The 71,934-nt window shown below is 39.3% G+C and overlaps 4 protein-coding genes across 6 annotated transcripts; 2 read left to right on the top strand and 2 right to left on the bottom strand.

Moving 5' to 3' along the window:
• Positions 1-7,402: 7,402 nt before the first annotated feature.
• On the top strand, positions 7,403-18,010 carry tbx20 (T-box transcription factor 20). Its single transcript, XM_033981224.2, has 8 exons — positions 7,403-7,529; positions 8,575-8,824; positions 9,482-9,646; positions 9,899-10,007; positions 11,270-11,428; positions 12,163-12,239; positions 16,309-16,421; positions 17,633-18,010. The coding sequence occupies exons 1-8, from the start codon at positions 7,403-7,405 to the stop codon at positions 17,947-17,949; spliced, it is 1,317 nt and encodes a 438-aa protein (XP_033837115.1). The 3' UTR covers positions 17,950-18,010.
• A 7,908-nt stretch (positions 18,011-25,918) lies between these two features.
• herpud2 (HERPUD family member 2) lies at positions 25,919-38,252 on the bottom strand. The gene is made up of 9 exons (XM_033981707.2): positions 38,194-38,252; positions 35,050-35,388; positions 33,174-33,251; positions 32,223-32,312; positions 31,830-31,960; positions 31,625-31,750; positions 30,503-30,838; positions 29,179-29,284; positions 25,919-27,659 (listed from the first exon to the last, which is right to left on the bottom strand). Exons 2-9 carry the CDS (start codon positions 35,194-35,196, stop codon positions 27,486-27,488), a joined length of 1,188 nt encoding a protein of 395 aa, XP_033837598.1. The 5' UTR covers positions 35,197-35,388; positions 38,194-38,252; the 3' UTR covers positions 25,919-27,485.
• Positions 38,253-39,179: 927 nt separating this feature from the next.
• pkdc (protein kinase-like domain containing) lies at positions 39,180-43,313 on the bottom strand. Its single transcript, XM_033981708.2, has 3 exons — positions 43,146-43,313; positions 41,216-41,576; positions 39,180-40,572 (listed from the first exon to the last, which is right to left on the bottom strand). Exons 2-3 carry the CDS (start codon positions 41,572-41,574, stop codon positions 39,948-39,950), a joined length of 984 nt encoding a protein of 327 aa, XP_033837599.1. The 5' UTR covers positions 41,575-41,576; positions 43,146-43,313; the 3' UTR covers positions 39,180-39,947.
• A 2,850-nt stretch (positions 43,314-46,163) lies between these two features.
• Positions 46,164-68,780, top strand: smarcc1a (SWI/SNF related, matrix associated, actin dependent regulator of chromatin, subfamily c, member 1a). 3 transcript variants are annotated; one of them, XM_033981706.2, is made up of 28 exons: positions 46,164-46,407; positions 48,344-48,463; positions 48,554-48,639; positions 49,067-49,148; positions 49,311-49,403; positions 49,747-49,816; positions 49,894-49,963; positions 51,299-51,374; positions 52,244-52,369; positions 53,568-53,662; positions 55,019-55,146; positions 55,754-55,798; positions 55,871-55,908; positions 56,352-56,473; positions 56,756-56,827; positions 56,898-57,011; positions 57,500-57,653; positions 58,323-58,430; positions 58,516-58,575; positions 59,072-59,330; positions 60,750-60,911; positions 63,543-63,598; positions 63,690-63,852; positions 64,497-64,672; positions 65,413-65,547; positions 66,070-66,475; positions 66,602-66,727; positions 66,807-68,780. In XM_033981706.2, exons 1-28 carry the CDS (start codon positions 46,222-46,224, stop codon positions 66,896-66,898), a joined length of 3,420 nt encoding a protein of 1,139 aa, XP_033837597.1. In that variant the 5' UTR covers positions 46,164-46,221; the 3' UTR covers positions 66,899-68,780. The 3 variants fall into 3 exon arrangements, with proteins under 3 accessions (XP_033837597.1, XP_055083538.1, XP_033837593.1); XM_055227563.1 differs by having other exon boundaries at positions 53,544-53,662; positions 55,754-55,789; XM_033981702.2 differs by having other exon boundaries at positions 53,544-53,662.
• Positions 68,781-71,934: the final 3,154 nt, after the last annotated feature.

The raw sequence follows: 71,934 nt of genomic DNA, 5'->3' as shown, positions 1-71,934 counted from the left end.
GTCACTGTGACGTACTTACTTCCTCCTATTTTATTTTCTTAATCTGTGATACACGTAGGATTCGGGAGCGTTGTGTAGTCACTTTGCTACAAATGAAAAAAATCTGCAGCTTGCAAGAGTGTTCTGCAGCAATCCATGGGAAGTGCCGACAACTCTGCGGCTCTTTAAGTCAGTGGACTTGTTTCTTTTATTAACTTATTTTAGATCAATATTGTGATTCAAAATGTCTGAATTACAATGAATAATGACATAATTAATGAGACATCATTATTTCTATATAGTAGACAAAGACACAATATGTTTTCTTACACACCAAAACTGACTTACAAACTTTTGCATTCTACTTTTGAATCAAATCAAGTCGTGCGTCGAGCTAAACTCCTAAACCATTTCTGTTATTTTATTTTATTAAGTCTGCTTGGATGAACTGGCAGCACCTGTTTACCAAGGATGTTAATCTGAATGTGGACGGCTCAGACAACACAGACATGGTCCTGTAGTTGAACTTAACCTGACCGTGGCCCGAGACCCACGCAGCAATTAGCACCAGAGCTGAGCTTCAAAGAGCCCTGCGCAGCGAGAGCCTGCTCTAATTAGTCATATGAGCGGAACTCTGTGTGTGTGGGTGAGGGAGGGGGGCTGGGAGGGGGGCCGGGAGAGGGGCTGGGAGGGGAGCTGAGAGGGGGGCTGGCGGGGTACGGCCGGTGAAGCGGTCCACACAGCTGAAAGCATGACTGATTTCAAAGACATCAACAGTCTGATCTAATGTGAAGTGTTTCTCAAATAAAATAATCACTTTCATACCAAGGCTCACTCTCTGCCAAACACTAGAGTTTTCACATTGCACATAAGTCCTCCGGCAACTAGTTTTATCCGCTGATTTTTTTTTCCTCAACTTTCAAACTCACTGTCGCAAAGATGGAGATTTGTTCACTTGTGAAAAATATGACATAACATGACACATAAGAATATCGTCAGAGCCAGCTATAGGTGCAAAGTCTTCAGCTGCTGGTTAAAAATAGTAGCTTAGGTTAAGTGTGTGGTAAAGGAAATAGCAAATAAAGTGCATAGAACAGCTTTTCATGTTGTTGTAATTATGACTTGGTTTGGTGGGATAGTAACTGTGGTCATTATTTATCAGTTAAGTGGCCATTTGAGACAAAGCGGCTAAAAAAAAGGATAAAAATACAGGATGTAGGAGTCAGTTTTAAAGCAGAATAACTACTTAGGCTATGTCATTAACACAGAAAATTGCCCGTGTCCAACCAGGAAGTAAAATTAGAAACTTTTAAAATTTAAAAATAGCAAAAACGAGGCAAGTTTTTAGCATAATATATATTGATATTACAGATGTTTTAGTGAAATGAGTAGTCTAACATGCCATACGCACTGCAATGGGTCTGGTCAAGGCGAATTCCCTTTTACCTACAACGCATTTTGAACTAAAAATAGAACAAATAAAAACATCCACTCACACAACCACATTAAAGAAACAAAAAACAAAACAAAACTCAAGTCAAAAGTCAAGTCAAGTCAAAAGTCAGTCAGGTAGCCATTATACCGAGGGTCGTCCTGTTTGACATCCTTGTAATATGCGCTGGTGCCTGTCCTAATGCGGATTTACATGGCCAAAACAAAGCTATCCTGGTGTATTGAATATCTCCCTGTAGGCAAATGGTCGCCCTGCGCTGCACTCTGTAATCTGTTGAGAAATGGTCAGGAAGGTGACGGGGTCGGGTTAAAACAAGAGCCATTTCATTACTGTGGCTCAAATGTCCCCGCTTCAAATTCGATCAAGAGGCGATTATTTTGACTCCGATTCCACTCTGGGGGGAATTGGCTGGCGTTTACTGCTGACCTCTTCACGCGCATGCCATTTATCTCGAGAATAATTGTTGGGAAGGTTTCCTCGTCATATCCCTGAGTGCTGGAGCTGCTGTCGGGGTGCCGGGCTCTATCCTGTTAGCTGCTGCTGCTGCTCGGAATGACAAAATGATGAAATACTTGGTGGGACAGATCAGAGACGGTCAGCGGTTGGTACTAGGAAGGGTTTATTGGTGATATTGGAGGATTTCCCCCAAAAAAAATAAAATAAAATAAAAATAAATATATATATATATATATATATATATATATATATATATATATATATATATATATATATATATATATATATATATATATATATATATATATATAAAACTGAACTGATATTTGGCATTGATATCTTTTCTGTCTGTCCCAGTTTGTCCTCAGTGCATCAGATTTGTGTTTTTGAACAGAATCGTGAGTAAAAATGGGAACAGAAGAGTAACTAGGTTAAAAAATATGACTTATGTTTACACAGCCATGCCACAAATAACATTAATTTGTGAACTTTACTATAACATAAATTTGTGATCCGTGGTTGGATTTTATAAGCTTAATATGAGTATCTGCAAATGGTGGTGTAATGGTCAGTCTCAAAAGCAGGACAAATATCAGATATCACTATCAGCAAAAAAATAAAATAAATAATAACAATCATATCCGTTGTTGGCATACGCTGCTGAGATGCATAAAAGGTGGTCCTTATTTGCCAAATGTACTTTTTTTCTCTTATCAAAGCAGATGGAATTGTGTTTTGCTTCATTCATGCATGGTAATCCTGCTGTCTCCTTCTTAAGAGCACAGACCACTGCTCCACCAGCTGATGTCATGATGTTTTATCTCCTTATCCAGGAAGTGCTTCTCCGTGTTCTCTGCTCTGACCCAGGCATTATGCACTATGTTTTTAAAGGGCACTCCAGATTGGTTCTGACAATTGCGCTGCTCATTTTGCCTTGACTGTGATGTTAATGTCTTCATTATAGCTATTGTTTTTAACCACATTTAACATTTTAGTTTAGTGTGCACAGAAATGATCGGGCTGTACTTGTAAATGTTTGCTATACATTATAATTACTATATATAATACACAAAAAAACGAAAGGGAAACTGAGCCAAATCAATAGTTATGATCAGTTTATGTTACTGTCCATATGCGTTTTGTGCGATTATGGGAAACTCAACCAAGACAAGGCACTGCACATTTCTAAGGGACTGGCACAATATACATAATCAAGGAGTAAAGCACAAAATTGTTTAAATTTGAGGTAAAGGAATAAAGAGTTTCACTGATTTGAGAGACACTCACTACAAATTATTGACTGATTGGACCATTGCTGGGAACCAAAGTAACTCATTGTTTGTTTTGTTCAATCACTGACTAGGCACAAGTCTACAGTGTTTTCAAGTCTGTATTGTTGTTTGACTCTTCCATGTTTCCCCTTGCAAACCACCGTATTTTTTTTACACGAACAGACAATGCGTTTCTTGGCGTATCTGACTTTCATTTACACCGATCAGGTCTCAAGACGACGAAGTTGACAGAGCAAGTCCAGTTCTTTTTAAGGGTAAACAAAACTCCGAAAACACAGGAGCTGTAAAATGTTACAACGAAGCAAAATAAAAATGTAAAACTTGTCATGTAAAACCCAAGAGAATCCAAATGTCCCCAGATGTGACCACACATGACTGATGCATTTCTTAAAAGAGACAAGACAAACCCCTGCATTTAGGTGTTGCCATAGTAGTTGATGTGGCACATGCAAAATGGTATCATCCTCCCGAGGCACATTCAAATTCACTGTTTTGTATTTCGGACATGAACCAGCTATTTTGCATTGGGATTACAATTCTATCCTCAGCTGTTCACAGTTAAAGGTGATAAGCCAGGTCAACAACTCTCAGGCTTTCCTTAGAAATGTGCCCAGAATACACGCCGCACTGACCCTAACCGTAGTCTACCGATCTTGGCTGTTTCTGTAAAGGCTCTGGCCCTTCAAAGTGTGAATAATACTGGGGAAGGAGTGACGCTTTGGTGGGAAAGCTTTTAGCACATTATCCGCTGGCAATTGCACCGTAATCGAATTGGGCAGTGCAGGTCTCTTATTAAATATCTGCAGCAGAGGATTTGCATTGGGGAGGCTCCTAATGGGTTTAGTGGGCGCGGGTCTGGCACTGCTCGCACTGAAAGGCTGTGACATTGTGGAGGAGAAAGAAGTCCGCAGTCAGCGCTTTGGAGACGTGAGGTGTTCAGGGACTCGGTGGAAATCAGGTCTGTCACGATAACAGATTTTGAAGCGCGATATATTGCTAAAGAATATAAATAATTAAAGAGAATATTGAAACTAATGCCGTTGACATATTCAAATAGTCTAAATGCACAGTATGGTTTAAAAATATGAGATGTAATAAACAGCAGAATGAAACGCTTTAGTAGTTAGTTTGTATCTATAATGAGTCATAGAAGTTATAATAGCAATGGGTTACGCTTGCCCTGGGGTAGTTTGACAGAAATAAGGCTGCCAAGCTGTGCCATTGGCCCTTACCACTTTCATACGAGGCAATTTGAGTGAAGTGTCTTGACTTGAGCCGACCAGGAATCAATCCTCCGACCTTTGGGTTGGGGGTCCACTGCTCCACCACTGAGCCGCTCTCGCCTGGAGTTACTTGTTCGACTCTCTACAGCTCCAATCTTGTGGCACTGCAGGCTATAGAGGAGATGATGAGTTCTGTGGCATCAGGCAGAGTTGTGTATTAGTTAATGGAAAGCCAGTTTGTTTGGTTATTTTAAACATCTAAACATAATTTTTACTAAAAACTTAAAAAAATAGGTCAGAGTAGGTCATGTCCAGCCCCAGACCATACTCATCTAGAAAAATATATGGAAAGCATTTAAATGAACGACATTATTCTACTTTATCTATTCAAATCAAACAAACAAACATTGTCCAAAGAAAACAAATTGATGTGTTTTCTTGCCAATGAGCCATATCTTCTAGTGTCCAGGCTTCTTTGAACCCTCTTCACTCCTCTCCTCTGCCAGTGTGCAGCTCCTATCTGCTCTATCAGCGAGTGAGGAAGGAAAACATTTAGCTTGATAACAGCTGTGCCCTCGCTGATGTCTAGACCGGATTTCAGTCCCTATCAACTTAAAAGCAGAGCAAATAAAAAAGCCATTTCTTTCATCAGTCCAGAGCTTTTCTTCTGTGATAGAAAAACTCCAAGTGGCTAAGGTCCATATAGGAAAAGTGCTCACCGGTCCGCTGTCACCACTGTGCTCTTTTGTGCTTTTTTATACTAATTGGCTTAGTAACATCATATAGATAATTCATAGTAATATTTTGCAGCACCACGTGTAAAAAAAAAATCATAAATGGCAGCCGTGTCTAACCTGGCAGAAGTCAGGCTGATGTGTGTCGCACTATTGATTCAAGAGAGCTCGCACTGAAAGTGATCGGGAAAAGGCAGAATGTTCAGGCAAATATTCAAACTGATTGGGCGAAAAGGAACAAGCCAAGAAAACAAACTTTTGTTGCATCCAGTTAAGAGAAAAGCACAGACCTGTTTCTACCCCCCAAACATTTTTCAAACACAAAACTGTCTGTATCAACTGTAAAATGGGAAGAAGTATGTCCGTTGCTGTCGCCATGTTGGTTTTGTTTTTTTTGGGGAGCTTCACATTTGGCTTCTGCCCAAACCATATTGCTGCCCTGTGATTGGTCCAATCCCCTTCCCCCTGGGCCCAATCACAGGAGCCTGCCAAGATGTATTCTTGTGTGTTTGTGAAGTCACAAACATTGTAGGAATTGTTCATCTTCAGATTATGAATAATCGCTACATAATATTTATTATTAGACCAGGCTGTCATTGTAAATGAGAAGTTCTCAAATGACTTACCTGGATCCTCAGTCTGTTCTTGGAGCCTGCTCACAGATGTTTGAAACAGTAACTGCAAATTAATAGAAATTGCAATTTCAGATTACACTATCCCATCCGTCTTCTGAAAGGAATGCTATTCTTAATGTAGAGGTTCACGTTCAATTGCTCTCAAATGTAACTTGTTTCAAAAAAGAAAAAAATATATATATCTTAATTAGAAAATTGTTGAGCATAGAATCTGTGACGTGCCAATCCTATCTTTTCACAGCATTGTCTCAAGTGATCTCCATAATTTCATGTTAGCACCAGAGGGGATAATGAGAGGTGTAATTGGGGAAAGTCCATGGAGGCTCCCGGACACAGCCACAGATTAGAGGCTCAGTGGAGTGTGTCCCAGGACGGATTAACCCCAGACTGCTGCCCCTGTGTGTCCAGTGCACTGCTATTCTCACACACACTTCACTCACACCATTTGGATCAAGTCCACTGTTATGGGGGGGTGTAGTGCTAAAATGACTTGTTTGAGTTGGTTCTTCATCACAGCCAAAATTGTGTTTTTAACTCACAAAAAAGAAAAATCTTTCCTCCACTTTTTATCAGGAAATTGCATCAAAACTTGTTTAAGTGTTTTAAAAGACAAATAAGGGTGATGATTAAAAAGTGCTGTCTTAGAGGTGATTCAAATTGTTTTAGAAAAGTGACAAAAAAGCATAGTATCCAAAATGAGTCCACTTTGATAAAGCTCAAAACAGAAGACTACAAGAGAAGATGAAATCATTTAACTTCTAAGGTGAGGTCTTACAGGGCTGTGGGGACGACCTGGTGGAAGGATTAAGAGACGTTTCCAAATCAAGCTTTTGACCATTTTTTTTTACACAAATTGTATTCAAAGTTATCTTGCTAATTTGAATGCCTGTCATCCTAGATATCCAATGCATTCTGTACTGCAAAAATATATCACATGAAAAGATTTGTTTATGAGTGGAGTAATTTTGGACTTAAAAATACTGTCACTGTTTTTATTATATTCTTGTAATTATAGTTTTATTCAAATAGCTGGACATTATCTGCAAACACCAAATACTCCATAATAGATATATATTTGTCCTACTGAAAGAATTTGTCAAATTCTCAGATGTAACTTTTGAGAAAAATGGTGACTCTCGTCCACACAGGAAAGATGAAGAAGATCTGCAATTGTACAAATACTTATATTTATATTTGAACTGAACTTCATGATGCCATGTACTTTTTGCTCCGGCCTTATCCTACATAGGCTTCCACAGGTTTACTTTAGCCCATCTGAAACCAGGCTTCTGTGTCAGATGCGATTGGCCGCTTGCATCAGTCCTACGTCTGTGCGTAAGGAACAGCGGGATCGTGCGTGACGTTCCTTCGGCCTGTGATTGGACGGCTCTGGGGGTTAAAACGAGGAGGGAGAGAAGGACTGGATCTTCCCAAAGTGTAGCCGGCCTCTGATCTGGCTTTAGTCTTCTTTAGACGCAGGATATGTGTCCGGAGAGCTTGTGATCTTTGCGCGTAAGGGGACTCCTCCAAAATTTACCTTTCAAATTGTTGCGCATTCTTCTCGGCTCATCTCGTACCAAACAGCGGGGACACTCTCTGGATTTGCAGGAATACTTGGGACTATCCCGAGATGGAGTATACGTCATCCCCTAAACCGCAACTTTCGTCGCGGGCCAACGCGTTTTCCATAGCCGCGCTCATGTCCAGCGGCAAGCCCAAGGACAAGGAGGCGGAGGAGAGCACCATCAAGCCCCTCGGTAAGACCCGCTCTAACACGCCGCGGGAGCAGGACGTCCCGTGAAGCGCCAGGGACAGTTCAGTGCAGAGAAAGGAAACTACAGATTTAGGAAAGAAATGCGACTTTCATGGCGCTGTACACTCTGTTTAATCACGCACAAGTCTAATAATCTAAAAAGAGCAGAAAAGGGGCATGACCTCGGACACATTTGTAAGATGATGGTGCTATGTGTTCATCGATATGTGCAAGTTTCCAGGGTCAAAGTGACGTGTTTGTGCGCAAAATGCGCAGGCTGTATTATTTATCACATCAGGCCAAGCCGCGCTCGCTGTTGAAATATTTTGTTGTGCCGTTGGGCATCGTTTTTTTCTGGTTCGGCCTAGTATTGTTTAAAAATACTGCAGGCTATTATAAAAAATGTACTTGCTAATAGTAATATTATATTTATTACAAAATATTGTTTTGCTCATTTGTAAATATAGCCTTTCTTGGTCGCAGTTCTGCGTAAAATAGTTTTGCGTTAAATGGTTATGATCACATCCACCTGCACTTCAGCGCTGGACTGTGGCTGTTACATTCTCCTGCCGTTTATCACTTTTACAGATATTACATTTTTCCATTGGTATTTTTTAGAGTGAGCACATATAGACAAAATGTAACCTATTTTACACTGGCACTGTCATTTTAATATTATGACAAATGAATCGTCTGTTGAATGTTCTGTTCAGTTACAGTAGATTTATACTATTCTTCAAATTTAGTTTTGTGTAATAATGGTAATAATTACACTAATACCTACATCTTATTTTCACCCAGTATTTGTGTTTAATTGTCACAAGAATAGCCCATAGCCAAAGACGTGGATATTAACTTAAACTAAAGAAAGCGCCCATAGTCACCTCAGACCGACCTTTATTTAGAGTGAGAGTTGAGAGTCGTCTGTGGCTGTGGGGCGTTATGGAGCCGTGACTTGACCATGTCACTGGTGTTTAGTGTAAACTATGAGATAATGGTAGAGCTGTCTGCTGAAGTGCCCTGACCCGTGTCCGCGTGTGTGCGCACAGAGCAGTTCGTGGAGAAGTCGTCCTGTGAACAGCAGCAGGCCCTGGCCTCTCTGGACATGGCCTCTCTGGACGCGCACGGAGACTTCAGCAGCGGGGGCGCGCCTAGTGTGTGCACGGAGCCGCTCATCCCCACCAACCCCGGCGTGCCCAGCGAGGAGATGGCAAAGATCAGCTGCAGCCTGGAGACCAAGGAGCTGTGGGACAAGTTCCACGAGCTGGGCACCGAGATGATCATCACCAAGTCTGGAAGGTGAGATTTCCACAGTTCTCTACCGTCAGACTGACAACAGCCTGTGGTGCTGAGTTATTTTAATAATACAAAATGTAAAAAATAAATAAATAAATAAATAATAATAATAATAATAATAATAATAATAATAATAATAATAATAATAATAATAATGTCGAATTCATGATTGTTTTGTGCCAGACATTAGATGGATTAGGTCATTTTTGCATTATCTGTTGTGAGAGTTTTATACAGAAAAAAGGCAAATGGAGTATATGCAAATAATACATATAAAATAATTATAAATTTAAATAAATATGGAGACAATTATTGGCCTGATATTTGCGTCACATTTAACGGGACAAGCCTGGATTAGAGATTACAGTATTATAAATATTTTTTACACTAGATTATATTATTCTATTATTTAGACTATAAAGAATAATAGCCCACACTGAACATATTATTTTATAGGCTTAATACGACTGTGGAATTATTATGCTGTATATGTTTAAACTGGGGAAGTTTATGGCCACTGTGTCCTCGCTGAAAAAAAAACAAAAAACAAACAAACAAACAATAAAACAAAAACAACAACAAAGCTAGGACCTAGTCACATTAATTGATTTAAAAATTCCTAAATAATGGAGTGCTAAATGCTTTGTTGTTCGCGCACAGGAGGATGTTCCCCACCATCCGCGTGTCATTCTCCGGGGTGGAGCAGGACTCTCGGTACATCGTGCTCATGGACATCGTGCCCGTGGACAACAAGCGCTACCGCTACGCCTATCACCGCTCCTCGTGGCTGGTGGCGGGAAAGGCCGACCCTCCACTTCCGGCCAGGTGCGTCCACTCCTTTGATCTTCCAGCACGAGCTGTACGAGCTGCACGTGGCCCTCTGATCCACACCGCCCTGCAGCACGCGCTTATAGGCTAATATTCACAGATAATATTTAACTGAAAAATCTGTAGTAAATGCTAAAATGCTATTACACATTAGCCGTATTTTTGCGGAGACACATCGTTACACAGTTTTATTTGTTCAATTAGCTCGTGCGTAATTGTAAATGTACGCTTGTCCCGTTTGTGCGTCAGGCTGTACGTGCACCCGGACTCACCGTTCACCGGAGAGCAGCTCCTCAAGCAGATGGTGTCCTTTGAGAAAGTCAAACTCACCAACAACGAGCTGGACCAGCACGGACATGTAAGATGCATTTATGTTATTTTTTTTTACCATGGCAGAGTCAAATTTAACCGACTATAACCGTCCAAATGTGCGGGATCACGGGGCGTAGAGGACCGCTGTGGTAATGAGGCCTGAGGCCTGTGCTCCTGCACACGGGACAACACAGGCTATAAATAATCATATTTACAGTAGTGAATACAGCATTTTCACCAATGTGTTGTATATATTTTTTTTAATTATTAGAGGCTATAGACTAAAAATATACAATCTATAAAAACTGTGACAATATGACCTTCTATGTAATAGTCTGTATTTTTATAAGCATTTGTCTTTATTTTAATATCATCTCATCTTTTATAGCCCATGTTACAACAAACAATAGTCTGGTAAGAAATTATGAAAAAAATCCAATTAACCCCCACTGATCCATGCTACAGTATAAAAAATTGTACTAAAGTACTAAATAAAAAACATTGTACTCAAGTAAAATAACAGTACTCAATTATACAAGTAGCTTCTGCCACATTTGTAAATTTAAGTCTGAGTGCATCTGAATTAAGCTGTTTTAAATGGCAATCTGCAAATTCTCTGAGCTCTGTCCAACAAACTAGTAACCTGTATGATTTTAAATGTAGCTAAATCCAATTAGCAAATTATACTTAATTACAAGTAGTGTTGTTATGATACTGAAATTTAAACTTAATTTCGATACTAAGGAATAGACTCGAGACTCAATACCAATGCCGATTGTTTCTTTAGACAATAGAAAGTTATTTTCAACATTAAGTAATAGTACTTTCTTTTATATTCCCATGTGGTCTTATATCTGTGTAATCCCTCAGTCGTCCAGGTGGGTTTCATAGTGGTCCATGGGCGTATAATAGTCTGATACTACTCTTATACTTGCTCTGATACAGCCTTTTAAAGCTTTTTGGGAAACGTTCATTTCTGTCCTGTGAATGTGACTTTTTATCAATACCTGCTCAAATGAGTATCTAGTTTCGATGCTAGTTTTAGTATTGATTAGTATCTGATTTTTCATATTTTTGAAAACCCTAGTACATATATTCTATTGGAATAACTATTAATAACTATCTATTGTAGTATTTACATGTTATTTGCTATTTTCCACCTCTGGTATTTATTATATGTACGTTGCAGATAGCGGTTGTTAAAATATTACCTTTCAGCTAGACTGAATCCTGAGTGCGTCTTTGCATTTGCATCTGTTTGCGTCTCTACCACACCTTTCCATTTCACTGTAAAATCATATTCGATAGATCATCCTGAACTCCATGCACAAGTACCAGCCCCGGGTCCACATCATCAAGAAGAAGGAGCACACGGCGTCGCTGCTCAACCTCAAGTCCGAGGAGTTCCGCACCTTCGTGTTTGTGGAGACGGTCTTCACTGCTGTCACGGCCTATCAGAACCAGCTGGTGAGGAGGCACTAAACCGTACACACAGGATTGTACATATTTATTTAAGGACAAACATAACACAGTAGGAGTAATATTTAAATCCAGGTACAGTTTACTGGTTTACTGTAGGGCTGCAAGATTAATCGCAATCGCATTGAAATTGTAATTTGAATGGACTCAATTAGCTATTTGCAAAGGCTGCCATTTTTGAAGTTCCCCATAAATAGTAAATCACATGGCAATTGCAGAAAACTCGCTATTAGATATTTTTCCCAAATCTTTCAGCCCGACCGTTTGCTCTTTAAATTGTATGCATTTATAATTTATTGTTTCACTGATGTAAGTGCAAATGTGATATCAAAATATTTTCTTTAAAGATATAAAAATTAGACAATTATATGGCCATATTGTTACATGATCAGTATCGATAATATTTGCAAATAGTGGTATTTTGACTCAATGGAATCAGAGGAAATGTATTTATAAGAGAACCTTTACTTGCATTAAAAATAAGTCTGTTAAAAAAATCAACAAATCAAAAATATGTTTATAAAGATACAAAATACAATAGAATGCCAAGGCTGGCCCAACTATAATTTTGTTCAAGTTTTACACAAACTGTAACATTGTAATATTGCATTTTAACAGTCCATAATTAACAGTGTTGATTTAATTTGGATCCCTCAGTCCTTTGCCGCTTCCCCGTTCCCCCCTGCCCGAGCCTCAGACTGACTGTGTGTGTGTGTCCTCAGATCACCAAACTGAAGATTGACAGTAACCCATTTGCCAAGGGCTTCCGAGACTCGTCACGGCTCACCGACATGGAGAGGTACTGGGGGCTCCTGCACTCGACACAACATACAGACACTCTAACACAAGAACAGGAGCAGAGCGCGGCACACTACTGTCACTGCAGAGGAGATACCGACACGCTAACACCCACAGACTGTCTAAAGAAGTGGACTAAGTGAGTGTGATGTCCTCCATAGCGTTTGGCTCCAGTTAAATGAAGCTCATCGATGCTAGAGCAGCTATAGGGGCAAATGTGGAGCAGATCTCCACATTTGGAATTCCAACTGTGACTATCATAGCAACCAAAGAGCCAATCCAAAGCGAGGCTGTTGAAGGTAACGCCCCTTCCCATCCACACCGCTGATTTAGCATGGAGTGTGCGCTGTCAATCAAACCCGTTGCTAACGCTATTGGGATCGACCCCGGGAAAAGAAGCACCTGATTTTTCTCTTATTAATGTTCATATCTTGAATCACGGACAAAATAGCGAAATAAAAACACCAGGATCATGTAGCGTGGGTTAATATGAACATTTTAAAACCAAAACAGAGAGAGAAGAGCCACAGTTTTTCAGGATAAAGTGAATTGGAGCCAGAGTTGATGGAGCCGGAAGTGCGCTCATAATGACTTCTTATTTGGACCGCGGCGGCTAGCAGAATAGTTATGTTCATTTATATATACAGTCTATGCTAAAACCAGGAGAGAGGCAGAGAGCTATGGTTACTCTGCTACTAGTGTTTTTATTTGTCTGAAGTCAATGTTTATATTTTGTTGGAGACAAAGCATTATTAATTTAATAGTTTTATTATATTTCTGGACTTAATAAATTGACTGTTAATCATAATACAATTACCAAAATCAATCCAACCGCCCATTGTCTTCCACTTAAATATAAAAAGATCAATGAGATTATTAACGATTTTTTAAGTAGGACATAGATATAATTTTTCCAGGGTTACATGAAATATATCAACCTGTGTGCACAATTAATTACAACCAAGGAATTTTAACTAATCGAAACATTTGGATCAAGTGATGTGATGTGTGTATTTAAGGGCCTATAGTTCAAAGCTTAAGAAGAGGGAGGTGAGAAGGCAGCTGAGAATTTCATAATTTAAAATGCACTCGTCCTGTTGTAGTTTGGGGTTTGTATCTCATATTGGAGGGACGAGACACAATTTTCACAAGATGAAACGAGACATGAGATTGAGTCAGCACGGCAAAAACAGATTTTGACATTGTTAAGAATAAATCAAACGTGCAATCGTCATTATTGTTGCAGAGCTTTTTGGATCTAAAACATCTCAAGAACTTAACCCTTTTTTGTCCAATCCAAATGTAAACACATGGGAAAAAAACTCATGACATCATTATCCTCATGTGTACCCAATCAAAAATTTGTCTCGTGAGATCTGGTGGCACGAGATCTTGTCCCATCCATAGTATCTCATATTGACTTGTATGGAACAAATTGGCAAAACATTTGTCTTCTTCTCTGTCAGCACAAATTAAGTTGAAATCATGTCAGTGAAAAGCTGTGGTAAAACTCATTTGGACTGGATTGAGCAGTTGCCAGGACTATTTTAGGGCACAAAATTAACAGCTGTCATTTTTTTTTGTTGGCTGTTTGGATATTAATTTCAAAATGATGAAATGTACCAAAAATACATATTCAGAATACTATTTACATGTATTCTGTAAAGTTACTTGATTACTCAATTTAGAATGCACAGTATAAGTAAAGGCATGATTTCCCTTTTGTGATCGGCAGTGATGGGAATAATACCTTTAAATTACCTTTGTTACAGAATACTGAAAACCTGCAATAAAATATGTTTTGTAACATATTCCATTACATGACCCAGTGGCATTATATGGTACTATAAAAACATGCGACATAGGATTAAAAAACAGCGTAAGCATAACACACATTTGTTACAAGGTGTGTTATGCATTTATTTAATACTGATAGAGAAGGAAGAATCTCACATGTAAACACCACAAGAGCTGTATTTTCTGTGTCTTACTAAAACTGTAGTTTGAAGCCTAAATTTTGTGATCAAGTACCTTAAAGTATTCCTTTGATTTTAGGAAAGTAACTGTAGTCTGAATGCCACCAAATGAAAAAAATAACTGTATCGGAATGCAGGTACTCAGAAGTAGTATTCTGAATGTGTATTTTCAGTACGTGTATTCAGTTACTTCCCAACACTCCTGATTAGAGATAAATAAATGCATTTTTTCTTCCTAAATGTGAAAATATCCCAAGAATTCAGAGTACAGCACAGTAACAAAATACATTGTAATTCAGCTATTCAGTATTCTATAACTCAATATATTTTCAAAGTATTCTTCCTAACTCTGCTCCTAGAACAATAATGGCCCCTGCCCTCCATCTGAGATCAAATTCTACAACTCAACCTATTTTTACATTAGAAAACAAAAGGCAAACAAACAAACAAAAAACACTCCACTTCCTGTCATTCTCAATTTCTGACACAATCTCTACAAACAATCAGCTGACAAAACTCAAAACCCATCTTCGCTGTCTTGTCTCATTCTGAACGTCCCGGAGCTCAGACCCCTTTGACCAGATACCCTCTCCCTATGGCCCACCCGCTCCTCCCCGTCCCCTTTCTCCCCCCACCGCTCTCCCCCCTCCGTCCACTCTGTCGCTCTCTCTTTTCGGGCCTGTGAATTAGCCCTGATCAATTGGTCTTCGGGGAGCTGCAGAAATCGCATTAGTCTGGAGTCGCCCACTGCACTAAAACAAACTCTAATCCAATTGGCTGCTCTGACTGATTGAAACCAGCGTGCCCCGCCCACCCCCGTCGCCCACCTCTCCCATCCTCGTCTTCTCCCCTCCGCGCCGCACGGTAGTAGAGGGAGCGCTGATAAAAATACACACATTTGTACTGGTTCGCTGACAGATATTGCACTTTCCTAACCTAATTGGGGCCTGCTGGTTGAGGAGAGAGGGAGAGAGATAGAGGGAAGCGGAGGGAGGGGACGGAGGGGGGGTAATGTGGACGTATGGCGCACACTCTCGCTCCAAAGACCCAACAATTTGTGTCAGTGTGTTTGAGAAGAGCTGTCCGACAAGACTCGAATGAGCTAATGCACTTGTGGGAGGCAGGGACATGCAAACATCTACACACCCAGACACATACATCGCACACACAGACACACACACGGCCAAGTGCAATCACACACACTAACTTTTAATGTCATGTTTACTTCGTTGTACTTGGTAGATGGACCAGTGCAAATACTGATACATTACAGTTTTTATACAGATATGGTGAACAGTAAATGACTAGGGATGGGATGAGACACAATTTTCACAAAACGAGATACGAGACTGGGTCCACAAGAACAAGACAACATTTAACATTCACAATTTGTAATATATAAATGTTGTGGCTTTTGCCATTCTCGTACTGCTTTTTGGACCTATAAGAGATATAACTTATCAACACATAGCCCTTTTTTGTCCAGTTTAAATGTAAACACAGAGACAAAATGTATAATCATGTGATTTTGTTTTGCTTGTCCCATCACCATAAATAACTGTGTGATAATAATACATTTAATTTATATAGCACTTTTGTAAAAACTCAGAGACACATTACTGTGCATTATTCATTCACTCCACAGTCGGTGGTCGTAAGTTACTACTGTAGCTGCTCTGGGACAGACTATGGGACTACTATACTCACGTACATAACACATTCATACAAAGCCTAAATATATAACATTAGGCCTATACTTTTTTCATTTGGTTTTAAAGTCCACAAGCATATTTGAATTTAAAATACTAATTCTACAGGAAAACAAAGTGATATCTATATAATTTCATAATTTAAATATAACAATCAAAAGCTTATTTTTCAGTACAAATAGTAAATAGGCCTTTGATTCCAAAACATATTTACAATGAAACCAAATATACTGCAAAGTTAATTAATTAAAATTCAGTCAATGTTAAAAGTAAATCAACATTTAGAATGGAATAAATATGCCATTTTCCGCTTAATAGACAAGGCTGTTTCTTGTTGAGATGTGTAGAGATTTATGTCGGGCCTGTGCTTTGGACTCTGCTGCAGGGAGAGTGTGGAGAACCTGATCCACAAGCACTCGTACGCGCGCTCCCCCATCAGGACCTACAGCGGGGACGAGGAGAGTCTGAGCGAGGACAGCCACGCCACACACACTAGAGGTACTGCAACACAGCAATATACTACAGCATATGGACACTGGAGTCTTAATACTAACACTAATGTGGGTGTCAGGAGGATCGGCCATTTTGACAATTCTCTGGTAAATGGGCATTCTGTAAAACATTTTTTGACAATTAAAGGAACAATATGTATGATTTTGACATAAACTTGACCAATCTGTGTCCATTGATACGAGGTAAACATGTTCAAATCAAATATGGCTTTTACTGATAACAATCATAATGCTGATTTATTTTAAATTACAAAAGCATTGGACATGATGGACAAATTGATTATGTTCTAAATTGGTCTAGTTTTGACTGTCCAGACACAATCAGAGAACAGAAAGAGTCTCACATGAGTCTCTCGCTCAGGATTATAGATGATTGATGGGATTATAGATAATTATATAACAGTGTGCAATGTTAGAATGAAAATATGTGTTTTAAAAATATATAAATAAACCACATGCAAAAACATTGATGTAAATATTGAGGGAAATTGTGCTGCAATGTAGACCAGGATTTCTTTTGTTTTTTATAGCACAGATGTCGGACCTCATTTAGCTGTGTCCTGGTTTAATTTTTGTGAATATTACATTTTGACCTTTGGGGAATTACATTTTTGTATTACTTTGATCAATATCACCATGTCAAAAATAGTTTTTAATTTTTTGGTTTGAAAATGCACACTCCTGTTGTGGTTTACACATAACTCATCTTTATCAGCACAGATTAAATGAAACAGTTTTTTTCACTCTAGTGGTGAAAGGCTGTGGTATTAATCATTGATACGGGGTTGACTACTGGAAAGCACTTATTGCTGTTTTTAAAATGTGAAAAACAGAACTAGTTCAGTTTACAGTGATCCAAAGTTATTCCTCACTTACCTTATACATTCTGAGCAACCTGATTATTCACTACGATGAGTTTATAAGAGTTTATAAGCACTTTTTACAATTCTCAGAGACCAGAGTGGAGTTTTGCAACAACTAGCATGCTATCCACATACTTCCTAATTCTTAGAAAATAAAACGCTTGATAATTAGATACAGACGGTACACAACAAACTTATTTTGACTGCTTATAGAATATATCTGTACGCCCATTTTACCCAAATACATGTAAAACAGTGGGTCCAGGCTCTTTAATATTATTATTTCAATTATTTCTTGAATCAATTTCCTGACATTCCCTTTCGTGTTCTGCAGGTTCCGCGTTCACTGCCTCGGACAACCTGTCGCTGAGCTCCTGGGTCACCACCACCTCGGGCTTCTCTGGCTTCCAGCATCCCCAGTCCCTGTCAGCCGCCCCCACCCTGCCCCACCCCATCCAGGGCTCGCTGCCTCCCTACAGCCGCCTGGGCATGCCCCTGACGCCCACGGCCCTGGCCTCCAGCATGCAGGCCAGCGGACCCACCTTCCCCTCCTTCCACATGCCCCGCTACCACCACTACTTCCAGCAAGGGCCCTACGCCGCCATCCAGGGACTGCGCCACTCCTCCACCGTCATGACGCCATTCGTATGACTCTGAAAACTGAAAACGCGCTTTGTACATAGAGACGAGATGCAACGTGAAACAATATCGCCATGAGTTACAACGGCTTGAATTCAGAAACTGTATTATTTGTGTAGTTTTAACAAGATTTATTTGTTTAACTGATGGTTTTCAGATAACTTAGCCTCGTTATAGTGACCTAAAATATTTAATACAGAAGAGGGGCAGCTAAAATGAATATCATTGTAAGCTCTAGGGTCGTTGAATTGATCTTTATTCTTTCTTTCAATACTTTATATACTGTAATTGCATTTATTCATAGGACCTTTCATTTCAAATCTCTTTACTCCAGGAAGTGAAAAATTCCATTGTGGGGTACTCCATTGTAGGATAAGAAAATAAAAAATATATATGCTTGAAACAAGTAAAATAAACAAGTCCAAATGAATATATACATCTTGATCAAACAATACTACACAAATGATCAGAACTATTCAGGATTCAAGTCATTTTAACTCATGCGGAGGGAAGAACTTTGAAGTAGCACTAAGTTTCTGCTTCGGTGGCGATTTTTGACGGAGGAGAGAAGACTCAAAGGGCATGAAGGAACGTGACAAAGTGAAGCCCGACAAACATGAATATTAAAAAAAAATGAACTTGGAAGGACATTGTGCTAATATTTGTCAACGTCTCGAGGCTAAACGTGGCAGCTGGTGACCCCAAACACATCCAGAGACACAAAAAAAACAAAAAAAACACAACTGCAATTTCTGATAAGATTCGATGTAGAAAGGATCGCAAACCTCCTCACTGTAAATGTTGCAGCCCATACGACGCATGCTGACTGCAGTAGACAAATGCACTGGATTAACCTTATACTCAATATTATGGGATGTTTAATGATAAGGTTTTCATTTTTGGCGTTTTTAAAGGATAATCATAATTTGAAGATGCAAAGATATGGACAGAAGTTCAACATGCTTTTTCAGTGACTCAAATTTCAGCCAGAATCAAACTTAAAGTGCATATGACAACGTTTGTGTGTTTTTTTCAAATTGATACTTTCAAATACAGGAAGGAGCGGTGAGTTATAAAGCAGAATACCTCTACCTATGTCATCAACACAGAAAAAGACTTATTTTTATTAGTCTAATCATATCTATGGTGCAGTTTAGATGAGTTTTGTTGATTCTTGTCATATCTGCTGCCCGTGTCCTACCAGGAAGTACAATGAAAAACTTCATGAAAATTTAAAATCTAGATAAAAGTAGGCGAAAATTGAACTCTAATGATGTTAACTTTGTTTTAGTGAATCCAATCTGTCATATGCACTTTAATTCCGTGTGTTTACTCAGCTCATTTGAGGCCGTTGAGAGGAGGGTTGATTTCTACTTTTACATTATAAATAGAGATTCAAAGTTAGTTTAGTTAAGGTTGAAGCTTTAAGGCAGCTCTACAACATAGTTTCTTACATGACGTTTTAGACAATGCAAGAGTCAAGATTTCTTTTACAGCTGTTTTATGCAGCAATCAAACATATTTTATTTATTTTATATTATAATATATTAAGATGTTGTTACAGTTTTGCAAATTAGTTCCATCAGAAACTATGGGAGTTCTATTAAAGGCCCTGCTGTACCTGATTTTTTTTGCCCTGTGTGTTTGAGCAAAATGTGTCTTTCCCCGGTTTAGATGTATCGTACCAGCAGTTCTTGAGGTCCAAATACTTCAGCAGGAAGTGCACGGTTGGCATGTTAGCTGTTGTTAGCTTTACCGTTAGCTCTGGCCTCTGAGAGTTGTGAAAAGCTCTTATAAATTCATCGGGTTGAATAATTAGGATGATCGGAATTCATAAAGTTCGTACGTGAGGAATAACTTTGGGCCACTGCAAACTGTTTAAAATGAACTTTTTAAGACAGTAAAAGTCAGGTACAGCGGCTTTCATGAAACAGCAGACCGTGCAGGCGTTTTAGCTAGACATATGAGCTAATATCAGTCATTTTCTGTTTCACCTGTGAGCAGAAAACAAAATCTTTAGCTATATAGGCCTACCTTTGCACAGAATAAAAATTAGGCTACATTTTGAAACATAAATATTGTACAAAACATAGAAAATGGAAGACTTTTGTAATGCGCTGCCACTGAGACAATTTTGCTTGATTTTGCTATTGTTCGGTCTGATTTAATGTTTTGTTTTTCATCATTTCTTGTTATTTTTATCAAGTGCAATATATTTATTTTGCTTTGGGGAAATTGTGTAATGTACTATGCCACAGTTGGAAATGATTATTTGTAAACTTGACAAATATATATCACCAAACACTACGACTCGGTTATTACGACTGATATTTTTATGTTATTTCGGTTTACAGTATATGTTCTGAGGAAAGAAAGAGTTAAGAATATATCTCACTTGCACAGTTCTGTAAAACGTCGATCCTTACATAAATGAAATGGTTTTACATTTGCTTCTCCCACAACTCTATCTAGTGGACAACCAATAAAATACTGATGGAAGTCCTAATGTTTTTTAATTTTAGTTAACAGCTCATTAAAGGTGTCTGTGTAATCCCTCAGTCGTCCAGGTACGGTCACAGCAAGAAGGTCCTGGGTTTGACTCCCGTTCTGTACTACTTTTATGCCAAGCTGACTTCTTTCACCTTTATTGTTTGTCTAAAGTCTCAGTAAGTCCCCATTAATAAAAATTTCAAGATTACATTATATAATGATACATTCCAGTGTTAATAAAGGTTAGATGTTTTTGAAGCTAATGGCTAACAATGGTTTACATACCACCAGATGACATCAAGAAACATGATGTATTTTTTCATTTAAATGGTGAAGATCGTTTAAAAGAAGAAACAAAATATAGCCAAACATGATATTTTTCACAATAAAGGGCCTTTAAAGAGTCTATTGTGGTATAACCCGTAAACCCTACAGTGTAATTCATGTAATCTGGGTTTATAACTTAACGGCTGAAAACATTTGGAGTAGCTACTGGATCAAAGTTCAAGTAGTGATTTTTTTGTTGAGAGCGAGGAGTTCCACAGTTCCCCAACCACTAATCAAAAATGGACCTATGGGAATTATGTAACTACCCCGAAAGAGGGCAGCTGAGGAGTCAATGAACTGGTGGTGTAAAACTGCTTTAAGATAAGGTAAGATCAACCTCTGCATTTGACTCATCCTTCCATGACGCTAGGAACCACCTATCAGGAGTAGATGGAGACAGGCTTGGTCAGCTTTACCACAGGTTGCTTTTTTGCGCACAGAAAGAGTTATAAGTTTGACCCATTCATTTAGAATCACAAGATCCTGAGATTAGGTTTGACAGTAACTTGGTTGAGAGGTGAGAGTTTTTATGGTTTTAAGTCCTTTTAACTAACAATCACACCTTTGGGTTTGATAAACACGTTCACAAGGGGGGGGGGGGGGGGGGGGGGGGGGATCACTTTTGTTTATATTTGCTCACAGGGAAGATATTGAGTGGTTAAACTTTGTGCCAGTTTTTGTTTTATGTGGAAAGGCCCAGAAATTGCAAGACTATTAACCATACACCAGGTCAACAAATCTGCAATCTGACAGTTTAACAGCAAATTCTACCATAGAAGTTTGACCTCCAGCTCAATTTTTAACCACATTCTCAATTGCATTCTCATTACTGATACACTGATATATGAGTAGGCCTACATTTAGGCTGATTCTCAGTTTCAGTATTTGAGTTTTAGCCCAGTTTTTGTGGAATTGTTTACAACCAGTTGATGTCTACACTCAAGTGAATACCTAGGGCTATGTTGCATGGAATCCAAAACAGATATTTTGCAAATACTTTATGAAGATGTGGGTCTGTTCATAGATGAATCTCCCCGAGTTCAGATGGGTGTGATTGACAAGTGGATTAGCCAATCGGGGACATGCATGATCTGTCCGCATCAAAACAAATATGGCTGCTTACAAGGAAAAAGAATAGAAAATATCACAGGGGACTGAAAAACATCACGGATTTCTGCAGAATCAATCAGTGAAGCACTAAACTCTGAGGGGAGAGAAATGTCATTTTGTTCAAAACCATGAGTAACCAATGAGCTCCTTCGTTTAACACGTGTCACTGAAATAAACAAATCTGATCACAACATTGTGTTTGGTTCTGGCTCGAGACCTGACGTAGGGCGTGGTGACCAGACTGATATCCCTCTGTGTAAAAAATACAGAGAAATATTCTGGACAAATAGCTCTGCTCTTAAAAATACCACATCATTATCCTGGGTCTTTCCTCCCATGCTCATTTCCAGACATGTAGACTACACTAACATGGCTACACGCTCCATCACCAGCGGCATCTCGCCCACCGCAGACAGGATTGATCCTGCTCACCGTTTCACCGGCCCTACTGCTACCCCGATAAGAATCACCTACATCCTTCGAAAAGAAATATATAAACAAATAAATAACATCCCGTGTCGCTCTGATACGATTAGAGGCAAAGTGGAAGGCCCTCCGTGAGCTATGGCCCGGCAAATTGGAGCTAGCAGTGCGGCCGAACGAGTCCATTTTGGGGAATAATTTACACAGTAAAGAGCATGAGCTGAATGCAATGCCACTTCCATCAATTTTGCATTTTGGGGCCTTTTTCCTCTCCCCGAGCTTTTAGCGGCCATTTGGCGGAGAAACAAACTGGTAGCATTAGCAAGAGGTGCTTCTTTATGGGCGCACATCCATCGCAGCACAATTCGGCAAATGGCTAACAATATGCTAATAGGCTAAGAGTAGTGAACGGACCCAGACAAGTCATTTAATGTATGTTTTATCTGCAGGACGGTGAGCCTTGTCAGCCGCAATCTGCCCCGACAAGACGCGCCAAGTCAAATTTAGAGATAAAGTGCTTTTAACGAACGAGTGGTGTGACTGCTCCAGGAAGGACAAAACAAAAGACACGGCACAGGAGGCAGTGGTGACATGTGCAACCGGCCGGCAAACAAGCCCAAATGAGTTTAGGACAAATGCGCCGTGAAAGCAAAGTTTGGGGGACAAAGAAGATCTGACAGGACTTCCTAATGCGGCGAGAAACAAGAGGAAGACTGACTGTAAGAAAAACAACGTTTGGCTCACAACAGCAGTGTTTCAGTGGAGTGTTCACCAAGCAAATAGGCCCACCCAAACGTCAGGGTTCAATCACAGCTTCATTCGGAGTATACTGTTTTAGTCCTTGGGCAAGACACTTCACTTGCCTTGCCCAATCTGTGTGAATGGACGTCAGTTAGTCCCAGAACAGCTGTGGATACTAATGGGGTTTACAAATATCTACGCATAAGTGAGCACACTGACTAGTGTCATGTATTCACTCATCATCTCATTTCATGCACAGTAGATCAAGTTCTCCAGCTCAAGTCGACTGTGACCTGACTAAGCCAAGCTCAAGATGTGGATATGGACCCTGGGCCCAGCACTATGGTGCACACAGCCTCTGACAGGTTCCTCCTGACAGGTTCCTCCTGACAGGTTCCTCCTGACAGGTTCCTCCTGACAGGTTCCTCCTGACAGGTTCCTCCTGACAGGTTGCTCCAGCAGCGCCCTAACTCTTAAGATAATCCTTATAATAACATGCATGGTTGGAAAACAATTTTAAGATGCATTGTGACATTTTTCCGATGGAGGGCCTCCAACCTGGCACCCACTTGTCTTCATAAGGATGTTATTGTTTTGCTTGGAATGTTCTAGAGTTGGCACACTAACGTATCTCACAAGAGACAACCAGGTAACACCACCACGCCTGGTTATTTATTCTTAACACATTGGACATGATGGCGATATTTTTATGTTATAATGCGGCGCTTTGGTTCTCAAGACATTTATCCAATCAGAAAACAGAATGAGCTTCACATGAATCACTCTTTTGGGTTGCCAGTTTCAATGCTGAAATCCAGTTGGTTTGAACATAAAATGCCTCTCTCTGATCTGAATGGTCACTACCTAAACCCCAGCACCTGCAGCCAATCATAAATCAGTGCTAGTGCAGCCTCTGCAACTCAGTGACTGAAATCTGAAGGCTCTGAGCTTTACATGAGGCCTGTTCATAAACTGAGAATGACAAAAACGTGTATGTGTCCTCTGTCTGCAGATTAAGGTTCTGGAAACTCAGGTTCAGTTGTGATTATAATGATTGTAGTTCTTTAAAACACAAGTCTAGCTCGCGCAGATCTGCTGTATTAAAGAGAAGGGACGTTAAAAACAAATCGTCCAGAATGGCACCACCAAACTAATGTTACTTGGGTGCATCCTTCTCTGCCTCTGTCTAAACTTCTTGAATCAGAGCATCTTTGCTCAGTGTAAGTGATGCGTCAGTGCTTTTGCGTGCTGTCCTCTGGGGTGTCGTCTCTCTCTATCTCCGCCGTAACAAACCCTATCAGCCAGTGCGCTGTGGCAGGTGTCCAGACCGTGCGCTCCTCCCGCTAAGACAACCCGCTCTGATAGCAGGGAAACCGGCGCATAACAAGGACTTATTATGATGATGAAATGTCCTACAAGCCCCCAAACACCCTCTTAAAGACGTCCCGGGCCCGATAAGGGACGGGGGTAAGTGTGTGGGGGTGGGCCTAACCAAATCATGGGGCCGTCAAGCCGCTGTCATGCATAATTAATTGGGCCCCTCCGTGACGGACTACACAAAAATCCATGGTCATTCGATTAGAGGCTTTTGGAGGACTCCGGAGTGCAGCGCTGTCGGAGCCGCTTCCCCGCTCACCTCTGGACGCACCGGCAAAGTGACAGCGCCACAAGCACATTTAAGACGGGCTTTGTGCTCAGAGTGGTTACAACTTTTAATGTGGTTTGAGCAATATAGTCTATAAAGGTTTTTAAAGAGAGGGTGTAAAGCAAAATTCACTACGGAGCTTTCTACTATTTTATAACGTTGTTCCCTCCACAAAAACATGCCTGAAGAGGTATCCATACATGTTTGGCTAATACAGGAGGGGCTTGGAGTAGAGCTGCTGCTCCTCCACGTGGAGAGGAGCCAGCTGAGGTGACTCGAGCATATGTTCTGGGCATGTTCTGTGTCTCTGTGGTGTCTTCCTGTAAGGTACCCTCTATTGTTCCCAAAGGGGAATATGTCTTCTGCATTTGGCCCATCCTTTATAGCCACTGGGGCATCTCCTTGGGAGCAGTGGGTGCCACAGAGCCACACCCAGGGGCCCATCACCGTGATTTTGTTGCTAAGCTTAGTCAGGACTCAGCTGAAGGATTGTGTCTGCTGTGCATGTTTTGGATTGAGGGAAACTGGAGTGGCCAGAAGAAACGCAGACACGGGGAGAAACAGCCAAACTCCGCACACATCGGCCTCATTTGACACATCAGGGAGTAGAATGTATTTCAGTACTGCTGTCTGCATCAGTGTATGGCACTACTTTAAAAGCAATAAAACACAAACACTTATTTTGGCAACTTTAACTATAAAATATCAATGTATTGATTCCGTAGTGTGCAATATCTAATAATACATTATAAGTATAGAATTTATAAAGCCTCTTTCAAGACATCCCAAATATATTTACATTGCATTATTCATTTCAGCTGCCCCGGTCCCTCAGACTATTGTCAATCACTCACTCGGGCAAAAGTGGGTGCGATGTCTTGCCTAGGGACAAAACAACAGTATGCACTACACTAGACTACAGCCACTGCTGCCCCTCTGTGGCACCTGGTATTCCCAACAGTTTCCCATCAAAGTACCACCCAGGCCCAGCTCTGCTTAGCTTCACAGATCAGACGTTATCGAAGTCAATGTATAGCATTTCCCAATAAATTAACCAGATGTACTGCGATGCTGATATTTTTTCACTAAGCGCTATATAAATAAAATTTATTATTATTATTATTACTTGTGGCATTGTTGTGAAAAGCTTCTACTGTATCACTAACACAATCTTATCTGCAGCATGTACTCACGCCTATCTGCTGCCATCTGCTGGACATTTACAAAAGTACCAAACACACAAAGTAAGCCAATTTTTTTTTTTATTCCAAAAAGCATTATTCATATTTAGAAATTATAGATGCAATATAATCATATGTGTAAATAGCACATGTTTAAATACAGAATGTGCTTAAAGAGCTCAAAAATATCCTTGGGAAATACTTACAGACCCAGGTCCCTATTTTACAAAGTATTCGGTTAGTACGCCTATATATTTATGCATATGTACATATATGTACATATAACTTTCATCACTTTCACCAAACATCACAGCTTTGTATGGAAGACAGTTCTCTTTTGTCACACTGACGGACAAAAAAAAATCACAAATAAAAACTTGTTCTACACAACAAATAAAATGGATATCTAGACAAGTTAAAAATCACTTCAATTTAAGGTAGTTTGAGTAGTTTTGACAAGCTAAGATGCATCTATTTTATAAACTTAGATTTTACTTTGATTACTTGTCATATTTAACCCACTGATGGATTTATTTTCCCATTTCAAACTAAATTATCTTGAAACCAGTAGGAAAGGTGACACAAGTTACCTATTGAGCATGATAAAAGCAATATAGTAATAATCTAGAACACAAGTCGGTCATAAACTTTTAAAGACATTTTAAATATTGATGTAAAACGACTTCCTAGTGGTCCAAGCAAGTCTATGTGTCTTACACTTGTTCTGATACAGCTCTAGATCATTCTATAACTATTCAGGAAAGCTTCACTTTCTGTCCTGTGAATGTGACTTTTTCTATATTGTTACCTTTTCAAACGAGCATGTAGTCTTGATACTAGTTTTAGTATCAATTAGTACCTGATTTTTGATACCTTTGACAACCTTACTCGTGATATTTATAAGTTCACAAACTCATAAGAATCCATCTTGGCCTGTCCCCGCTTGTGCAATAGGGCTCGATTGGTTGGTGCACCAATCACAGAGGAGCATTGAGGTTTGTGTGGAAGCCAAAGGTCAAGTGCCCAAACAAATCAAAACATGTCAATGCCAACAAATGTACTTGGAAAAAATGCAGAAGAACTTTGTGCATTTGTGGAAAGGGAAGATGTCTGCATTTTTCTCTCAACTGGGTTTAAGTAAAGTTTGATTTTTCATCTTGTTCCTCTGTTGTCATACTTCAACCAATCAGATTCTAAGAATCATCATGACGTTCCACATTTTCTGATTACTTTCAGCGCAAGCTATCCCAAATTGATAATGTGTAGTACTGAATTCATAGTGACACACATATCAATCTGGCGTGAGCCAGGTTATGCTCTTTGACTGTGCTAATGAGAAGGGTAAACAATTATTACATGGTCAAAAACTCTAAAAGGGTTTGCATTATATGTCTCCTTTGAACCTAGTCAAAACTACTCAAGTCAATTTAAGTCATTTTAATCTAGGCTAGATATTCCATTATTGCAGTGAACCAATTATATTTGATTTAGTCCTTTCCCTTAAACCGATCGCACACTTGCTCTTTGGAGCCTGTTAGTTTATGACACTGTAGACCAGTGCTGCTTGTCAAAGGCAGTCCACGGGTAGAGCTCTGTTTGGGGCAGATGTGTAGCTGGTTCGGGGTGGGTCTCTAGTTGCCAGGTTGGGGCTGGCCTTCAGGGATGAGGGAGGTGAAGAAAGTGCTGATGAAAGCCCAGGCGGTGGTGAGGAAGCCAGGTTCAGGGACAGCAGCAGGGGCCTGCTGCCGCTCTGAGGGCCCTTCCTCTGGGTCGTCCTCCTCTAGGCCGTCGTCCATCAAACGCTCCTGAACATAAACAGATCAGAATCTGTTATGTTCAGGGTTCATCAAGATACAGTGCTAGCACTATATATGGAAGGGTTTGCACCCAAGTTCTTCCCATGTATTTGAGTAAAAATTGTCTTGCTCCAGTACAGATATATTCTATAAGCAGATCTTGAGATCAAAATAAGTCTACTGTGTGCTGTCTGCATCTAATTAGCAAGCATTTTATTGCATGTTAGCATGCTAGTTGTTAGCTTGACCATCATCGCAAAACTACATATTGGTCTCTTATAGTTGTGAAAAGCACGTAGAAACTCATTGTGGTGAATAATTACAATGCTCGAAATGCAAAAGGTAAGTGAGGAATTACTTTGAACTGCTGCAAACTGTTTAAAATTAACTATGAAAATAAAAAATTTGAAAAACAGTAGCAGCTTTTCAAACAGTAAAAATAAGGTATAGTGCCTTGTGATTCAATTATATTTTTGAGAGCCACATTCTAAAAGGAGTTCTTGTCATTATAAGAGTTCTTCTCAGTTTCAGTTTCCCACATAACTGTATCAACTGTTTTAAAGGTGCAGTAGGTATGTTTTTTTGGTGAAGGGTCCGCTTCCTGCTTGTCTCCATGGATATTAGGGCTATTAATCGCAATCAAATTGAAAGTGACATTTGAGTGGACAGAATTATATCTGTACAAACATATTCTGAAATGTGATTCTTGTATTAGTTTGTTAGTTCATGTTTCTGTCTTTTTGTCAGTTTTCCTGGGCGTGTTTAAAACGTGAACTTTGAACAGAATCCTATATGACATAAATCTAATTGCTATCTCAATGCTTGAATCTTCCACAGCATGGCATTAAACTTAGCTACATAGCATTTTACTGTTTTTATTGTGCAAAATCACCTCTAAAAACATGAAGTCTTTTTGTGAGCAGGGTCACCTCTACATAGATCTGCCCTGTAACTTGGCCTGATGGCATCACCTGCTTGTCACCATGGAGATAGATGTGTTTATTTATAGATCTATACTGTGGAACACTCCATGTCATGAACCCCATCCCAAATGAAACACTACTAGCCTACAGTGAGATGTCATTAAAGTGGGATTTAACACTTAAACTCCGCCCACAACACATTTCAAATGGAGCTGCTAAACTGGGCAGTATCTGGAGGACTAAAGTAAAGAGTGAGAGAGGAGAAGGGGTGGTGTCTGGGCATATGAGGAACAGTGTGATTGGTCTAACAGGTATCCACATTTCAGCCTCCATCCCTGCAGCCAGGTGTTTGTAATCAGATACACCTCACTGTAATCAGGGCAGAGGCACGTGATGCCACCAACTACTTAAAATTGTAGTAGCCACTGAAGGCAGCACAAACTTAGATTTAAACATTTTTGACCAGAAAACTGTAAATTTACCTTGTTTAAAATGCCAAAAAAGGAAGCTTATTAGAAAAACTACCAACCTGGTATTATATGTATTCACAAATTTTCTCTATTGAAAATATATTAAAAGATCAAAATCTCTGGTATAATAAGTACCATTTCCTGCATGTCCTGCTGTCTGTCTGCCTCTTCTTGCGCTGCTCCTCGCTCTTCTCTCGCCTGTTGCTGTTCAGGTCTGAAGGGAAACCAGCCCGCCTGATGCCTGTGGGGGAAATATACACTCTTTATTTAAATGGGTTTTTTTTAACGAGGGGGTATTTTAGTTCTATGGGGTGTTAACTTCTAACACATAACATACTTAGATCACCATTTTACCATTATTGTTTTGAAAATGGTATATTCGCCTTCATATTGTTTTGCATCATGCTTTTGTATATTTATGAAAAATGGCCATGCAGGAGCATGGGTGACGTAGGCTTGTGGACTGAGCATTGGGCAGGATCATACAACTAACCATAAGGAGGGTTTGAATAGAGAGATCCACACATGCATGAATTACATATAAAACTTCTTGAGACATGTTTATAATGAGTGCACAATAGCACTGCATGGTCAAAAGTTCAAAGTCAATTCTGCAAAATATGTGTATGCTAGGATTCCCTGTAACCCTCTCATGTCCTTATAAAGTTTTGATCCCTTCACAGTAAGCGTTCTCTAAGTGAACATGTTAACAGCTATTATTTTAAGCTGATTAATGCAACTTCCTGGAGTCTTTGCACTTTTCTATTAAGAAACATGCAAGTTACTGATTTTATCCTGGCTAAAGCATTAAAAGTCAGTCAATATGCCTGAATAATGCATTATGTAGGATTTTAATGTTTTGTTTGGCTTTAAAGAAACCATATGCAAGATTTGTGTTTAAAATTTCACAAGCATGACATAACTATGTCCCCTGATATGATGATAAATAGAACTTTAATTAACAATCGTAATGCTGATTTATTCTTAATTTCAAAAACATTGGACATGATTTCTAAGTTGTTTATGTTATAATTTGGTGTTGTGGTTCTCAAGATGATTATCTAATCAGAAAGAAGAATTATCCTCACAGGCGTCTCTTATTTGGGTTGCCAGTTTTAATTCTCTCTGGTCTGAATCCTCACTACCTAAACCTCAGCAACTGCAGCCAATTATTAATCAGTGCATCTGTTGCCTCAGTATATTCTATCCATATAAACTGATAATGAGAAAAACTTGTATGTGTCCTCTATCTGCAGGTTAAGACACTAGAAACCCAGGTTTCAGCTGTGATTGCAGTACCTTTTTTAAAACTCTAAGACTGCAAGCTACATACAGTTCCTTTCATTAGTAAATAAAGATGTTATTTATTTTTAGCTTAATCTATATGTATTTCATTTTTTTGTGTGTATTGTTTATATCATTATTATTATAATTTTTTCAATCAATCAGACATACTCACAGGTAGACTAGCAGCATGGCCCCCAGCACCATGACGAAGCGGCTGAAGGAGGAGTAGAAGTACACTATACTGAGCAGTACTCCGGCTCTGGACACTGTGTACAGCCAGTCCAGCCAATCACGGTTCAGCTCGTCCTCGTTAAGAACTGCCCCTCCCTGCGCATTCATCTGGATGTTCGGGTTCACCTGGAGGTTGGGGTTGACCGGAGGCGGGGGCTCGGGCAGCGGGTTGGGGCCCTGAGGAGGCTGTACAGGCGGCTCAGGCTGAGGAGGTGAAGAGGAGGGGGCGGAGGGAGCAGACGAGCCGGGGGACTGAGAGGCAGCTACGGCGGCTTGACTGTGAAAAGCAGAAGAACAAAAATAAGCAAGACACGTGAGTTGAGAAAATATCTGAGTTTGGTATCTTCGGTAGGTGGGTGAACAGTCAATATAATTTGTCACTGTCTTAACTGCAGTTTACTTAAAGGTATGTAACACTTCTGGAAGATTGGCCATCCCCTTCTTGTCTCCATGGAGATGTTACTGCTTTGCCTGGAATGTTGCACAGTATGATATTTATCTTTTTCATTTCAATAGATTACAGGTGTTGTAAACTGCCTCAATCTCAGTATTAATTTCAGTTTAACCGCACACACACGGCCACATTATCTTGTCTGTTCCTCAGCCTCAGTCCACAACTCTGGTTCTCCTCCTACCTCTCTGACCGTCACCACTATGTCTCCATAAATAACTCCAAATCACACACCTCCCCTGTCTCTCCACATATCTAACCTGTATTAGGCCTGATGGTGTCACCTGCTCGTCTCCATGGGGATGAAGGAGTTTAATGTCATACTGTGGAACTTTATTGGCAAAGCAATAGCATCTCCATAGAGACAAGGAGGTTGCGGGCCATCCACAAGAAGGTTGTATAGCTTACCTTTAACAATAATATTTCAATCAAAGTTATTTCTGTAAAACTGTAACCTCATACTTTCTGATAATACCACGTTTAAATACTCAAATGTTAAAAGTGAATCTCTTCATTTCTGTTTCCTCCCAAGAAATAATTTGTATTTACAACTTTATGTACAGTAAATGTACATAAAAAGGAATATATTTGAACAAATAGATGTGTACTTACTACTGCATGTAGTAGTGTCGTGCATACATCTGCTGCCACCACAGCATCTGCATGGGCATGTAGGCGGGGTGAGGGGGCATGTTCCCAGGCAGGGTGCCCTGCACAGGGACCTGCAGACCTTCAGGCCTGTGAAAGAGAATGCACTGCTTTTACTTTGAATTCAGAAGTAAATACAGTGATTACGATGTGTTTAAAAAGGTCTTACCATTGTGGAATACCAGGGGCATTATACTGCGGCAGGCCTCCTCGATATCTCAGACCATCGGTGACCTCAGAGGAAGAAGGTGCATTCTGATTGGGTGAGGAGGCAGAGGAGGAGCTTGAACTGTCTGAGCTCTGAGAAAAAAAAAGAAGATAAAAACAAATATAAAAACTGGGAGTGCATTTTGTGATCTTGACTTTGTTTGGTCTTGTTGTAAGTCCTGGTTTAGTCCAAGTTTAGTTCTGGGTTTTTACCGCCCTCTGGTGGTAAGCGAGGGGTGGTAGGGATGATTTTGTCATTTGCCAGGCAGGTGGAGGACCTTCCACCAGAAAAGTTACATAGTGCACCTTTAAGTAACTTTACAGTCCATAAAACATTGTGGGAAATGATACTCACACTGGTAGAAGGGGCAGAGCTGTGGGCCTGGGGGGAGCTTGGGGGGCTGTGGGAAGCACACACCAGGTGCATCATGTGGTACTCATCCTGCTGTGGAGCAAACACAAAACCAGTCAGGAGCAGCTGGGCCAAAAAGATCCAGAAAGCCTTTGTTCCACTGACTGTACTGGCTGCTCTCTGCTGCAGCCTCACACTGACTATGCACACCTACGACCTGAAGCTGGCAATGTATCAAAGCATTGTAAATGTTGGTTTGAAAATATGCTAAATTTGAATATAATTTGGAATATATGGTCTTCTCTATAGAATAAAACTATGTCAAATGCAACAAATAGAGCTGTTTGTAAAAACTGAACAAACCTGCAGTGTCAACAACAAACAAAGGTATAAAAAGGTATACAAGTCTGACCTTTGCAGGGTAATTTTACAGTTCATTCCCTTTTTGTGAAATATACGACTGTTAAAGTGGCTGTACTTGATTTCTGTCAGTATAGTTGAGTTTTATTGTCAGAGAAACAGGAACTAGCATGCTGTCTGCTTTTAGCCATACTGTGTCAGCAAAACTCTGCTTTAGACCCTGAATATTGTTGAAAGCTCTTTGCATTTGAAAAATACTGAGGAATTAGTTTGGACCACTGCAAACTGTTTAAAATTAACTAGTTCTGTTTTTCATGTTTTTCATGTACATTTCTGAGTAATTGCCAAAATGTCACTCAAATGTTATTTCAATATTATTTTTTGTCAGTAATGCCAACCCCTTTCTATGAGTATTTATGCTGCTTTCATGTTCATGTGGGACAGTTGAGGGATTCCATCAAACAAACACCATTAAAAGTCATAAATACGATCTACCTGACAAGCGGCATTATGCTCTACAATTTGGAATCTGACTAAAAATGAGCACTGCCTTTTTGTGTAGTCTATGTAGTGTTGTTACTAATGAGGTCGTACCTTTCTGAGAACATCTCCAAGTTGTACATGGTCCTGAAGAAGCTGCCCCGAATACACCAGCCGCTGGTCTTTAGACAACTGAAAAATAAAATACATTTAAGTGATAAAAATGGAGAGAATTTCTACCTCAAAATGAAAACCAAAGTTACATAAGCATTTTAGTAAATATTAAATGGTAGCCGGCTAGTTCCAATCAGAGGGACAGTCAGCTTGACCATTTCTGATGTAACCTAATGTCTATGAGGATCTTACTGAGTCAAGCTCAGAAAAAATCAATAAAAACTGACAGATCAGGCAGTGGACTGGGAGCTGTGTGTGGATATCACTGACAACATGTCACAAACTTTACAAATGTGATGAAAACCTCACCAGAGGACACTTCTGTGTTTACAAAAACCTCACAGACATTACATTACGCAAGCTGACTCTCCCTCTGATTGGAACTAGGCGGCCACTGCTGTGGACAAAGCCAATTATAAAGGTTATGCACGGACATCATTTTATTTGAAAAATGCCCTTCAACAATCCAATTGAGTGGCACTGAGGCAGAACTATGGGCAGTGTAACAGACAAAATGTGTTTCTTTTGGCCTATTTTTTGTCCATGGAGCATTTTATTTTACTCAAATTAGCTTTATGTAGCAAAATGGAAACTAAAATGAAATGAAAATAGTTTCTCCATTGTTGCTGTGACTGTGCTGAGCTTAGCTACCTTGTTAGCTAACAATAGGGGGACATAAAGGACACTATAATTGCCTTACACAACGGCAGCCGGCTAGTTCCAATCAGAGGAACAGTTGGCTCGACCATTTCTGGCGTAATATAAAAAAATAAGGCAGTGGAGAGGGAGCTGCGTGTGGATGTGACACTGACAACATGTTAAACACTTTACAACTGAAGAGAAAACTAAGGTGTGTCATTTTGTGTGTCAGGGATAATGCTAATGCTAATTTCAGAGCCTAATAAATATTTAAATAAGGCCACTGACTGAAATAATCTGCATCTACAAATAATTAGGCCATCATTTTATGTTACATTTAAAGTTTTAATAGAAGTTATCATTAGCATTGACACACAAAGACATACCTTTGTAAACAGAAGTGTCTCTGATGATGTTTTTCTCACATTTGTGTTCAGCATGTCAGTGACATCCACCTGCAGCTCCCTGTCCACTGCCTGATCTGTCAGGATTGAGTGATTTTAACTAAAAACCTCACAGACATTACATCACATCAGAACTAGCCGGCTATCGTTGTTTGCAGAGCCACTTAATATGTTCAACATGGAATCAGAACATCTTACTAAAGAAGAGAAAGGTTCAGTTCAACTGTGTATGTAGTAATTAAGACACCTTAATTAAACAAATGTAAGAGAGATAAGCCCAATGCCATACTGTGGAACATTTAGGTCAAGCAATCAGATGCCATGGAGAGAAGCAAGTGGGGACCCTCCACCAAAAAAGTTACATAGTGCACCTTTAAGGTACCTTCTAGGGGGTATTAATTGCTAACATATAACATATTTAGATCACCATGTTACCGTTTATTGTTTTGAAAATGCTATATTCACCATATTTTTATTTTTGTTATTCAAGACATGTTTAATACGTTTCAGTTTCGTTTTTGATGCTCTGAGTCTCCCCTCCCTTTGCTCTCCACATCAAGTCACGCCCCCTTCTAAGCGGTACCACATTAAAATTGCTGTGCATCCTGTTAGTGAAATTACTGCACACCATATTATGTTGTTGTGTACAGTTTTGTATCGTGTTTTTGATCAGGGAACAATGTTGTAAAATGTCTGAAAGCTCCAATAAGTTGATTTGCATTATAATACGCCCATTTTAAACCTTAAATATGGAGAGGAAATTGGCACATTACCGGTTTGCTAGGGTAGACGTTAGAGATGTGGCTCTTCAGTCTCTCCACAGTCCAGTTGAGGAAGCAATTGATGGTCTGGTCTTCATATTTCTGGTTTGGGGCTTTGATAACCAGGGTGACCGGTGTATCCATTGCTCCAGGATCCATGGTTCATAACACTACCACCACTACCCCCACTGCTGCAGCTGTGGCCGGACCAGGATTCAGACCAGGACTCCGACCAGGGCTCAGAACTCTACCCTGTGAGACTTCCTCAGGTCCTCATGTCCTTAGGTCCCCTTCAACTGTCCCTTCTCATGTCAACATCCCCGTCTCCCACCTTTTACTGGGTTTTATGATCTGCAAATTTTACAAAAAAAACCAACAAAAAAACACTCTTATATAATCTACATAAAGTTGCATTGTGGAGTTTTTCTAGTGGATGACCTGTTACTCAAATATCTCCATAAGATATTATTGATGATTTGCCAGGAATGTTCCTTACTATGTCATGCCAATTCAAATATCTGTCACTATTTAAGCATAGGTATGGACTTGTCTTTCCACAGGTCTAACCAGTAACTCAGCCTGGTGGTTGTGTTGGATATGTTTAATGCCATATTGTGGAAGATTTCAGGCAAAGAAATCCATGAGTTTCAGAATGGTGAGAAATAAGGGCATTGCCAATGCCATAGCAATTAACAATTTAAAACAAAATATCAAATCTTTGAATGTTAAAAAGTCCTCAAAATGTTGCCGATAACATGGCCCATGAATAGCATCTTCATAAAGACGGACAGGTTGCAGACATTCCACCAGAAAGGTTATGTAGTGCACCTTTATAATTTCTTTTCTACATCTTGATCTTTTAAACAAAAGAAATAAGATATCCATCTCATAATACTCAAATACTATGTTCATTACACTGCTGTGAGGCTCACACTATTGTAGCAATGCAACTTTTGTGTAAAGAAGTGATATCAGATTGTCATATTAAAAAAATAGGGATTCACTGATCTGATTTGGATTGGATATTGGTGCCAATACAAAAAAATGTGTTGGTTCGGATATTGGTTTCCAAATATCAGTTTAGTCAATATCCTGTTTGGCCATATAAATTGATATAATAAGACTATTTACTGGTTCTAATCAGCCCAGAAAGTCTCATAATGTTTGAACTTTTATTCACACAAAGTTATTCAGCAGTTACTTGAAGAAGGACAAATAACAGCTACATAACATATTTGCATCACTTTTGTCTTATTTTATTTTTGTATGAAGGAAATAAATGCTGTTATAAGTCTCTACACTAGTATCAGTTGATATCGGCAGACACTTAAAGCTATAATATCGAAAACTGAAAAACTTGAATTGGTACATCCCTATTCAAAAAGATTTAAAACTGTAATGTTTGTGGCCATGGTCAATTATATCATGTAGTTTCCTCCTTTACGATACTGTGGCAACAAAGCAATACATTTAGACTCCAATTTGCTATTCTGAACCCAAGCTCTAGGTGTGCACACACAAGAGACTGGGGCTAAAATGTCACTAATCCCATAATTAACTAACTAAACTTGGACTGGACACGGACTACACTAAATAAGTTGCACCCCTAATTTACAGAAATCAAAATTTATATAATAACAATGACTTTATCAACAGGTTAAGCATGTGATATACTGTAATGTCACTGACTTCTTTGCAAAGCTTCCAAACAGAGATGGGTAGTACTCAGTTACTTGAGTAACGTTTTAAAGAAATTGTACTTTTCTAGCAGCATGAGTAAAACTTGAGTACTTGAGTAAATGTATTGGTTCCTCTTCCCACTGTGTGTAAGTCTACGTAAGTCTAAGTGTTGGCATTATAAAATGATTTGAAGATTTGTGTTTCTTGCACCGCTCCTTCAAATATGATTTAGTTTGTCTAATTTTTGTGTCCATCCTTTGAAAATATCAGATTTTGTTCATGTTTTGTCACATTTTCTCCTTCAAATTACATTCACTTATAAATCAAATGTTACTAGCTCTGTAGGCCTTTAGTCGTTTGGTCGATTAATCGGTCGATGTTGTCTTAATAAAACGACTGGTCGACAAATACACATTTTGTTGGTTTAGATTATAAGGATTTATATGGGACAACAGCAAAACAGGAGGAGTAAGTGAGTGAGTTAGCTGAAGATTCGGTATTGTTTGGTATTTATTTGTAAAAGATTAAGATTAAACTCATGATTCACTAATTTAATCAGCCTTTATATAAATACATATTCCCTTGTACTTTTTTGCTTTTTTTGTGTGAGTGCATTTTGGGTTCAGATACATAGATACATTAGTATAGTTTTGAGAGCTTTTGCCTCACCCTCTTTATAGTCGACTAACTGGTCACAGGGACATCTTTAGTTGACCAATGTTACATCCAAACAGTTACTCTTTAAGATACTCTTTGTTGAGCAGTAGTTTCCCCAAATACTTTTTACTTTTACTTTCTTAATTTCTTTGACCACTATTTTGTACTTCTACTTGAGTAATTTTATTTGGAAGTAACTTTACTCTTATTTGAGTACAGTTTTTGGCAACTTTACCCACCTCTGCTTCCAAAACAAAATCAGTTTTTAGACTATTTGGACAAGGCCAAACCTAGAAACTGAAAGAATGTTTGTCTATATTCGTCATTTCAACAGATTTTCCAGATAAAACAAAGGCCTAAACCACATGATGTTTAGTGGCATTTGAAGAATATTAAAATAAGTGAATGTTTACACTTGTGGATGGGAGCCGAGTTGCGTCATATTTAATGTCAACAACGACTTGAACATATCATCACAGAACAATCAGGTAGGATGTACAAACGCATTTTATCAATATATTTGTTAATAAAGATAAATATGCACTTGTGACAAAGCAGTAGAGTAGTTTCAATAAGTATAATTTGTCCTCAACTCAACAGATTAGCTTGTTTCTATCCATCTATCCCGCTATGGTTATTATGGGCCATCGATTTAACAGGGAAATAGAGCATAGCATGTTGGCTAACGTTAACACAAGCTTTGGTAGATTTGCACGACAAGAAACGGACTTTTCCCAACGATGGCAATCCGTTATTCCGCCAAAAATTCTCATCCTGTTGGGTTTTATCCTGAAAATAGTCCTATCATGATTTTATTACCTGGATCGCTGAGGCACGGTCGTCTTTCCCAGTCTCCTGTTGTGTTGGTGTCGGGCGTGAAAGCGGAAATAACGTGATCAGTATACGTCATCACGTGGATCCCAACAGCTGATCTGAAGTCTGCCACGTGATCATGTTTTTTTTGTTTTTTTGTTTTTGTCTATCTTGAAATAAAATTTAAAAACAAAAAACAAAAACAAAAAAACCCCCGTTATATTCAGGAGGCTTGACGAAATGTAATTTTGAGATAAGTTTAAATGCTACTGGCTTAATTTCATCACAGCACAGTAGATAGAGGGATTCCTTTTTAATACCACTTCTGTAATTTTCAACTTTTGTTAAACTTTTCTTGATGTAATATTCCACCTTACAGAGTAATAACTAGAAAAAAAAATGCAAACCTGTCATGGACTTTGGCATCTTATGATATAAAGGCAGCATAGTCACCAGTAGGGGTATGCAAAAATATGGAAACATGATATAGTTTAATTTGATGATATAGTATATAGTCAGTTGCTGTACCAATCAAGCATTTTTCGTATGTTTTACTAAATTATTTTGTGACAGCGCTACAAATTGCTTGTTTAGAGGAAGGAAACTTGTTTATTAAATGCATTTGACATATTCACTGTTTTGATGATTAAAATGTGACTTTTAGTATCATACGATTTATTAAATGTGTTGTGAACCATTAGCAGCAGTGATTTAGTAGATGTGTTGTGAACCATTTTACAAGTAAAAGTTGAGCTCATATAAACTATGGATGAATAAACAATGGTCATTGCAACAGTTTTATGTTTTCTTCTAGTGAGTAACATGCACTAAGCAAAACGCACTTTGATATGTTCATTCATCTTCAATAAGATAAATGCACCATTAATGGTTTTTAAGTATGGTGATTTTACCAAAATAGCAGATCATTACAGAGATCACCATACAATTTTTACTCTAACAGTAACCACCCTGACAATATTTTTTATTTTATTAATATGTTTAGAGAAAAAACAGTTTTGGACAGGTCATTCCAACTTTGCACCAAAATGCCTAAAATGTATTAAAAATGCACAGAATATAACACATAGAATAAATTATGATCACAATAAAAGTGGAAATTAAATCAAAATCAAAGTTACTTTAACATTTTAGTAAATATTACACATAAAGTGTATGCCTGTTTTAACTCCTCAGTAAACTATTGTCCCCTCTAAAATATTTATGACTACACATTTTAAAGGGTGTATGAAACTACATTTGTTTTTGTGAAGCAGGCGAGTAAAGGTACTGGTACATTCCAGAATTTGCATTTTCTTGGTTTGTCCATGTTATACTCAGATATTTGGCCTTAAGCACTACACAAGGTAAATCATTTCACTTGGTACTTTTAGAATCTTCTTTAAATAGACCACTATCCCTAGCATAGCCTGTACCTTCAGACAGGGACAGTTTTACTAAATCTTGAGCCTATAGATTGGACCACTACTTTGGACACACTATTTTTTCACTTCTTTTGGGAGAGGTGAGGTAAATTAGCGATGGCTATAAACACAGTGACACCTGCATCAGATTACTATCTGTCCCTACCAAATAACACACAATAGTTATAGTAATACAATAGTTTTTGTTTTTCCATGTTATTTCTTAATCCTGACCTTTATCTCTTATAATGTGACTTAAATACACCTTTCAGGTGTGACATTCTTGAAAGATTAAAGTCCTACAGGGTTAAAGCTTTGATAAAATCATATCATGAGATATCATTTTCCCTCGTTAACCTCTACTTTAGAGTGTGCGCCTTGGAGCTTGTGCAGGACCTCTTTGGTGAGCTTCTTACTGTAGCGGTTGATCTTCCAGTGTCCGGGCATCCACCCCAGCAGGAAGCGATGGAAGTCTGTCCAGGCAAACGCAAACATCTCCCTCCATTCTTTCTCCAGAGCCGCAAACTCCACGTCCTTATCTACAGCATCCTCCAGCTCAGAGAAATAATGATCTAAGAGTGCGGGTACCCTCTTCTCACACTCCCTCTCCTCCATACAGCTACCTAAGAAGTACACCACGTCCTTCATGCCACAGCCACCTCCCACATACTGGAAGTCCACTGCAGCCACCTCTGTGCCACTTTTGGAGAAGCAGAAGTTGGCCAGTTTGGCGTCGCCATGGACAATAGTTTTGAAGTGACAGTTGGTGAGGATTTTGTCAATGTGCAGAGCTGCCGCTTTGAGTTCTGCATCATCCATAGCCTCCAGTTCATCTGGTCTAGTTTCCAGATGCCAATAGGTCCCCACAGGCCACAGCCCATCCGGCACCCTGCCCAGAAAGAGAGAATGGAAGTGGGCCAGCCAGCGGAGGCACGCCCTCATTTCTTTGTCTCCGACACTGCTCCTAGATATAAAAAATATGTTTATTGAAGTAGACTGTGCTCATGTGCTGGGTCAATAACATTACACAAAAGATGAGGTAAGTTTTAGTAATATGATGTGATTATTGTACAGTATGTGTGTGTGTATGTATGTAATCTATATACCACATAGACTAGTATACGCCCATGGACCACTATGGAACCTACCTGGACAATTGAGGGATTACACAGAACACCACATGGTAAATTTTAGGGCTGGGTAATAGTAGTATTGACCAATATAAATACAGACTAGTCGATATAGGCCACTATTACCATTCAATGTCAGTATTTTTTTGCTCTGCCCCATTCTCTGAATGTTTTTTTTCCATTAGTGAGTCAAATTGGGAATATAAGAGTTTTATATGGCTACAGTGGCCTTTGCTTCAATTTAAGATAAAGTTGTGGGTCTTTTAAAATTCAAATAAAAATCCAAATAAAATTCATATGATAATATAAAAGAAAGTACTATGATTTAATGTTTGAAATCACATTCTATTTGTCTAAAAGAAAATCAGTATCGAGTCTACTCCTTAATATTAAAATCGAGTTTGAAGTTTTAGTATTGTGACACCATGTCTGTCTGGAGCACATAAAACATTCTACTTCCAGTCAAACCTCCTTTACCTGCGCTGGTCATATCCTGCCACATCCAGGTCTTCTAACACTATCAGCATCTCATTGCCACGGGAACAGGAGGCCAGGCAGGTAGGGATCCGGCAGCTGGGATTGGTGCAGTAGTTCTGATACCAGTGTGTCTCCACCTGGTAGGAGCGGACCTTCCGTATATGGGACAGGTCTGTGCTCTGGTCCGTTTCTGCTGGGAACTGCACATGTTTGACCACTACTGAGGGGCGCTCACAGCCCTCCAGATGCACTCTCACGATCTCCCCATACCCACTCCACAATGTCTGGATCTTGGCCCCCACTCGCAGAGAAGTGGCTGCACAGGACTTCAAAATGAGCTCCCGGTACTCCGCATTCATCTCTATGTAGACAGTTACAGTGTAGTTTAGACAAAGACAGTGAAATTAGGACTGTAGTCGACTAAAGAGATTCTTGGTCCACAAAAGACATGTCCTGTTGAGCAATTGGTCGACTAAAAAGTGGAGCGTGGCAAAAGCTTTTAAAATTATTACAAATTATGTATCTGACTGAACAGCACTCACAAGACTACACCCGGAGTTCATACAAAAACAACCATTCATTGAGAAAAAAGGAAACATACCATGCTTATAAACTGACAGATAAAACTTGTAAATCATGAGTTTATTTATTTTATTTTTTATTTATTTATAAATACCAAAAAATAACAAATCTTTTTTTTCTCCTTTCTGCTGTTGTCCCATCTAAATCTTTATGATCTAAATAAGATGATTAGTCGGCTAATACAAATCTTTGGTTGACTAAAGACCATCAACTAAAAGACTAAAGGTCTAGATCCTGAATGGAATACAAATGTAAACAAAAAATACTGATATTATGAAATGGTATTATGAATGCCCTTTTTGTTCTTCAATACCTGTAATACATACATTACAATAGGTGTGCTGTTGTTGTTGTTTTTTTTTTATTGCAACTGTGAGCCAAATAATTAGGAGTATGTCTTTTTTTCTAAATTCAAACACCTCTATTTTTTATACTTTCAGTCGCACAGAAAGTTAATTGAGTCAACTGCATTGCCACAGACCGTATCCCAGTCTTGCAGTCCTAGCAAAATAAATAAAATCAGTAAGTTTGTGAGCCATAAAACAATGCTTTGTTCAAATGAATTTATGACAATTATGAGATGTTTAGTAGGGATTTGGTAAACTACAAACACCACACAAATCTCAGAAGTGCATGTATAGTATAAACTGTATAATGTATACTGTGTAGAAATCTGTGAAGAAAAGTTGTCTCTCAAAATTAAAAGACAAATTTATATACAAATTAGGTGACTATTTCTCTGGAGGATACTTCTGAGTTCTAAAGGCAGGTCTATTTCCAATCCAAGTCCATTTATATGTTTAAGAAAAGCTTGAAATTATCATTATTAAGAAAGTATATAACTGCTATGTGACAGGATGATTTTGTGTTTTGTTTTTTTTTTGTTTTGTAAAGTAGCCGCACATCTAAGTTTGATTTTGTATAATGTAACAGTGCAATACACTGGAAGGAATAAGAGTTAGAGTTGATAAGGGGCAGATATTATAAGCTTTTGCTTCTTTCTGTGCCCTTTCATTCATCTATTATAATTGTACAAAAGCTGAAATACTGTATGCAGATATGCTGCATTGATTTGTTTTGTTTTAATGAATGAAATAAATATAAAAAGAAAGAAAGAAAGATTTGTCTCGACGATAATGGCAGTGATATCTTGAAGTATGCATTCATTGTAGCCCCCTAGACAGTCGGCACAAAGCCCAAAGTGGTGACAATAACAGAGCCAAATGTAGCCTGCCTGAGTGCATGTTTTACAGTTTCAACAGCGCAAGTCAACGTTCATTCATCCGCACCATGGAAGTATAATGATCCGCACAGTACTAGCTTAATAACAACTTGCTGTGGGGCTTACCTGGTGCTTAAACAACTCCAGCGACACTATAGGAAAATATCCTAATCATGAAGTTCAACCAAACACGAGGACGAGCCCATGGGATCATTCATTTACCTCATTTTATAAGTTTTCTGTGTTTACATGTTACATTCACATGTCATTGGCACAGGAAGAACGGATCACACCAAAACCACAGATGCATTAGCGCCCCCTACTGCCCCGGAGCCTGGTATTATTTAATATTATTTAATAAAGATAGTGGACAACTATATATATATATATATATATATATATATATATATATATATATATATATATATATATATATATATATATATATATATATATATATATATATATATATTCTTTATACAGTTTATTGGGACTCTCTCTCTCCCCTCTCTCTCTCTTAAGGATAAGGAGAGTACTTCAGCCAACTGCAGAAGATAACTGCTCGCGACATCCAGCCCCAGGAGCATTGGAGGATGGGTCCTTAACACCTTAATTCTGCTGCAGCTATTATAAAACACCAATGTAAAGTGGAAAGACATTGTCAGTGCTAACAACAGCTACCATGTTCTTCCTGGTTCTCAGAAAATAAAATGCTTTCTAACTAGATGCAGACAGCACACAGCACACTTACTTTGACCTCAGGAGCTGCTTTTGCTCAAATGCAGGGAAAGGAATCGCTTTTAAGTCAAATTATTAACCTAAATATGTAAAACAGTAATTATAGCCCACGGTTGTTTGGGATTTCTTCAGATAAATAAAACGCAGTGTCCACCAGCAATCTGACAAGAACTGAAGGAGTGGCTTGGATGAGCAGCGAAACGTCTCCACTCCTACAAGATTTGTCCAGTTTAACTTTGGCTTTTATTATCAGACTCAATTTAAACTATGCAGCCATGTAAATGCCATGTAAATGCTAATCACAATATCTCTTCTAGGTCAGCTGTCTCAAGTTGGCCAACAGTTCTACAACACAGACATAGAAGTAGAGATTCTCTCCAAAGAGGAAACAGAGAAGATTGCTCTTTCAGGAAATGTCAGTTATGATAACCAATATTGTGTTTTGTTTTTTGTTGGGGTTTTTTTTTTTTTCAGTTAATGGCTAAAATTGCATAAAGACAAAGTTATTTAATTTACTTCTTTATTTTGTGTGATTAGGTAAGTGCAGTGAGATCATCTTTGAGGACATGCAGGAGCCTTCGAAGAAGCCTCTGCACCTGAAGGGACAAATGAAGTATGTCCCCCAGTGGGACTCCCTCATCTTCCTGGGGACACCCATGTAAGGACACCACTTTAACATGCACAGTAGTATCCCAGACATGAAGCTAGCCCCCACAGCAAACTTTCCAATGTGGGAAATTATGTGTACCTTCCCTCACCTTAAAGGACACACATTATGCAATCTTGTAGCTTTAATTCAATTTTAAACATGGTTAAAATAATGTCTGCATTTGGAAAGCACACTTTATAAACTACACTAATGAAGCATGTAGGAGTTGGAGCTCCCTCTGCTGTCAGCCACAGGGATGACAAATGAGAAAATAAACAAATGAAGCCCTTAGGCAACATGGATGCTATTCTAATAGAGCCATACACTAATTGTACACACAGCTGTATTCACGGCAGTACATTTTGCACAATATGTATCCTATTACACAAAAGTATACAGTCTCTATCAAAATGCCACAGACTTGAGAATTTTGAGCTTTGAACATGTAAACAGACTAATAATAAAGGATTACTCAAACATGTGTGAATGAAACAAAACACAACTCCAGGTATATTTTGATGATATTCTAACATGCTTAAAGCTCACAAGAATCAATTGTGTGTAATATAGGACCTTTAACAAAATTGTTGAGCAAACCAACAGAAAGTTTGAAAATCAAATAACGAAACCGTCATTAGAGACAGACAAGCAGATTAACCAACATTGCCCGGAAACAAGCTAATAGATAACTGTCCCAGAGCGCCCCCTGTCTTTAGAACGTCCTTCTTGGCAAGTTTTTTCCATGTTTTCTTTGTGTTTTAGTATTGAGACGGTGGAGGACATGACAAAGATGGGAGTTTATGTGAATGACCTGAACCTGCACGACTCCAGCAGAGAGCTCATTCTGGCCGGAACTCAGCAGTCGGCCGAGCTGCAGCTGGCTCTTGATCAGGTAAACACTAATAGGGCTGTGGCTCCATTATAATGCATTATACAGACTGTTCCAAGTACTAATGGATACCTTAGCGGGGGCATTTCACATTTTATAACTTCAAAATAATGTTAATGACGGTGGGGAAAATGGAAAATTGTTAAATTGTTAGGAAACATGATAAAGATGCACAGGAACTGCGTTATCTGCTGTTAAGAGTGGAGACTGCAATGAAACTAGTATCAGAACAAGATACTCATTTGAGCAGGTATCGATACTAGTCACATTCACGGGACAGAAATCAACCCTTACTGAATAGTTTTAGAATAATCTTAAACTGTATCAGAACAAGACCACATAATCTAGCATACGCCCATGAACCACTATGCAAACTGGTAATATAAAAGATACTACTACACTACGATTTGACGTTGAAAATGACATTCTGTTGTAAACAGAAAGATCATTGTGGTATCAGAATCATATTGAGTATCAAGTCCATTCCTTAGTACCGAGTTTAAAACTTTAGTATTGTGACTACACTAGTGGTGCAAGGCTATGTGTTTATTTTGGAAATGTCTTCCAATAAATGCACGGCGTTTTGGCGGGTATACTGGCTTCTGTGAGTGTGATGCTTTATTGACGTTTTATTTTATTTCAAGATCACAATTATCTTCTAATTTAGATCTACAATTAAAAAAATCTGACACAAATAAAACAGACTTCAATTAAATACTTATAATGTATTTTCCCAAACCACACGGAGCCGCAGTATAGATAAAACCCTGAGAGTTTGGTTAAAATCTAAGCCTACATTTCCCATAATGCTGTAATGTCGCGAGACTTAAAGTGGTCTCAATTTGCGGCTGCGCAGTATCATTGTGAGAGTGCAGTGTGCGCGGAGCGGAGCCGCGGGGAGGAAGACAACAGCGAACAAAAACACAATGGCGACGGCGACCACAGCGGCGAGCGGAGCGGCTTCAGGCGGACCCGCCACCGGCCCGGTCAGCGGGGGGACGGCGGTGGGGAGGAAGAAGGATGGCGGCCCCTCGTCCAAATTTTGGGAAAGTTCAGAGACCGTATCCCAGCTGGAGACGGTTCGGCTTTGGATCGGAAAGCACTACAAGAAGGTACGCTAGCGCCGACTCCATTGATTCATATGAAGGCCCGCGTCCTGCTGCCACAGTGGGCCTCCGTCTGCACACTGTAGGACACAAACCTCCTTCGACTCATGCTCACCTGTGATTTACACTAATATCTCACACAATGGCACAGTTTGTAAGGAGCTGTTCAGAAATGGATGCGCTCACGTGCCTCTGCCAAGTTGTTATCATTTCAGCTAACATCCTGTTAGCTACTTCAGTTAGCTACCTCTTCTCTAACGTTATGAAAAACACTTTTAGGACTGATTTTTTTTCTAAACTAATGGTACAAGTTTGGTTATATTTTACGTGACTTGTAACATAAATTTTACATCTCATAACTTTGTTGATCGCCTATTCTGCAAAATAGTTAGTTAAATGAGTTGTTAGCATGGGGCTGGCTAAAGCAGACGTGGTCACAGGGCCGTGCAGACACAGCTGTAATATCACTGCATCTTGTGCAGTTTGACCACTTTGCATCGATGTAATAAGTGTTTGACGTGCGTGCAGCGTGCTGTAATAGTGAGGAGGTAGATGCCGACAGTTTGGTGTACACAGCAGCTGCGGCTCTCGCCCACTGCCAAACAAAAGACTGAGCACGTACACAAGCGCTCTGACACTTCTGCACAAGGTTTAGGCGCTCTTCTGCTATAAATCTGAACATTTCAACAAGTGAGCGTCAGGGATTTGCAGATTATTTGGTTCATCGATAATCGTAATTATATAGGTCACAATAAAACAAAAAAAATGAGGAGTAAAATTAAGTGTTTTAAATTTTAAAAGGTATAGTGCTTTTGTATGTAACTGGTGTTTTTGTTTTGTCTGTTTTTTCAATTATGTAAGGGTCACATACTAGAGGAGTGGCAATGCATTAGAATTAAAGAATATAAGAAGTTGACTTGTTTTGTTATGAATAATTGAAAATCAGATACTAATCAATACTAAAACTAGTGTCAAAACTAGGTACTCATTTGAGCAGGTATCAGTGCTAGGAATGTCATATTCACAGGACAGAAATTTATCTTTATTTTGCTTTCCTGAAGCTAGCTAGCTTTAGCTTTTAACTTGTTTTGTGATGTGTCAGGCATGAATAATTGTTATATTGTGATGTTTCTTCTCACAATATTTAGATTTGATGTTGTGCATCTATAGTAAACACTTAAATACTCTCTGCTGTAGTATGAACAAAGGTCTTATGGCTTAAATGTACTTGAATGTAGTAATATTTTTATTGGGGAGCAGTAAAACGTAAGCCTTAAAAACTAGTTTATTTTTGTTTTCGAAGTGGGTAAACGCAACTATAATTGCAAATTTCATTCAAAAATCACTGCATGGAAAAAAAATATTCAAAAGATATTTTTCGCTGTCCTGGATTTGTTATTCATATTTGCATTTTTAAGAAAATTAACCCTGTTACTTAAAGGTGCACTTTGCAACCTTTCAGGCAGAGGATCTGCCATCTGTTGTAGAGTTACTTAGTAGGATTTTAGGCCTTTAGAGGAGAAGGCATGAAATGAATTAACTGGAGATTATGAAAACAATTGTAAATGTATTTTTGCCTTTTTACATACAAATACAGTATTTACTACATCTCTTATCTTGTCAGTTCTTATTGGGTCAAATGTATGGTTGGGTCATAGGTAGTAGGGCTGCAACATTCATTGCAACCAAATCGAAGTCAGAATTTGATTAGAATCAATTAGCAAATCAGAAAGGCCGCCAAAATTTCCCCTGCAAACAACAAAATATCCTGTCTTATTTTGCACATAAACTTGTCAAAAGCTTGTCAGAAAAATTGGATTAGATTCATTAGATATTTTATATACCCACCCTCTTTGACTAATCAACACACGGGGCAAGTCTTCAGTCAACCGAGAATTTATTTAATGCATTATTTATAATTTGAAACCTTTTGCTTTTGCAGTATGTCCAGAACGATTCTCCCTCCAGTAAATCCTTGGCCGGGCTCGTGGTTCAGCTGCTGCAGTTTCAGGAGGATGCATTTGGCCGTCGAGTCAACAACCCAGCGCTCACAAAGCTACCTGTATGTCAAACAAAAGCAAACATGCATTATTATGGAAATATGCTAATTTCTCCTTGATTTTCATATGAATTCTTTCCCATTTTTCGGCAGGCAAAATGTTTCATGGATTTTAAGGCCGGAGGGGCTCTGTGTCACATCCTGGGGTCTGTGTACAAGTTCAAAAGCGAACAGGGATGGTGAGTAAACTGGAAAATGTGTCGCTTATTAGGGTGGCGAGATGAATGCAAAAATGTACTGAAAATCGACATTTGAATGAGTGCAAACAGCAAACCCAAAGGCTGCAATTTTTGAAGTGCCGTAATTTCTTATTCTGCATAAAAACTGCTAACCATGTAGTTTGGATCTGTACAACCATGTTTTCAAATATGATTCTAGTATTTATATTTCATTTTTTTTGGTCAATTTTTCTGGACACATTTAAAATCCGACTTTTGAACAAGGTCCTATTATTAAAACAGACATGAATTGTAAATGCTATGCATGTGCATAGCTGCCATAGAGAAATGAAAACCTAACTAATTGCAAGAAAATAGTTTTGACATAAATAAGTAGATCAATGGAAAGCTTTTTAAGAATAACGGTTTCATATGTTCACTATTCTAGGCGTCGCTTTGACCTTCAGAATCCCTCTCGAATGGACCGCAATGTGGAAATGTTTTTAAATGTCGAGAAGAACTTGGTACAGGTATGAATTATGTATATATGTGTACATATAAATAAAAGGTCAATATTTAGCTTTTTATGCCCTGTTGTTTCCCTCTTCTTCAGACGTGAATATTGCATAATGTATTTTTTTTTTTTTGTTAAAATAAACAAAAAAAAAAGTTGACTTGACTCTTATCTCTAGAACAACTGTTTGACCAGACCCAACGTCTTCCTGTCACCTGAGATTGAGCAGAAACAAGCGAGTAAGCTCAAAGACATCATCAAGAGGCACCAGGTGAGGGAAGAGTATACCTCCATTTGGGAAGGCACTGTCTTCTCACAGTAACTGTTGCACTGACTGAGAACAGAGAAGAAATTCATGCAAGTTATTTACCAACACTATGAACATTTTAGTGAAAATAATTGTAGTTAATATTAGAATACTGGTGAGCATACCAGTGTGTGAAAAATTGTTGTTCATATTTGTCTGAAAATGTGTGTGTTTTTTTTTTTTTGTTAATTCTGCAAGATATGCTATACTGTTTTGTCTTTTGTTTTCTTTTTAATATTTGATTTTATATTTAAAACATGATTTATCAGTAAGTGTTGTTGATGGACCCTTTACTTGTTGCATCCAGGGCTCCATTACTGATGACAAGTCAAAAGCCACTCACCTCATATACCCCTCTCCTCCTCAACAAGAAGAAGGTAAGCATCACCACTTCTGTTATACCTGTATGTGACCTATAACCAGGTCTGGTTTGAGCAGTAGTTTTCTGTTGCAGAGGAGTGGCTGCGTCCAGTTCTGAAGAAAGACAAGCAGATGCTGGTGCACTGGGGTGGCTTCCCAGACAGGTGAGGCCATAGCCAATCCTGGAATACACTCCTGTGGGTTTAAAAGAGTGTGTACTTTAAAACATAGAGGAGCTTTTCTTAGTTTTGCATCCAATTATGTAGACCAGTATAGCAGTGCAAACACCTCTGGAGAGGGAGGAAAAAATGCAGTGTTACTGGGAAAAAGCTATAAAGGCATAACAACATGTTTTGGGGTGTTATCCATGAGTGGGAAAAAATAGGATGGTTACCATAGCAATGAACAATTTATATTATATCTTTTGAATGGGAATGTGTTCTCAAAACACTATGAAACACTCACGATTGCTTAGTTCTGAAATTGATTTGTAAAGTCTAAACTGGTAGGGAAATGCTGTTTATTCTGCCCAAGAGAGTAGTGACTGCTCTTCAGTACCACGCATTCTTACTCCCACAGGATTGGCTGTAGACCTGTCGATTAAAATGCGCTAGCCTTATCGAGATCAACTGCTATCTTTTGATTTTTGGCACAGCCCTACTTCCCTGTATAGAATGGAAATTCAATGAAAACCCATGACCTTTAAATACACATTATCAGTAACAAAACATGATTTCTTTGTGTTACATTTTGCTTTCTTGGTGTGAGCGTGGGCATCTCTTCACACATCTGACCTGGTGTGTTTGGGCTTGTGGCGACATATGATACATTTTACGGAGACAGATCATTTTAACCTCCTAAGATCCAAGCTCTTGCATGACCTGCTTTATTAATTTCTCTTTGTTATTTAGGCTGATTGGGATCTGATGAGAGTAAAAACAAATGACTATCTTTTTACATTATGTAGTTTCTGAGAAAAGTGATGTAAAACAAATGTCCTCATGTGGACATTTTAATCATTTTGATAAAACATTTGAATAATGGTTTGCAAAAACTATTAAGTGCTTGAACGCAGCAACATTTGTACTGGATGTAAAAACAAAATGAGAAACAACAATTGTGCCTCTTGGAACAATGTGTCATGTGAAGAGCTGCTGACAGGAGCAGGAAGACATGTGCCTTTACAAAAAAAAAAATATTTTGTACATTCTAAACTCTTAAAAATATTCTAAATTGAATATTTTTGCATTGTTGCTGTTCTTGTACTTCTAAAAATTAGCATTGTGGCCTAGACAACCCAAAATGTGTTATCCACATATGTGGAGGCCAGGTCCTAGGAGGTTAATGCGATACTTTGGAACATTCTTGACAAAGCAATATCAGTTCCATGGAGACAAGCCGGTGGCAGACCCTCCACCAGAAAAGTTACCTTTTAAAGGTACTGTGACCAGAAAATATCTAAAACTGGAAACTAAATAAACTTGATTTGATTCTCCCAGTTATGACACCTGGATGTCGGCTAATGAGGTGGACGGAGATGTTGAGGATCCCCCAAGTACTGACCGACCATGGAAGGTGAGTGATTATGGGGGAGATTTGATCAACAATGCATCTAAAATTGCTTTAATGATATTACTGGCGGTATATCTGTATGAAAGGTAGGATGCCAACGATTTATTGGTCAATTATTTCAGTAGTGCATTAGTCATGATTATTCCAATTTAGTAATAATTGATGCATGTTAAGGATTGTTTATAAACATGCTGTTGCATAGGCAATTTGCTTGGTCAACTGTTTAGATTTTTTTTAAGAGGGCACCATTATTAAATCAACATGAGATAAAAAAAAACAATGTATTTTTAATGAAAAATGCAGTACACATAAAGGAACTGTACTGTGCTTAAAATCGTGATAAACAGAATTACTTTGCAATGATCCAAAGTTTTTCCTCACTTGTCTTATCCATTCCGAGCATCCTAATTATTCACAACGATGAGTTTGTAAGCACTTTACACAACTTTCACAGTCCAGTGTGGGGATTTGCTGTCACGGTAATGCTAACAATAAGTACCAAGCCAACAGTGCACTTCATTATATAAACATCTTTATAATTAGATGCAGGCTGTACACAGTGGACTTATTTTGACCTTAAGAGCTTCTTATACAATGGATATGTACTGGGGCAAGATAATTGTTTATCAAATACATTTTTAAAAGATTGCTACAGGCCCTTTTACTGTTCTAGTGTTCTAACAAGATGCCTCTATTTGGCATATTGAAGCTTTTACTAAAAACCTCCAATGCCTAATATAAATCATTGTTTGACTGCAATTTTCTTACCAAGACAATCGGCAGCTACAGCATTACCCAAATCATATGTGCAAATTTTTTTTCCCTTTTATGTTCAAGCCTTTGTTGAATGTTCCCCCCTTTTCTTGCCCCAGGTCCATGCCAAGTGGGTGCTGGACACAGACGCCTTTAACGAGTGGATGAATGAGGAGGACTACGAGATGGACGACAACAAGAGGCCAGTTAGCTTCCGCCAGAGGATCTTCCCCAAAGAGGAGGAGGTACCACCACACGCTTTTACTGTCCTGTGGCTCACATGTTCCTCTGTACCGCAGTGACTGTTTGTCGCATGTACAGTCTGCATGCTTGTATCTAGACACTGTCAGTCGCCCATCTTTTCCTGACTTTTCCTCATGCTTTTGTCTATTGTTGTCAGGGTTTCTGTGATAGACTTTGCACATAAGAACAGTCTCACTAGGATTGGTAAAATAGAGGTAAAATAGTGATGGACTATTAAGAGATAGACAAATTGGCACAAACTTATTTCTTAGTATCGCAAGAAATACATTTTGGTATCATAACACTAATAAATTCACTCAATACCTGAGATCTTATACTTGTTCTGATATAGCTCAAAATCAAACTAAAGCTCAAATTTTCAAATTGTATAAAGCAAGATATGAAAATGTAATGCAAAGTGTCTTTATTGCTCAAAAATACCTTCAAAAACATGCATTCTTACTGTGAGCACTGGGGAGTTCGCCAGATCTTACCGGTAACTTGGCTCTCCAGAGCTTTCCTGTAACTCTTATTCTCTTCATGGAGAAATTGTTTTAATGACATGGCAAAGCAATATACACATATTCCGTGGAGACAACCGTCCACCAGAAAAGTTACATTGTTTACCTGTTTAAACTAAAATGCAGCATTACCTTTCATATTAATATTAAAGTGGTTGCTTAATCTAGTTTTATATTTTGCCATATATTCTTAGTCATAAGTTCTTAAACTTTGAATTTAGTCACAAGTTCTTCACTGTCTTCAAATCCAACTGAAAATTTAAGATTGAACCCAATCTGAATATTCTTCAAAATGAATAAAGCCTAATAATTTTCAATCAAACAAAGTGTTCCCTCTACCAAGGTTGGTAGATCTACTTCATGATAATTACAGTTTTCTTATTTCTATCTTTACATTTTAAACCCAAACAAATGATTGATTTGAAATTTAAACCTTAAATATTTCTTTATGATTATAAGAAAATATGAATAGCTTTTGCAGAAACCCTGAACCCACCCCTCACCCAGCATCTCACCCCACCTCCCTTCCTGCCTCCCGTCAACCCCTCGATGCCCCCCTCCTTGTGTGTGCGACCGTTCCATCCTCTCATTCTGCGGCTCTTTCTCTCATCCTCCATCCCTCGCTACCTGCTGTGCGCGGGGTTTGTCTGATCAGTCTTCCCGTACGCCTGATCGCAAGGAGCGCAAGGCCAACTCTGCGGGGAAGAAGAGGAGGCGCTCGCCCTCGCCCCCCAGCACGCCCGCCGAGTCCCGCAAGAAGGGAGGCAAGAAGGGGTGAGCACAAGCAACACGGGCATCTCTATAAGGATTTATACAAGGAAGCATCTACACCTACACTATCACTCAAAAATTTGGACAGACTTTTTCATTTTTTATTGGTTATTTCCATAACTATTTACAATATAGAGTCTCACTGAAAGCATTAACACTATGCAGAAATTATCTCAAAATAACTCAAAGCTTTTAGACTTATTTTTAGATTTTGAAAAATATCCACATTTTCCTTTGCTTTGACCGTGACATTGCATACCTGTGAAGTAAACATTTCTGGAGTCTCCACCATGAAGCTCAGTGAGAGAAGACCAAGGGTCTGCAGTGCTGTCAACAAAGCAAAAGATGGCTACTGTACAATTCCATACATCTTGTTTCATTTATTTGATGTCTTCTGTATGTATAAAAATATAAAAAGTGGTAACATAAAGGGGAAAAAAACTGCTATATATACTTTCTGTGGCATGTCCACAATTACTGTTTTGTGGTTGAACACATAAAAGAACTGTAGGTAACCTGTGACCTTACTGTTTTTAAAGTGATTGGCTGCAGGTGCTGGAGTTTAGGTAGTGACCATTCAGATTCAGAGAGTCCTTTTAGGTTTAAAGAACTGGAGCATTGGGAGCCGAAATGAGAGACTTGTATGAAGGCCATTCTTTCTGATTGGATAATTCAATAAAAAAAACAAAAAACGCCAAAATATAAAATAACTTGTCCATCATGTCCAATGTTTTTGTAGTTAAGAATAAATCCATACATTGTTACCAGTAAAAGCCATGTTTAATTTGAATATATCTACCTTGTATCTGGGGACTGTATAGTATATATTCTCCTGATGTGAGGGCAGAACCTAGAGCAGTGATCAAACTTTTCAGCAGTGCAGTACACTATACGTACCTTTCATAACCTTGGATACACCTGTTGGCTACTTTCAACTGCATTAGATAAACAGGATATGGAGGACTGTTTTGAGTTTTGTTTTATTCATTTTTCTTGTTTGTTGTAACTCATTTCACATACAAAACTGAATCGATACATTGTGACTCATTTGTCTTATTTTTTTAACATAGTTTTAATTGGAAATGGAAATCTAGTGCCTATCAAACCATTTAAACACATTTGACACCTTTAATGATAATAAAACACATAAACTTGCTAAATGGCAGAAAATGTGCAAAGCTGAAAGACTGACCTGCTCCTGTGGTGCTGCCTGACCTAGATACCCAGTCTTTTGACTAGTTTATGGAAATGGAAAATTTTACCTTGGTCTTTATGTATTTAGTTTGAAACCTGATAGCTGGCCACAATGAGACAATTTGGTTATCTCTCATATTAATATTTGTACTTGGGCTTTGGCAGGAATCCGGGGCCTCATTGGAAGCGGCGGGGCCAGCGTGGAGAAGAGGATGACACTGAGGAGGACCTGACCAAAGACCTGGACGACTCCTCTGCAGGGGCCAGTGTGGACGAGGGAATGTCCAAGAACTGTGAGACTACAACTATACATTTTCCTCTCCCAATCTTGTCCCACCAGACCTAGTTAAAGGCCTGTGTACTGAATGTCAAACCATGAGTCAGGAACATGTTTTAGTTAGTTTGGTTTTTGAACTTAATCCTTTGCAACTGTGATATTGGACCATGTAATTATTGCCTTATAATTCTCAACTTTTGCTCCTATTTGCTTTTTATCACTCTTGAAAATACATGATGGCAGAAGAATTAACTATGGGATAGTATCAGGCAGTTGGGTTTCCATGAGTCTTAAAAATGTGCCTGATTGGACAAAAACTTGACCTTGTCAGTAGTTGTTGTATTAGTTATAATCTATTAATTTTACACAACATTTTCTCAGATTAGTATTTTAGAGTTGCTTTTTTTTATTTGGCAGCTTTTAACCAACAATGCAATGCAATGTAAAGAGCATTTATCTTAACAAAAATAAATTAAAATCAGATACAGGTCCTTTGACTGATTTGAAATGTGTTTTTATGGTTAGTCTTCAAAAATAAATACCAACACTAGAAAGCATATTTCTGTTTTTATGAATATATTCAATTTATAAGTACTGTACTGATTTGTCTTTTTTTGTTGCAGCAAATTCAAAGAAGGATGACAACGCCCCAATGAAAGGTGATTTGGGTATGTTTTTTTGTTTTTTTACTTGACTTAAGTAAAAGTGATTTTCGACTAAAACCCAGGTTTTGCTTTTAGACGACATGGAAGAAGACTCCATGATGTCAGGTGGAAAGGTGAGTCTCCCAGCTTGTTTCACCCACTCATTTTAACAATTGGACCATCAAATTGTACAGGGCCTACCCAAAAAAATCTGAACCAGTTAGATTTGGTCAGATAATACATTGTTGCGTGCCCTGGGGAAAGGAAGCAATCAAATGACCAAAAAAGGACTTGCATGTCATGTTACTAATAAGGGTGAAGTAAGTTATACCCTTCCCATGGGAAACCCATTCTTCACGCAACTGGGGCAACAGGTCAAGGGCAATGGGTGCCTCAGTGGATCCCAGGGACTCATCTCCAGATCTTGAGCTAGGCTTGGTCAGTTCATCAGCATTTTATTTTTTTATTGAAACTAAATAAAATTGAGAATTGTGATCATTCAATACAAGGAAAAAAATTATACGTTTTGTAGTCTTATCATCCAGCCCTATTTCTATAATGGCCTTTCTTTCTGCAGGATGACGAGGAGCAGGGTAAAGGTGAAACCAACCGCCTCCTGGACTCCGGAGAGGACAACGTGACTGAACAAACCCACCACATCATCGTCCCCAGCTATGGAGCCTGGTTCGACTATAACTGGTGAGTCCAGCATAGGGCTACATTGTGTAAAACTAGGGCGGAGACTAAACGACTATAACAAATTATTGTAGTTGTATTATGGTCATTTAAAATCTATATAGTCCAGATAATGATTTCAAACACATTACGACTGAAATGTGTTTTACAATCAGACAAATGATGTTATTACTAAATCAAAATGTCAATACTGTAGTATATGAATGTAAATAATAATAAGTTAGTTACAGCCTTATGTATGAAAGGGATATGTATTTAAATAGTGCTTTGCCTCTTGTCTGCCAGTATCCATGAGATTGAGAGAAGAGCCCTTCCCGAGTTCTTCAATGGCAAAAATAAGTCTAAAACCCCAGAGATGTAAGTGGTGAATCTCATATGTCGAAATGTGTTTTGCAATATACCTAATAATTGTCATCTTTTGGATCAGATACCTGGCCTATCGTAACTTCATGATCGACACATACCGATTAAACCCCCAGGAGTACCTCACCTCCACCTCATGCCGCAGGAACCTCACCGGAGACGTGTGTGCCATCATGAGGTGAGCTGCCCCCTGCAATATCCATCTTAAAGATGTACATTGTTGGCTTCCTGGTGGAGGGTCTGCCACCTAATTGTCCCTTTTGGAGATGTTATTGCTTTAACTGTAATGTTGCATTAAAACAATGGCCCCTGAGGATCCCTTGGCCATGTGTTAGAGGTTCCCAAAAATTGTGAGAATGTTTGTTGTTCAAAGAACTCTTCCAATAAAATGAGAGAGGTTCGTTTTTTCATCCACAATTGGTTATGAACATGACTTGAATTTCTGAAATTTATTGCTCTTTTATTGCTTACAGCTGTCAATAAGACACATTATTTGAAAAGAATGATTCAGCTGCTCATCTGTTAAGTTGAGGAGCATAAAATGCCATACAGCCATATTCGGTCTCAAACCTTTAACAAACATGAACCTTTTTTTCCGGAAAGTTGCTTGTAAACAAAAGTCAAACCCTCAAGTCATTTCTTAATTTCTCCTGTTCTGTGTTGCAGGGTCCATGCGTTTCTGGAGCAGTGGGGTTTGGTGAACTACCAGGTGGATTCTGAGAGCCGGCCCCTTCCCATGGGACCTCCCCCCACCCCTCACTTCACTGTGCTAGCAGACACCCCCTCCGGACTCATGCCTCTCAACCACCGACCCCCAACGGTTTGCTACATCCATTTATTTTCCATTTGATGCTGACAATAAAATGAGCAGGAATACTTTATTGAATGGATAAACTTTAGCACTATACAATTAAAGGGCCTGTACCAGATTTCTTTCCATGTATATGAACAGAATATGTCTTGTCCCATTACATATATGTACTGCACAAGCAGCTCTTGAGGTCAAAATAAGTCAGTTGTGTACTATCTGCACCTAATTCTAAAATATTTTATTCTCCAATAATCAGGATATGCACTCTTGGCATGCTGTCTCTGAAAGTTGCGAAAAAACACTTATAAACTCATTGCAGTGAGTAATCAGGATGCTCTGAATGCATAAGGCAAGTGAAGGGTAACTTTGGACCACCAAAAATTATTTAAACTGTGAAACACAGAACCAGTTAATTTTAAAGACAGTGTAAAATGCGTTACAGCACTTTTTAAGGTATGACTTACGTTGGAAATAATTGATCTCCTTAAGGCCTAGACACAGATTGTAGAGGGAAGGAAATGTGAGTCTTCACCTGTGTGAAAAAAGAGGAAGGAATGCATGAGATGAGATTGTTTTAGAGGCAAAGATGTAGCGGGTTGTGATTGGATAATTTGAATGCAGTCTTCCTGGTTGAATAATAGGCTACCGCTAAATGTTTTTCTTTTTTTGTTTTGTTAGATTCCTCCTGTTCAGCCCATTTCAAACTTTGGAGACAAAGGAAAGGAAAAGATTGACCTGCAGAACTTCAATCTTCGCTCGGACCTCTACGCCAAAAAACCCCCAAAGGTCAGCAGCAGCAGTACTGTTTTGAAAGTCTAGTTCATATTTTTCACATGTTCATTTCTGTTATAAACTTTTTTTGTTTCAACAGAGCAAAGGAAGCACCACCACCAGAGAATGGACTGAGCAGGAGACACTGCTACTTCTGGAGGTCAGTTTGTTGATAAGCCAAAATAAAGTAGTTCTTTTGGCCTCAGAATGGATTTGAATCATGAGAGATACTGTAGCAATAGTTTTTCTCGACTACCAATTTGCATTCAAGTTGCGCTATCTGGGCCAATGCAAATAATAATTAAAAAAAAGTGTCACTGTGTACTTTACTTTTGTTTTCAATACAAGCAGCATTTACAATAAAATAAAACATACTAAGCAAATGATAACAAAAACAAGATGCCAAGATGTTAAATGGGTTAAATACCACTGAGAAAAGGTGCTTTTTGAGCTGTGCTCCAGTGACTGCTGTGCAAAGGCAAAGTATTTCACAGCTGTGGTCCTTGTGTCTGAGTATGACACTTCAGTCACTTGCATTATTTTTAGAGAACACTGAAGGGCATCATAAATATAGCATTAATAAAAGCTATTCTATTTCTGATAGCTTCTATACTACAGTGTATTACACATTATCTCCCCTTGGTTACCAAATGTAGGCTCTGGAGATGTACAAAGACGACTGGAACAAGGTGTCAGAGCACGTGGGCTCCAGAACCCAGGATGAGTGTATCCTGCATTTCCTTCGCCTCCCCATAGAGGACCCGTACCTGGAGAGCACCGAGAGCTCCCTGGGACCCCTGGCCTATCAGCCCATCCCCTTCAGCCAGTCTGGGAACCCAGTCATGAGCACCGTGGCTTTCCTGGCCTCAGTGGTTGACCCCCGAGTGGCCTCGGCTGCAGCGAGGGCTGCCCTTGGTAAGACTTGTTTAATTTACATACATAGGCTTGTACCTGGACAATTTTTAAAGCAGACCTATTATACAAACTCGACTTTTCAGAGCCTTTAACTATGTCATAATTGATAAGGTTCTGCATAAAAAGAAGGTGGCCTTCTGAGTGTGTTTCATGAACAGGAACATTTCGTGTGGAAATTTCACTGACCAAGTGGTATTTGGTGTTTTTGCCATAATTCGTAAAAAAAAAAAAAAAAAAATTGTAAATGAAATGAGGAGGGCTACAAATGTGTTTAAAGAGTTTACCCCTGCATCTCCAACGTAAATTTCAAAGTAGTTACAGTTGAAAGTTGAACCTGAGTTTCTCCACACGTCTCTCGGGCTCTGTTTGTGTGCCTCCACTGATGCAGTGCAATAGCTCTGGATGATGCTGATCGAGTGGGGCTGTAGGCTTGCGTGTGAGGCTTATATAACATGGGCTATACATATAGCCTACACATTGACAATCAGCACTGTGTAAAGTGCCTGGTTAAAATAAAATAAAAAATAAAAAATGTTCCATAATTTGGGGAAGCTGGGTTCATGCTAGGTCTATTGAATAAAATGAAATTGAAATTGTCAATATATATATATATATATATAAATTTTTTTTTTTTTTTATCGTCATGGCCATGCAACGAAAAACAAATTAGAATGTAGGTCACAACTTACAATAGCATCTCATTATATAGCAATATGTGAATCACGTGTTCTCTCAAATGCCTGGTGATTGTTCACAGCACAGTTCAGTAGATTTCAGCATCAGCTGCACCATCACCTCCACTGTGATCTGTCACTTGTTGGTCAGGAGTTATCTTGGTCTGTTTGTTTGTGTGCTTGTGTTGACACCATTAAACGTCCATATAATGTTCAGTGGCATTGTGTGTGTCTGCTATATTTATAATCTATAGCCATTTTCACACAATCACAATAGGTTTTCTTTAAACTGTCTGTTTTGTCCTGGCCAGTCAGGGCACAGATCTGTGGGTCCAGTAACAACGGACCCAGCTTTTTCCAGCTTTTTAGTAATGAGCCATCATATACATAGGTCAGTACTATTTAGTGATTTAACTTTACTTGCTGCCCAACACCCTATGTGTATGACCTGAGAGAAAGTTTTTTTCTTTTTTGCATTCACAAGTAACTAGAGATCCATGAACGGGGGGTTGGTGAAAATGTAAATGAGTACACCAGTCGTTTCAATCTCCAATGTTAACTTTTTCCATAGAATTTGGGTAATAGGGGTGGACTACTTTTTACAGTAACTATAAATATTCAGATTTTTAAAAAATTTTATATAGCCAATATACTAATATACTGGTTCATCACATTTTCAAATCTGTAAAGTTTAAATGACCGTCAACGTTCCAGTCTTTCATGCGTTCTGTTTGTGTATTTTCAGAGGAGTTTTCCCGCGTGCGTGAGGAGGTGCCCGCAGACATCCTGGAAGCCCATGTGAAGAAGGTGCAGGAGGCAGCCCGGAACACCGGCAAACTAGACCCTACGTTTGGCCTAGAGACGAGCGGCATTGCAGGGACGGACCCCGAGGAGCCTGAAAAGACTGGTCAGTTACATATTCAGGCTTTAGCTTTTTACCATGTTATAATGTTGTACCCTCATCCAAAACAAGAGGTTTTAGATGTCATCCATGCATGTTTGATTATTTTAGTGATCTCTCCTGGGCTGTATTCGAACCTTAGCTGTAAGATTCTGTCCAGTACACAGCCCACAAGCCTACATCACCCATGGTCCCACATGACAATTCTCCATAAATATGTAAAAGCATGATATTAAACACTACACAACAATTTGACAAACATGATGCGATGTGCAGTAGTTTCATTAGTGGGAGAGGGGGGACTCGGCATCAGAAAGAAAAGTAGAAATCATTGAACATGTTAATACAATGTTTTCGGTGAATATAGCATTTTCAAAAATAATAAAAGGTAATATGGTGATCTAAATATGCTACGTGTTAGCAGTTAATACCCCACAGAAGTGAAACACCCCCTCTTTAATTATAATGCATCAAATTGGTTAAAACACTTTTACAAGTCTTCAACGACAATACTGTTTATGCTGTGTGTTTTGTCTATTTAACTTGACATAGACCTATGAATGAATAAAATATATTATGCCGTTTCACTTGGTTTAATAAGGTTTACACGTATGGTAAAATAATAAATAAACTATAGCGTATTTAACGTTTAGTCCTATCTGTTCCTAGTGTCTGACACAAGTATGTGCTGCTCTGTCTGTCAATCATAAGTCATTGCAGAACATTCAGGGGAGCCCTGCTTTTTAAAAAAGTGACAGGTCTATCGTCCTTGTTTCATTTGACTGAGTCACAGAACCACCCATTTAAGCAGCGTGTGAGATGATTCACCATCCAAGCGGAGAGCAGACTGAAAGTTTTAGTTCACAATGTCATGTGCGTGCATTAAGGAAATGATCACAGAGCACACAGCTTTGGACAGTGCACACACACAGACAGGAGAAGAGGAACGTCAAATTAATCGATTTGTCTATTTATTTTTAATGTGATTATAGGTAAAATATATATACATATATGCAAATACCTTTACATAAGCCCATTCAAAAGCTTATTCACTATCTGACCACTAGAGAGCAGCAGCCTCTTAAGTAACATCTTGATTAATATGCAGGACATGTTCATAGCAGCTTCGTGTCGTGTCTTATCTTCAAATCATAGCACACTTCTGTCTCCTCTGATTAATCGTATAATCAGTGTCTTGACATTTTTGGGGTTATGCCTTGCGTTTGCCTACGGGGGGCTGTCACATGTAAATGAACGCGAACACTGTGGCACGTTTGTATTTACTGCAGTTGTAAGCAGTGGATTAAAACAACAGTGGCAGATGGGGAGGGGGAGGAGGGGCATTGGAAACTAGGTCATCACTCTCAAATGTGCAGATTTTTTTTTTCCCTTTCTCTGTTCACCACTGGTTTATCTGTGCGGTCTGTGCTGTCTCATTTAGGGATGTCACGATTAGAAGAAAGGTCATAAATTTCTGATTATTCATGATTATTGACCCCCATCACCAAAAAGACAATGTGAATACAAGAAAATAAAGGATTGTACTAGATGAATGGTGATCCATTAGTCAGTGTTTCTCAAACTGTGGTACATGTAGCACTGTACACGAGCTCCTTCAGGTGGAACTTGGACAGCTCTTCAATTTTAGTGGGTTTACCTAATTTAGAGTCAATTTATCCACTTTTTTTTTGTCCTCCTTTGGATTATTTTTTCTGTAGAAGTAGCGTGTCAATGACTATAGCCACTGCTGTAGTATGTGACCAGCTTTATGAAATGAAACTTTCTGTGTGATAGTCATGTTAATGAGTTGTTTTTGAAATAATTTTGCTTACTTTTTATGGTTATGGATGCTCTGATCCAGTTTTTTTTGGCTCCCGATCTTATACCATTTTTTTTTTTTTATATTTGCGATTCTGATACAATATTGATCTCATCACGATACTGATTTTCAAAGTTTTTTTGATTTTAGTTACACAATTTAGGTTGTTTCAAAGGCAATTGATAAGATATCTTAATCAGACTTGTTCTATTGTACTCAGTCTATTGTACTTATTTAATACACTTTTATGTGGGCACCTCAGATGTTCTTGGTGGCCCACTTCTCTTTCTACCCAATACTGTCTCTGTCTCCATTAATTTCTTGCCATGCACGAATTGACTGATGTGATGGTGGATCTCTTCCACGTTGTTCTGTTGTTTCGTTGAGTCTGCATATCCGATTTTGCCTCAATAAACCATGATACACATTGTGCCTTCTGCTGAGGAGCAGCCATTGCTTAGGGGTTCATTCAGAAGGATGCCTCTTTAATCAACAGGTTAGCGAAATATAAAAAATACATTCTGATTAAAAACTTTTATAACCACTGCATACAGTAGAACAAATGTAATTAATATATCTTATCAATGGCCTTTGTAATAAAATGTTTAAATTCTAAAGGGACTTTATGGACACATAAAAACACTTCCGCAGTACAACAAATTATAAAGCTAGTTTTAAGAAGGAGTTTAAGACAGTAACTTCAGGCCATAGCGGTTGAGATATGTGATGTCACAATGACTCATGATTTTTGTTTCTGATGCATTTACTGTCTAAATGTTTGAAATGTCTAACTTGGATACCCTATGTAATATTTTCAGAAACTTCCGAGGGAGAGAAAATGGACACGGACACAGACTCCCAGCAGGGCGACAAGGTAACTCCTGCAAACGTGTATTTATTGAACACTATTTTGTTTTGAATTATATACAAAATTTTCACACATGTGCTTGTTCCTATCTCATCAGGCTGAGTCAAAGGAGGAGGCAGAGAAGCCCAATGAGTCTGCAGAGAAACCAGAGAAAACGGAAAACACCGACAAAGTGAAGAAAGAGGGAGCAGAGGCAGCAGAGTCCTCAGAGAAGGAGGATGACGAGCCTGAAGAGGAGCAGGACAAGGAGTCTGCAGCAGGTCAGCATCACCAACTCTAGACAAGTGTCCTGCCCAGTGACCCAATAGCTCTACTCTTTGATCTGATAGAATAATGTTTTGAGCTCCCATTTGAAGTCTGTATTCACCATGTAAAGACGTTTTGATTCAACCACTGGCTTTTAAAGGTCCTGTATAATGCATTGTTCATCCTTTTTCATCTAATTAAAGGATCTGTATGTAAGATTTATATTTGAATTCTGAGGGTTTTGAACTTTCACATGAGTCGAGGCCTTTCCATATACTGAGAAAAAAACGTGTGCATGCCTGTCCTCCACCTGCAACCCAGGTTGTGATTGATTATAATATCTTTTTAAAACAGTAGGGGGGGGATTACATACAGTTCCTTTTAAAGCTACCATCTGTAATTGGATTGGCCAACCTGTCTTGGTTTCTCACATACAGACGGTAGCTTTAAATCATTGTACCCTTTATTTGCTGCAGAGGAACTATTGTTGGTGCCAAGAACAATGGCATTTTTCTTTCTCTGGAATTAGTTTAGTGCAACCTTGAATGATAATGCAAGAATAACTATAATCAATATATTTACTCTTTTAACCTAACGTTAACCTATCTTGTGTTCTAAATCTCTAAACTTCTCACCCCATTTTCAATGACATGTGTAGACAAGGAGAAGGAGGACGCCATGGAGACCTCCTCTGAGACGGAAAAGGACAAAGAGGATAAAGGTGCTTCAGATGAGGCCGAGGAGAGGAGGAAGAAGCTGGTGCACGACATCGGAGAGGGCAACATTGCCACCGCTGCTGCCGCTGCACTGGCCTCTGCTGCCACTAAAGCCAAGGTGAGTTTAACTTCATCACCATCACTCCCACCCACATGTGCATGTGTGTCGTTAAAGGAATGTCACATCACTAATTAGTGGGTCGATAGTGTCTTAGTCAACCAAAATTTGCATTAGTCAATTAATCAATTTATTTCGATTATAAGGCTGTATATGGGACAACAGCAGAAAAGGAGAAGTGAATTAGTGAGTTTAGCTGAGGATTTGGTATTTTTTGTTATTTATATGCAAAAAAAATCAGATTAATCTCATGATTCACAAGTTTTTAAATACATTGTTTTCTAGTATTTTTGATAGTGCTTTTTGCACTCTTATGAGTGCAGTTTGGGTCAGATACATGGAGATGTGTACGGTAATAGTTTGGAGAGCTTTTGACACGCCCCCTTTTTAGTTGACTAATCAATCAGCAGATTATTTGTCAACTACAGTCCTAGAGGGGTGGTTTGTTTGATTGTAGTTCTCCAATCTTCACCTACTTCAAGTTTTTTTGCCACTCTTGAAAATGACAGAAGTATCTGTAATAGTGTTATGCAGTTGTTTCCCATGATCCTTAGTGAACAATGTTCCTGATTGGACAAAAAGAGGTGACCCAGTCTATAGCTTCTATAACAGCTGACATGCAACAAAATGCTTTGTAAAATGTATAGATAATGTATGCAGTCCCAATCTTTATTTCATTTAGTGTTTTTTATATGATGTGATGATCTTGTCTAGAATAACTCTCTGGTTGTCTCTTGCAGCATTTGGCAGCAGTGGAGGAGAGGAAGATCAAGTCTCTGGTGGCTCTGCTGGTGGAGACGCAGATGAAAAAGCTGGAGATCAAACTGAGGCACTTCGAAGAGCTGGAGACCATCATGGACCGGGAGAAGGAGGCGGTGAGTTCACACATGGTGCCTTATCATTGTAGCATGTGAGCTGTGGAGCATGGTACATATACATGCACACCGTTCTTAATGACATGCTCCTACAAAGCAACGTGAAGATCCTGTGTGTCCTGCTGGAGACAGTACTGAGAGTGCAAAACTCTGTCTGACTGAATAAGCACAGAGACTGTAGCCCAGTTTCCCAGCTGTAAATAGTGCATGAAAGAGGCAGGTTTACATAAGCTTTCAAAGGGAGGCAGGCAACTGGAAGGAGCTACAGCGCCACAGGCTTAACAGTGGGCAGCTCCACACAGCAACAAGTGTAACAAGGCCTCTTTGCTCCAGCCCACACAGCCTCCTGCTGCAGTCTAGAACAAAGCCTGTGGAACTGGACTGTACTGCAGAACTGTCATACAAGTGTGTAAACTAAAGTGAAAGGGACATCTCATTCTGCACAAAAGGGCTTAAATGTTTTTCTGTTTTCATCCTCACAATCTCCACACCTGCTGAACATATCTGCTTGTCTGTGTTCAGTTGGAGCTGCAGAGGCAGCAGCTGCTCACCGAGCGCCAGGCCTTCCACATGGAGCAGCTCAAGTACGCTGAGATGAAGGCCCGCCAGCAGATGGAGCAGGCTGCAGCCGCCGCAGCTGCTGCTCAGGCACAGGGCCAAGGCCCTCCACAAGGGCCCGGACCTCACCCAGGACCTCACCCAGGACCTCACCCTGGTCAGCACCCAGGACCACACCCCGGACCCCATCCTGGACCCCCTCCTCCAGGCATGCATCCAGGAGGACCCCCACAACATCATGGAGGGCCCCCACCTCATCATGGGGCACCCCCACCCCACCACGGAGGTCCCCCTCCAGGTGCAGCCATGCACCCAGGATATCCTCCAATGGGACACCACCCAATGGCACCCCATCATCCTGGGCAGACGGGTAAGTGTTTAGTAGTGGTCTCAGTAAATTATAGCATCAGTCACTGAATGTAGACCAATAGGTAGACGTGAGACAGCTACGACAGTTAGTGGTTTGGAATATTTATGGTTTCCCATCCCATTGCAGGCCCAATGGGACCAGGCCAGCCAATGCCAGGCAGGATGATGGCTGGGCCTCCCTCTGCTGGACCTCCTCCTGGAGGTATGCCTCCTATGATGCCTCCTCGCCACCCTGGAGCTCCCAATGGCATGTGTGAGTGTCTAGTATAACACTTTATTAAACATTTTGTTATATATTTATCTAAATCAAATGTTGTCTTTTTGTTTTACAGACCCTGGCCCTCCACCTGCGCAGCCTGATGCCATGCCAGTAGCTCCAGTGGGGCCCCCTGCGGCCCCTGGTGGAAGAGTGGCTGACAACTAATGGCCCCACACTAGAAGCACACGTCCTGAACATGTTGTCGCTTTGTTGCCCTTTGCTACTAGCTCAAGAATTCTGTGAACTCTTCTAACAGGACACAAACAAAGACTGACCCAACATTGTCCACACTCACGCAGCAGCTGTCTCCGGGGCCCCAGCACAGGCTGGGCTCTAGTATTACACTGTTTGTGCTTTGGGCCAGTGGGAGGCGGTGGGAATGACTGTAAACATTAGTAATAGTGATAGTTGGCCGAACAGATTTCTGATAGACACTGTTGATGGGTCCTTGACACCCTTTCTCTCCTGTGAGTGGAGCCTGATACTGGAGCTGAACGTCAGCCTCACACATGCACAAAGAGGATCTAGCCTTCCCTCGCTCTCGTCCTGTTGAGTATCTACCTCTCGCTCCTAAGTAATACACTGTAGATGTGTGTGTGAGGTGCTCCTCCAAAACCACTGCTAGACCCAACTTTGATATAATGTGCTTCATCCTGTTAAAACTAGCTTCAATGTCAAGTGTGAGCCAGAGGTTTAGGGCTGTGTTGTTAGAATGACGCTGAATTGGATGCAAAAGTGGTCAGTGTAGGTTCACTGCACTTGTAAAGTTACTGGTATCTTTGAATTGCAAACACGGGTCATAATTCTAACAGCAAGGTTTAGCATAATAAGTTTCCTTCCTTCCTAGCACAATCTTAACACTTTGCTTTCGTTAATCAAAGAAACAGCTGCTTCAAGGCTGTGTGCACAAATTGACCAGATCCTGCCACAAAGCTCTGGTTGTGCTGTACATGCACCCATGCATTTAATCTCCTTCTGATCCACACACAGCCTTTACATTAAGAGGCGCGGTCATGAGGCCATCCCAAGGTCATCTGCGTTTTTAGCCTAGCAGACTTTAGCTGTTTCTAGGTGCTGATACTGTAGCCACAAAACTGTTTTATATGTCCATCTCCTGCTGCCTACCTCTGACTAGGGTTGTCAAAAGTATCAAAGATCAGATACTAATCGATACCAAAACTAGATATCATTTCAACACGTATCATTACTAAAAATGTTAGAGGACAACCAGTCTTATACTAGTTTTGATAAAGCTAATATAAGACCACATGGTAATTATTTTGTGTTGAAAATTATTCTGTTGTCTAAAAAAAGAGCCTTATCTGTATCAAACCAAATCCTTAGTATCATGACAACATTACTTCTGACCCACACTTGACATGGCCACCTGCTGTTACGTTCTATACAAAAGCAATAGTGTCATCCTTGTGGTCTCTTCACAAAAACATTCTGTAATGATCCCGAACGTCGACTCATGCAGAACCGTTTTTATTGATTCTAGAAGTGTCTTTGACTATTCCTCAGACAAGGCAGTTCAGTGGTCTTGAGCAGGCACAGCTCTTGTCTCCCGTCGCTAGCACTGTTAGCCTCTGCTACCTCCTCCTCCACGCTCACCCGCTAGCTAGCTACCTCTTCTAGAAATCTTCCTCTCGCTCTCTTGCTACCTCTGCGTGCCCCCTCTCCGCTACCTCTTGTTTCCTCGTCTTTTCTTTAGTTTTCCTCTCCTTCAAGTGCCCATGTGACTGCTGCAACACTCACCACTGCCCCCAGTGTGTCGGAGACTACACTACAGTCATTCACTCACATCCACTGTGCCCTTTCTCTCCCAGTCGTCATCAGGCTCGTCACCTCCTGAATATAACGGGGATTTCCTTATAACATATATTATCTTAATTTTGTGTTGATGGTAATGTATTTTTAAGAAGAATTGTGTAGATGGAAGTTATCTGTTTAAAAGTTTGTAGATTTTTCTTTCTTTTTTATTTTGTATGGGGGTCTGTTGGTACTTGGATCTTGGACACTGTCAAATAAACTGTGTTTTATATGACTTTGACTTTTAATCACTTTAATGCTTGTACCAAACTAAACGAAACGGCACACAATTCTATTGTGTACTCAATGACTTTCTTTTTAGCATATCAGAAGTTAATCAGAACTTTTAAAAAATCTCATGTGGGTTTTTCCTTTGGGATAAATTGATTCAGAAAGAAAATTGCCAGTGACAATATTTTTACTATTGGTGTTCCATATTTCCATACTTGATCCTGATCAAGATTAATAATTGAAGCATATTACAAATGTATGATTTGATTATCAATGAGGTTAAGGTAGACCCCTGAGGAACACCACTGCATAAATGTGATGGAAAACACTTTGAATGAAATGGAGCATTTTGCATAATCTAAGAGGGGAAGATATGTTTACATAGCAATGTTAAAGTTCAGTTGTTTTTTTTTTAAACTAATCTTACTTTGTGTTGTTCAGCCTTTACCTTAGCCCAGTGTATAGGAAAGAAGTCAAGGAATTAAGTTTGTGTAATAAAGAGCCAGCAGAGGCCACAATGAGCTGCTCTGTGAGTCAGTTTTCAGGCTAATTTGGTTCAAAAAGGAACATGGTAAAGTTACTAGTTTATGCTAACATTTCTATTAGCATAAGCATGAGGGCTAGGCCTATTTGTGTGCATGTTTTGGACTGATGGTGGAAACCTGCACAGATGCAGCATTGTATAGGCCTAATGTTTATCAATAAACAATAAGAGACGGGCAGATCAACTAACATTCATAGAAAACAAGCAAGTGGCTAACCCTGAACCCAGAACATCCTTTGTCCTTAGAGCCTCTTTCTGATCAAAATAAAGGTAATGGAGAGGTCCCCTCTTGAACTCACAATTCATTCCTGATGGATTTACTTGCAGGATAACCACAAAATACTTTCTGTTTGCTTTATCTCTTATTCCCACGTCCATAGACTGCACTCACTGGTGGCTTGATACACTGGCCTAATCCAGGAATGTAATCTGGAGAGAGGAGGCAGATTGAGCCATGATGATGTTATTGAGAGGGATGAGATGGAGCAGAGAGGGTGATTACTGTCCTGGGACGTTAGCGGGGGAGGGGGCGTAGACGTGGGGGCATGTACGGTCCGTAGACGTACAGTAGTTTAAGCTGCTCTCATCGACCGCTGGAACGTGTGGGGATTATGCACACGGATCACTTTACTTCAGAAAGGCTGAGTGCTACGACCACTTCATGGACAGGAGTTAGGGTGGGATTTAATGACACTTCCCAGCAGAAATTAGACTCTAACCAGAATCAGGAAAACACCCACACTAGTTTAGCTGGAGGTATTGCTGCATAAACAGACTATTTAATTTAATATATTTATGATTGATTGATATTTATGATAGATTTTTAACTCACTCCTCTTATTTTTTTCCTTTAAAAAACATTTTGTCAAACATAGCTCTGCAAAAGGTTTCATGGTACTATATACTGCTTGCCTGGACACCACTCCCTCCGTTACATCTCGAACCAGAACCAAACATGATCATGCGAGCCAGTTTGTTTATTTCAGTGGCGTACGTGAAGCGAAGGAGCTCATTGGTCACCCATCATTTTGAATATCATCACATTTGTCTCACTGCTGTCAATGTTTTTCAGTCTCCTGTGATATTTTCTTTCCTTTCCTTTTTCACAAGCAGCCATATGTGTTTTGACATAGTCCCTGATTGGGTAATCCATCTGAACTCTTATCCCTGGCATATTACTTATGAATAGAGCAGACTAAATATTCCAGAGGTAAAAATTCTGGATTATCTTGGCTGACCACCTGAGACAGAACCCCCATCCAGACCCAGCCACCACATCTATCAGTATTATCCATCAATAAATATCTTAATCTACTGTTGTGTCGTGGTCCTTGCTAGTGAATTTTCTTTTATTACTATGTTGTCGAAAATGCAAGACAAAAACAATATCATCTCAGGTGTCTCACAATCAGGTGATGGACCCTCTATTATAAAAGTTACATAGTGCACCTTTAAGTCTACTAGTTAGTCTATTTCAAACTAAAAGGTTCCAGCTAGAGGATATTACTCACTCGTTTAAAGGGACTGTAACCAATGTAGCTGAGTCCTCCCCAGTACATACATAATGCAAAATGAGACCGCTATGCTCTGTCTGCATCTAATCATAAAGACGTTTTATTGGCCGCTAGAAAAGTTTTAAAGTTTTCCATATTTTTAAGAGTGTGAAAATTGTGTGCAGCGACTTTAAAGAGGGGATATTATGCTAAATCAGCTTTAGAGGGGTTTTAAATCATGTTCTATCAAAAACATGCCTGAAGTGGTACAGTCTCATCCATGCATGTTTGAGTGATCTTGCGACCTCTCCTGGGCAGTAGTCGAACCCTCCTTACGGTCAGCTGTAACATTCTGCTCAGTTAGTGGGATGTGCACTTTACAAACATCAAGTCTTTCTCTCCAGCACTGTTCGCTCCTTGCTGGTACAGAACAGATGCAGCATGTGCCCAGACTTTGAGCCCACAAACATATTGCCCTCTCATCCCACCAGAGACCCCAGATATAGGCCTATTTACATTCTGCTGACTGTTTCACCAGGAATATCTGACAGGACGGTCCCATGGTTGCTACCCCGTGACCCCCTCCTGTCTGCTCTGCTCTGCTGCAGACCTGCTGATGCAAACCTCCATGTCTGACTAAGGGAACATATTAGAGGGAGATGAGTGATGAGTGAAATGTGCACTTATGAATCAGATTATTGCACTGCTTGTCTCTACATGTGTCTATAGGGACGGTACTGCTAATAAAATGGAATCTATTCGATCGTTTTGTCTTTTTAAATTTCTTTTGAATCCCATAGAACAAAAACGGGGATTATTTTAGAGGCTGTAACAGTGCTTAACTCCACAGTTTGTAATTAGACTGGCCCCTGTTGTATTCTCACATATCACCACTAGATGCTATCTGCGTTGCTGCTGTCTGATATTGTCTCAGTTTTGACCGTAGTATTTTTGTTATCACTGCTGTTCTAAAATAACTGAGTAGGCTTGCCTGATTTTTACTTTTTACAAAACTAGTTTGTTTTAAACAGATTGCAGTGGTCCAAAGTTATTCTTACCTTATCTATTCTGACCATCCTAATTACTCACTGTGATGAGTTTCTATGCACTTTTTTAAACTC

Source organism: Periophthalmus magnuspinnatus, chromosome 16, assembly GCF_009829125.3.
Source record: "Periophthalmus magnuspinnatus isolate fPerMag1 chromosome 16, fPerMag1.2.pri, whole genome shotgun sequence".
NCBI lineage: Eukaryota > Metazoa > Chordata > Actinopteri > Gobiiformes > Gobiidae > Periophthalmus > Periophthalmus magnuspinnatus.
The sequence above is the reverse complement of the archived record's forward strand: the minus strand, read 5'-3'. Positions and strand labels throughout refer to the sequence as shown.

Excerpts from the sequence above, each read along its gene's own strand:
- tbx20 (XM_033981224.2), top strand. The coding sequence starts at position 7,403 with ATGGAGTATACGTCATCCCCTAAACCGCAACTTTCGTCGCGGGCCAAC. Across the intron at positions 8,825-9,481 it reads ATCATCACCAAGTCTGGAAG|GAGGATGTTCCCCACCATCC; the intron begins GTGAGATTTCCA and ends GTTCGCGCACAG. Across the intron at positions 10,008-11,269 it reads AGCTGGACCAGCACGGACAT|ATCATCCTGAACTCCATGCA; the intron begins GTAAGATGCATT and ends CATATTCGATAG.
- pkdc (XM_033981708.2), bottom strand. The coding sequence starts at position 41,574 with ATGAATGCGGAGTACCGGGAGCTCATTTTGAAGTCCTGTGCAGCCACT. Across the intron at positions 40,573-41,215 it reads GCAGGATATGACCAGCGCAG|GAGCAGTGTCGGAGACAAAG; the intron begins GTAAAGGAGGTT and ends TTTTATATCTAG.
- herpud2 (XM_033981707.2), bottom strand. The coding sequence starts at position 35,196 with ATGGATCCTGGAGCAATGGATACACCGGTCACCCTGGTTATCAAAGCC. Across the intron at positions 33,252-35,049 it reads ACGTCTACCCTAGCAAACCG|TTGTCTAAAGACCAGCGGCT; the intron begins GTAATGTGCCAA and ends TTTATTTTTCAG. Across the intron at positions 31,751-31,829 it reads GCCCCTGGTATTCCACAATG|GCCTGAAGGTCTGCAGGTCC; the intron begins GTAAGACCTTTT and ends TCTCTTTCACAG.
- smarcc1a (XM_033981702.2), top strand. The coding sequence starts at position 46,222 with ATGGCGACGGCGACCACAGCGGCGAGCGGAGCGGCTTCAGGCGGACCC. Across the intron at positions 48,464-48,553 it reads CAGCGCTCACAAAGCTACCT|GCAAAATGTTTCATGGATTT; the intron begins GTATGTCAAACA and ends ATTTTTCGGCAG. Across the intron at positions 66,728-66,806 it reads TGGAGCTCCCAATGGCATGT|ACCCTGGCCCTCCACCTGCG; the intron begins GTGAGTGTCTAG and ends TTTGTTTTACAG.